The following is a 72,089-nucleotide window of genomic DNA, read 5'->3' on the forward strand; positions in this document are numbered from 1 at the left end:
TTGCGTGTCTAAATGTCGGTTATGTTACCTGATAATGATCCAACTTGTTATATGTCAATGAAAGTGTTATGTGAAATATCATATGCTTGCTTTTGAGTAGTTATAGGTGGAATGTTATATGGTCGTGAACTGTTAAAGTGAGTGCATGTTATATCGTAGATGCGTGTTGGAACTTTGTGCTCTATTTGAAACCACTAATGGACTAAGTGGTAATTATACTAGGACGTGATTAACCAACCCTGACTGTTAGCTATTTTAAGACTCCAACCGAGCAACCAAAGGTGAGTTCACACTTTTCTACAAAGCATGGGATTCTCGGTGGTTTGGGAATGAGTTAAATAAGGATTCCGGGTGGTTTGGGAATGAGTTAAATAAGGATATCCCACTGGTTTGGGAATGGGTTAATTAACAACAATCCCCCTTAGGTGGGATGCAACCTGCGTATTCTCCTTGGGTAGAATACGTACCTCGGTCCTCCTTGGGTAGGACAACAACCTTAAACTTACTAGACAAAACTCTATCATGAAATCCCTCATTTTTATATCGACTTAATCGCCGGGCCATTGGCGAACGGGTCATTAGTGAAATAGCGCTATTAGGTCTGACAAGCCTCACACCATGCTGCAGAGGACGGGAGTGGACTAATGTACTTGGGCACTTTGTCAATGATGATAGACATTGACGCAGGGCACATAAACATGACTTAAGTCAGTGGTCGATATGGTAACGGGTCTAGTGGTTTACAACATGGGGTAGCCCCCACGGTATATGGTTATGGGAACATGGAACTGGATAACTTTTGGTTTTCGAAACAACTTATGGATTTTAGAACAACATTAAAACAGACAACCAACTGTGAACTCGCCAACCTTTTGTTGACACGTTACCACATGCTTTGCAGGTCGTTAGGTTTTTGCTGGAGCTTGCATGGAGAAGGAGTCGTTGTGGGGCATGAATCGTTGTGTGTTCATGATAAACTTTATGTTTTGAAATATTTATGGGTTTTAGACATTACGCTTCCGCTAACTTTTAAATTTGGTTTTGGATTTTTGGTTTGGTGAACTTTAAATGTTTGGTTTGCTATGGTTTTATTTTGCTTTACTTTACTTTAATTAAATGTTCAGTATGATTGGTGGTTTGATCCTGGTCAGTCACACGCCTCGCGGTAATACTCCGCTTGTGGATTTTGAGGGTGTGACAAGTTATGATTCAAAATTTCTATTCTTGCTCCCTGCAAGATTTCACTTATCTTAATGGATTTTCCGTTTGCCGTCTCTACCAGACACTCTTGTTGAAGTTTGGTTAAGGGTTGATCGAGAAGTTTGTAGAAAGAAGTATTGATAAAACTTTAGTTTCTACCAGAGTCAAATAATACTTTGGAAAACATATTATTAACTAAGAACGTACCGGCAATCACATCCAGAATCATCTTGGCTTTCTCAACTGTCAGAACAAATGCTCTGGCATTTTTCTTAGGTCCTTCAGTTGTCTTAGCTTTGTTAGTTTCTGCTAGAGCTAGTTTCGGACAGTTTGGTTTGATGTGACCAGCCTCTCCACAATTGTAGCATATTCTGGCACTAGCCTTTCTCCTACAATCTTCTTCCTTATGTCCTGGGTACTCGCAAAAGTTGCAGGACACAACACACTTTCCTGAGTGCTTCTTTTTACAAAACTTGCAGTGCAGTGCAGAAGAACCTGTTCCTTTTCCACGGTAGGAATTACCAAAACGAAATTCCTGGGTATGCTTTTGAGCTAAGTTCTTTCTCTAGTTTTCCTCTTGGGTGCGTACCAATTCATCAGTCAGGGTATTGGCTAGTTCTACTGCTTCTTCTATGGTTTGTGGTCTAGCTGTCTTGACTACGTGCCTAATCTCACTAATTAATCCCCAAACTTAACGGGAGATTAACACTGGTTCAGGTGTGGCTAAGGTTGGTACTATCCTAGCATATTCGAAGAATATGGTAGTGTAACCTTTGCATTCTATTCCAGTCATTCTAAGATTTAGGAACTTATTGGCGATTTGTTCTTTTTCATTAGGAGGACATAATTTTCTTTCAACCATTTCCTTAAAGTTGGCCCATTCCATATTATAAACTCTGTCACTTCCCCTAGACTAGAGAATAGTATTCCACCATTCTAAGGCTGCATTTTTGAAAAGATTAGAAGCAAACATAATTTTATCTTCGTCTGCACATTTACTTATTTTTATGACTGCTTCTGTCTTTTCTATCCAACGTAAGGTTGCAATGGCTCCTTCATTGCCTGAGAATTCTATTGGTTTGCAGGCCAAGAATTCTTTATAAGAACAACCGTAAGAGACGGTTCTTCTTCTTTTAGGAATTGGAGCTTGGATTATAGGTCCGTTATTATCGTTCACACTGTGACTTGGTTCAATATGTTGGCGTTTACTTCCATTTGTAGATTTATTATTTTCTGCTTCTTAACAGTCTTGATAATATAAGGCATAGCATCTATAATTCCTTGTGCTACCATATGTTCGATGGCACTGTTATCTATTTGGATTCCGTTATTCTCATTATTCTGGTTTTTCTGATTTATTTCGTTGTCCATCTGAATTGTGAACATTTTATCAGATATTAATTACCACAGAGTAACATTTAATACAAATATTTATACACAATCACACAAACAAATTGATCAAAAACGTTGATCATTGAGACTTTTACTCTTTCTATATATATGCATCGGTTACATACTACAGCTGAAAATAAAATATACTAGTAGTTATGCATCCGTATCTATTTTAGTCTATCTAGTCTATTATTATATTTTTTTTATCAAAATACAAAATTACACATATATCTAGGCATTTTCTAAGTACCATTCATCCAATACTGCATTTCATTCTCATCATATTTCCTAACTAGTTTTTCCCCTATCCATCGAATTGTATTCTCTTCATTTACTAAACTTTCTCCATACTGACGGAGTTCCTGCACACTTTCTCGACTCATTTGTGGGTTTACTGGGTCAGGGTAATGAGGTATGGGTTCCTCATAAGGGTCTGAGTTATTTATTTCGAAAAATGTTCTATCATCATCCCACCACGGATCACGTTCTAAAGGTACTGGGGTTGGGATTCTAGGTAATTCGTTGGTGTCAAATGCAGGTATCGGGAATTGGTTTTCCTGGTTGGGTTCTAGCATTTGTTGGTCTGGGAATAAAGGTAACAGTGGCGGTTCAGCTATTTGGTTTAAGTTAGCGTCTACTTCTGTAGTGGCTAGCATATGGAAATCTGCCAACTGTCTATCTAGTTCCTCTTCCCAAGATGGCCTATTGACTATTTCCTGAGTTTGTGCAATCGCTTTCCTATTAGCTCTGACTATCGCTCTTTGTTGTTGTAATTTCTTCATACTCTTTCTTCTCTCATGTGCTCCTCTATTAAACCAACCTCTCTTTTTAGAAATGAAGGGTTCCTCAGACTGTGCCTTAAAAATAAATATCCCTTCCTCAGTATCAGCTGAGTATCCTGAGGGATTTGGTTGAGATGATGTTCCTTCATCTTTTGGTGAGCTAGCTATATGACGATAAGCGTCAGAAGTACCTTGCTCACTCATACTGTAAACTAACAAGTAGTCAAATAACACAAAACAATATTTACATGTAATCACATAAGTTATTTCCTAACACAAACCTCTGCTATCTCTATCAAATCAACATCAAAGAAGGAAGTAGACTCTTGACCAATTCATTTTATTTTGATCTTAGAAGCAATCGTAGCCAGAGAGTCAGCATGACTTTTCTTGGACCGATTCGATCTTCTTCAAGTAAGAGAAGGAAGGGTTACCGGCTCATTGAGCACCTCTGGGCCTTGCTTTTTTGCTCCGTTCTCTTACTCATTATCCGAAAGAAATTCAACCAAACAGGAAGTGTTTTTACTGCACTGCCTTTCATCTCTTATTCTATTTCTAGTTTGATCGAAAGCGGTACACTTCTCCCCAATATGAGATAGGTTGCAACTATAGTAAAAACTCTAACTGGGACAATCTAGTTTAAACCATGACCATCTATCTTTTTATCGTTATATATATAGGGCTTTCACCGCCTCTGAGAGGACGTCGTCGGTTGGTTGGTTGGTTTGTCGGTATTTAGCCGCTTTTTTCTTGTTTTCTTACTTACGCAAATTGCCCGCAGCTTCCCTACGTCCCCCTTTCTACTTCATCGTCGTAGGTCCTTCTGCACTGCTTGATCCGTTCATTCGTCACCGTACCTTTTCAATGAAAGAAGACAGGGTATATGCGCTGAGTCCCCGAGCGGATTCTGTGCTTCTTTCCAATGGCTCGCTTCGAAAGACAGAATTCTTCTTTATATAGTTTATATAGACTTATCAGTCATATTCAATCTCGAAAGACCTCCGTCACTTCATAATTGGAGAGAAATCCGTTAAGAGTCTCAGATCTTAATAAAAGGAGTTGCGCACTATCCCTTCTTCGACTGCTGCCCGACGAAGGTAGTCTGGAGCAAGTTTTGAAGGCGCTCGGCCTTGTTCACCCTTTCAGCTAAAGAACACTTCTTTGGCTTAAACCAGTGGCTGTAGCTCTGATACCACTCTCTGTCGCAACCCCCGACCCCTACCCCGGGAGCGGGCGCCGCAAGATCCAGATCAGTGGTATCGGTGTTTATTAATTTGGCAGCGGAATACATCAGGACCGTAGTTAGGAAATATTTTTATCAGAGTTAAACACCAAAATTTTATAATAATAAATCGAGTTAATTACTGTTTTCGTCCCTGTGGTTTGTCAAAAATCACTATTTCAGTCCATTAGTTTAAAAATTGCGATTTTAGTCCCTGTGGTTTCACTTTCGTAACCATTTCAGTCCACCTTCGTTAACCCCATCCATTTATTCTGTTAAGTACACGTGAATTGACCATAATGCCCTTATTAATAGAAAACAAAAAGATATCTAAATGAGTTAATTATTGTTTTCGTCCCTATGGTTTGTCAAAAATCATTATTTCAGTCCATTAGTTTAAAAATTTGTGATTTCAGTCCCTGTGGTTTCACTTTCGTAACCATTTCAGTCTAGTCTCCTAACACCGTCTATTTTACCGTTAAGTTTTTAATGAAATACCTAAATTACCCTTGTTTTAATTAAATAAAAACCATGGAAATTTAAAAGATTGTATTCTAGGACCCACTTGTTAAAACACAACCCCACGCTACCCCACCCCACTCCATCCCTTCTCTCATTTCCGGCAAAAGTTTCCAGTCATCTTCTTCGGCATCACAACCCTACCCTCTTAATGTCCGGCGACCCATTACCCCACCCCAATTAATATCTTCCTAGTAGCATCAGTTAGGAGACTGGACTGAAATGGTTACGAAAGTGAAACCACAAGGGCTGAAATCACAATTTTTAAACTAATGGACTGAAATAGTAATTTTTGACAAACCACAGGGAAGAAAACAGTAATTGACTCATTTTAGATATCTTTTTGTTTTTTATTAATAAGGGCATTATGGTCAATTCATGTGTACTTGACAAAATAAATGGATGGGGTTAACGTAGGTGGACTGAAATGGTTACGAAAGTGAACCCACAGGGACTGAAATCGCAATTTTTAAACTAATGGACTGAAATAGTGATTTTTGACAAACCACAGGGACGAAAACAGTAATTAACTCTAATAAATCATTGGGATAAAACCCAAGTTCATTTGACAATGCATTTGTAGGGATAAACCCTAATTATTGGAAACAAAAACTCCTTTTTATTTAGGTAACTTTTATAGCCACTTTTCCAAGCCTTCAGTGCTCTCCACCTGGCTTCTATTGGCTTTCACATTTTGTTACCTGAAACGCGTTTTAAAAACATTTTATCAGCAAGAAATACTGGCAAGTACATTCCATTTTGTAAAGCTTACACATTACAGTATTAAGGGCGATTACAATGTTAATATCTACACAATTACTCATTCAGTACTGTCAATCCTGACTTGTGAGTCATAATACTCATTGGCTAACTCTTTATCTAATGGTAACGTCTTTCACATTTTGTATACAAAACCCCAACATACCGGCATCAATTATAGAATTACAAAGACTTAATCACTGTAATTGTATTTGAAAATATTTGAGGTTTTGGTAAAACAATTTGGCTCACAAAAAGTGTTTATAAAAGAGAAATGTACTCACAAACGGTGAGAAAAAGTGAATGTACTCACATTGTTGACTTAGGTGATACTATTATAGCCTCCGGGTGATTCTCCTGGTTATTATCAATTAAAATTAAATGATGCACGCGTGTTAGTAAAATAACCCAAATCTCATTAACCGTACAACTCGATACAGAACTCCAATGACTGAGTCAGGCAGAGCCTTGACATGCATTACGGAGTCCTAGATCAATCGGGTGTAACACGAGACAGAACTCCAACGACTGAGTCAGGCAGAGCCTTGACATGCGTTACGGAGCCCAAGATCGATCGTGTAGGGTAATAGCAGGGTTATAATACTAACAACGAGGCAGAGCTTTGCTTTAAAGGGGTATAATATCCCGAGTATAATAATAGCTATCAGAATTTTGAACGAGGAACAACTGAGCCTCGACCTCGTATTTATAGGCCTGTCGGAGGTCGGCTCGCGACCCGCGAGAGATATGGCTTCGGTCTTCATGGCCCACGAGAGCCCACGTGTCGTTTATAGCTTCGCCGAGTCAAGGGGTAGGGTTGCCGAGTCACTGGACACGTGGCACAACGCCTTGTCTGGCAATCCAGGCCAGTCGCGGCCCGCGACAGAAATAGCTAAGGGGGTCGCGCCCCGCGAGCAACTGCCAAATTTTGTTTTTCTTGTTTTTTATAAGTATAAGGGTATTTGGGGCTCGTTTCTCGCATGCGGGGTATATTTTAAGACGTCTAGGGTTACGTTAAGGGTTCTAGGAGGGTTGTTATAGATAATGATTGCCTTGACACCACGTAAGAAAGGAAAACAATATTGGTTGTACCTCTACACATAATATCAATAATCTGGTACAACAACATAGTCATCCTCAGCGACAAATTAACCAAAACCTCAAAAAGTTTCTACAACAATCGTCCAACCAACACAAATCTAACGAAAACAATGTGAGGTGGTTGGAAAGCCACCTTCACAGACTGAACACTCTTCAATACAGAACCATTGAAAAACAATCTCAGAAGCGTGCCATAATATACCCATGCATAATGGGTAAACAGTCTCGTAAAACTACATATTTATCCCCACAGACATAATACAGGTTAACTCATGAACAACCAACAACAAACATCTCAAAGCCAAGCCAAAAGTATAAACAGTCGCCGACAACAACACAAGAACATTCAATACACATAACCCAACAACTTTTTAACACATATAAGTATATTATCGCCTAATAAAACACCAGAAAACCAAGTAAACAACATGTAGCCAACATCGGTAACGAATCGACAAAAGCAATCAGTAAACAACAAAAATGAATCGCGTCAAAAGAAAGCCTAAAATATGTTTACACAAAAGCAATAGTTAACAATAAGCATGTCGTTATGCAACCGCTACGGTAACATCCGTAAGACGTCAACCATCGAAAACAAAACAACAACACGAACACGAAACAACAAATGACTTCAAAGAAAACAGAAAACTTACCTGCATTCGCCAGAGACACGCCTAAAAGTAGTCTGACGACACCACAAAAGTAATTTGTCTAGAGAGAGTAAAGGAAGAAGAGGCGGTGAAGGTTCAACCTTTTAAACCCCCACCAACTTAAAAGGTACAATAGTAAATTCCTTACGAAAAATAACCATAAAGAAAATAAAAGGTTCAACCACCCCTTCAGCCATCCGCCACCACCATATTGTTACTAATTTTTTTATAAGAACTGAGAAAGGAAAAGGGCCCCACCCAACTTTTCTCCCCCACGCCGGACCAACTCCAGCCTTCAATCACGCCACCTGCAACGGTGTGCACCCTCCACACCGTGGCCCATGCCATGCGGACGTGAAACGCTTGCAAATGGTCCAACTATTTAACCACATATGCTACCTGTCCATGGCTTTATAACCTAGTGGTATCTTGGGGGTGAGATAAGACTTTGGGACCAATAAGTCCTGGGTTCGATTCCCACAATGAGGTTTTTCTCATATTTATTGGGTTTTCTCCTGAATTGTTGTATCGTTATTATCGAGTGGTTCCACTAGTGACACGATGATACTCCAATGGTTCGTCAATGATCCAAATTTATCGTTAAAAAAAACCACATACGCCACCTTGGAATCCATAATTCATTGTTGACTTAGGTGATACTACTATAGCGTCCGGGTGATTCTCCTGGTTATTATCAATTAAAATTAAACGATGCACGCATGTTAGTAAAATAACCCAAATCACATTAACCATACAACTCGAGACAGAACTCCAATGACTGAGTCAGGGAGAGCCTTGACATTCATTACGGAGTCCTAGATCAATCAGGTGTAACACGAGACAGAACTCCAATGACTGAGTCAGGCAGAGCCTTGACATGCGTTACGGAGCCCAAGATCGATCGTGTAGGGTAATAGCAGGGTTATAATACTAACAACGAGGCAGAGCTTCGCTTTAAAGAGGTCTAATATCTCGAGTATAATAATAGCTATAAGAAATTTTGAACGAGGAACAACTGAGCCTCGACCTCCTATTTATAGGCCAGTCGGAGGTCGGCTCGCGGCCCGCGAGAGATATGGCTTCGGCCTTCGTGGCCCGCGAGAGCCCACGTGTCGTTTATAGCTTCGCCGAGTCAAGGGGTAGGGTTGCCGAGTCACTAGACACGTGGCACAATGCCTTATCTGGCAATCCAGGCCAGTCGCGGCCCGCGACAAAAGTAGCTAAGGAGGTCGCGCCCCGCGAGCGACTCCCAAATTTTGTTTTTCTTGTTTTTTATAAGTATAAGGGTATTTCGGGCTCGTTTCTCGCATGCGGGGTATATTTTAAGACGTTTAGGGTTACGTTAAGGGTTCTAGGAGGGTTGTTATAGATAATGATCGCCTTGACACCACGTAAGAAAGGAAAACAATATTGGTTGTACCTCTACACATAATATCAATAATCTGGTACAACAACATAGTCATCCTCAGCGACGAATTAACCAAAACCTCAAAAAGTTTCTACAACAATAGTCCAACCAACACAAATCTAACGAAAACAATGTGAGGTGGTTGGAAAGCCACCTTCACAGACTGAACACTCTTCAATACAGAACCATTGAACAACAATCTCAGAAGCGTGCCATAACATACCCATGCATAATGGGTAAACAGTCTCGTAAAACTACATATTTGTTCCCACAGACATAATACAGGTTAACTCATGAACAACCAACAACAAACATCTCAAAGCCAAGCCAAAAGTATAAACAGTCGCCGACAACAACACAAGAACAATGAATACACATAACCCAACAACTTTTTAACACATATAAGTATACTATCGCCTAATAAAACACTAGAAAACCAAGTAAACAACATGTATCCAACATCGGTAACGAATCGTCAAAAGCATTCAGTAAACAACAAAAATGAATCGCGTCAAAAGAAAGCCTAAAATATGTTTACACAAAAGCAATAGTTAACAATAAGCATGTCGTTACGCAACCGCTACGGTAACATCCGTAAGACGTCAACCAACCAAAACAAAACAACAACACGAACACGAAACAACAAATGACTTCAAAGAAAACAGAAAACTTACCTGCATTCGCCAGAGACACGCCTAAAAGTAGTCTGGCGACACCACAAAAGTAATCTGTCTAGAGAGAGTAAGGGAAGAAGAGGCGGTGAAGGTTCAACCTTTTAAACCCCCCACCAACTTAGAAGGTACAATAGTAAGTTCCTTACAAAAAATAAACATAAAGAAAACAAAAGGTTCAACCACCCCTTCAGCCATCCGCCACCACCATATTGTTACTAATTTTTTTATAAGAACTGAGAAAGGAAAAGGGCCCCACCCAACTTTTCTCCCCCACGCCGGACCAACTCCAGTCTTCAATCACGCCACCTGCAGCGGTGTGCCCCCCTCCACACCGTGGCCCATGCCATGTGGACGTGAAACGGTTGCAAACGGTCCAACTATTTAACCACATATGCTACCTGTCCATGGCTTTATAACCTAGTGGTATCTTGGGGGTGAGATAAGACTTTGGGACCAATAAGTCCTGGGTTCGATTCCCACAAGGGGGTTTTTCTCATATTTATTGGGTTTTCTCCTGAATTGTCGTATAGTTATTATCGAATGATTCCACTAGTGACACGATGATACTCTAATAGTTCGTCAATGATCCAAATTTATCGTTAAAAAAAACCACATACGCCACCTTGGAATCCATAATTCATTGAAGTCTTCTATCATTATTGCATCAATTGATATATCAATTTAAAAACATGGCCCACTTATGCAATATAATGTAAAACGACACCATGATATGCAACATTGAAACTTTATTTATAATATTTAATAATAAACAACAATACTATAGTAGTGCATAAATATGAAAATAGTTGCTATATGCAACATGAATCCAAACTTTCTTAGAGTTAAATAGAGAGTAAAGCAGCGTTGATTGAGTGACACGTGTTTCAAAAGGAGGTTTACTTTATTATATATACTAAGATAAAATTATACAAACACATATATACTATGAATATACATTAATCTTTCAATTTTTTTTTTAAAAATGGTATGTAGATATTTAACAATGACAGTATCGAATCAGTTTGTAGAATTATTATATAACGCGTCATATCATAGTTTTGTCTTATAAGATGGGAGAAGCACCCCTAATCTACGGACTACGCATAGGGGGTAATATAATGGATGTTAATATCTGATCTATGAACTTTCAAAAAAATATCTGATCTATGAGATCTAGTTTTCACCAGAGTAAGAAATTTCAATGTTAAGAGTTTATGAAAAAGTTGAAATGTTAAGATTTCATTTATGATGGGTGATACTATACACACCCCCCCCCCTATTTACTAATTACACTCCCCCCTATAAAAACATCACATCCATCAATCCATCCATCAATCCTTTGCTTTTTGTTTTTAGTCTTTTTTGTATTTTTGTTGTCTTTTTATTATATTTTAGTGTCTTTTTGTTATTATTATTATTTACTATTAGTAATGAATTATTATTATTATTATTATTATTATTATTATTATTATTATTATTATTATTATTATTATTATTACTAGGGTTATACAAGTCGCGCGTTGCGGCGACGTTTCACATCTTAAATTACAAGTTGTGCAATGCCTATGCGGCGACGTTTATAATTTTATAAAAATACATACAAAATTTAAATCCTAGCCATCTATAGCCTAGCCAACCCAGCCAATGAGAGCCGGCCACGGAAGACAACGCCCGGGCTGAAACCCCCGCCCAAGGGGCCACGCCGAAACCCAAGCCCACCCGGGATAGTGACTTGGGCGTTTGTACCCAACCCACGCCTCAACCCCCGCCCCATACCCCATGTTATAATTTTATAAAAATACACACAAAATTTAAATCCTAGCCACCTATAGCCTAGCCAATCCAGTTAATGACAGCCGGCCACGGAAGACCGCTAGCCCGCCCAACGCCCGGGCTGAAACCCCCGCCCAAGGGGCCACGCCGAAATCCAAGCCCACCCGGGGTCGTGACTTGGGCGTTTGTACCCAACCCCCGCCCCAACCCCCGCCCCATACCCCATAGTCTTAATATGCTTGTAATGATATTACCAACGTGACCTCTTTTTACTGATTATTCAGTTTTCCTATTATAGCCTAGTCAACCTAGCCAATGAGAGCCGGCCACGGAAGACTGCTAGGCCCTCCCAATGCCCGGGCTGAAACCCCCGCCCAAGGGACCACGCCGAAACCCAAGCCCACCCGAGGTGGTGACTTGGGCGTTTGTACCCAACCCACGCCTCAACCTCCGCCCCATACCCCATGTTATAATTTTATAAAAATACACACAAAATTTAAATCCTAGCCACCTATAGCCTAGCCAACCCAGCCAATAAGAGCTGACCACGGAAGACCGCTAGGCCCGCCCAACGCCCGGGCTGAAACCCCCGCCGAAATCCAAGCCCACCCGGGATGGTGACTTGGACGTTTGTACCCAACCCACGCCCCAACTCTGCCTCACACCCCATAGTCTTAATATGCTTGTAATGATATTACTAAAGTGACCTCTTTACTGTTCATTCGGTTTCTCTTTTATTAGATATAGATTATTATTATTATTATTATTATTATTATTATTATTATTATTATTATTAAAATTGAAAAAAAAACATGTAAAATGATCATATTATTGGTGCCTCAAATTATTGATATGCATTCATGTATAGTCGTACACCTTTAACTCTTTATTACATTGTTATATAAAAAAATTATGCTATTAGTTTCACTTACTTCTTTTTTGATGTAGGATTCACAGCCAGTTCCCCCACCTGTGAAAACTAAGGAGGAGATCCTACTTTTCTTTAAGCTTTATGACCCTTTAAAAGAGGAGCTTCGGTAGTAGCCTTCGCTCTCTACACTTAAAGAGATGTCTGGATTTTCAACAGATCATGTATAGTTTTTAATTCCCATGTTTCAAGTTTCAAGTTAGTTATATAATCTAGCTAGGTTAAGGGTCTTGTTTTAGTTTAAATGAGTTTGTTTGGATAATATATATTTTGTAACTACTCAAGCTTGAAATTTCTACCAATAGAGTTTCAAACATGTTGGAAGACTTATTCTTTGTTCCTAAAATCTCATACAAGTACTTCCTTGATTTTCCACATGTGTTGCTTATGGATGTCACATACAATACGAACAAGTATAAATTTCCTTTTCTTGAAATTGTTGGTGTAACTTCTACCAACAAGACAATCTCCATAGCTTTTGCAGTTATGCGTAAAGAAACAGAGGAGAAATATCTTTGGGCATTAAACTGTTTAAAATCAACTCTAGATGAGAGGAGCATGCAACAACCACGTGTTATAGTTACGGACAGGGAGTTAGCTCTGATGAATGCATGCGAGAAAGTTTTTCCGAATGCTACCCGATAACTTTGTAGGTGGCACGTTTCTCAAAGTATATTTAGAAACTGCAAATCATTTCGGAAATCAGACAACTAACAGAGCTGAAAGCCAACATGCCAAGCTAAAAAAATTCTTGAATTCAGCAAATTGTACCTTAGATAAGATTGTTCGTCACATTGATGAAGTAGTGAACTCGCAATATACAATTGTTAAAGATAGCTTCGAAAAAAGTAGAACTGTTCTAATGCATAAACACAACCTACCAATGTTGAAGCTATCACATGGCTCTGTTTCTCATGAAGCACTTGATATAATAATAGCAGAGCGTCATTTAAAGCGTTCACATTGTCGTTGTCAAGTTCGTAAGTGTTATGGATTACCATGTGCTTGTGAAATCTCAAAGTATAAGAAAGCAGGTCAGTGTATTAAACTAAGATTCGGTCGATGTGCTTGGTAATATTTAAAAGCTGACAACTTATGTTTTAATGCAGGTCAATCTATTCCTTTAGATTCGGTCGATGAATTTTGGAGGAAACTCGAGTTACCAGTATATTGTGAGGATATTACTTGTGACGTCGAGTTGGAAAGTTTTAAACAAGCCTTCGATAATCGATCCATGCCTGGAAAGAAAAGTTTACTACAAAAGTTAAAAGCATTAACCAATCCAAGTATACCTTTTGTTGAAGAACCTGATGTTAAAAAAAATACTCGTGGACGACCAACTACAAAATCCAAACAACAAACAATACCGAACCCTGCAATTGCTAAACCGCCCCTTCAACGAAGCTACTCTCAGAAGCCTCCAAGGCACAGTCCGTTTGGGAACTCCCAAGATCATGATTACACTCAAGAGCCTGCAAGGCATAGTTCATTTACGAACTATCAAGAGCAGGATTACACTCAAGAACCTGTAAGGCATAGTTCATTTGTGAACTCCCAAGATCATGATTACACTCAAGAGCCTTGGAGACATAGTTCATTCGGGTATCTAGAGACTGATGATTATGTTGGTTACATCAGTCCAGACGTGAACTATCAAGTGCCTGGTGAAACAAGTCCATTCATAAATCAAGATATTTACGGAAAAAAACCATTCAAGGACGATCCTGGTGAACCAAGTCCGTTCATGACACAAGATACAGACGGACAAGGTTTTTTTACCAACCTTTTAAACACACCGGGATATGATTTCATGCGGTTGAACCAAGATATTGTCGGACAAAGTTCTTTCGCCAACTCTACAAGTGCGCCAGGCTATGACTTCATGGGGTTGAACCAAGATCAAGCATCACAGGTGATACACAACTATATTCATCTAATTCCAAAAATCTTCCATGCGTATGTTACACACATACATAACGTGTTAGGTGATGGAAATTGTGGGTTTCGGGCGACAGCTTCTGCTCTCGGGTACGGTGAAGATGAATGGTTATTTATCCGGAGATCACTGATGGAAGAGCTACTCGAGTTTAGAAATAAGTACACTAAGGCTTTCTTAGGCTCATTCAAAGATGTGTTCACGTCCTTGGCTTGGTCAGGATCGGGGTTTGCACCTGAAAAACACTGGATGATTATGCCAGAGGCAGGATTCTTGATTGCGAACAAGTTTAATGTGATCGTTCATTTTTTATCTCAAGAAAAAAGAAACAGTTCTACTTGTTTTTCGCTTTGGAGAGGCCCTCACGAGTTCCCAGAAAAAAAATAATTACAACTGCGCACGTGAATGGTAACCATTTTATAATGGTAGAATTGCAAGGAGAGTATCCAATTGCCAGCACAAACAACCTATGGAAATTAATGAGAGAAAATGATGCAGCTGGCTGGGAGAATATATTTGAATCACGTCAAAATATGTATAAGTCTTGGATAGCACAACCTGCTACATTTGAGGGGAGTATAGATTAAACCTCGGTATGTAAATTATTAAATGATAATAATTTTGTAAAAAAGTACTTATTTTATATAGCTTTTGTTACAGCTATAAATATAATTTGATAAATTATAACAATAAAAACTAATAATAAATACTATATCATTACTACTAATAATAATAATAAATATAATAATAATAATAATAATAATAATAATAATAATAATAATAATAATAATAATAATAATAACTAATTAAATAATAAACAAATACTAAATAACTAATAATTAAATAAATGAATAAAAAAAAGACAACAAAAAGACAAAACAGGCTAAAAACAAAAACCAAATGATTGATGGATGTGATGTTTTTGATAGGGGGTGGGAATAGAATGAGCCTTTATGATAGCGTGTATTAAAATTTCAATAGAAAAAGTTGCGACTTTTATATACTATTAATTAACTAGTATTAAGCCCTTGCGTTGCAACGGTTGTAATAAAACTGTATTAAGTAGTACCAATACTATACTATTGTCAGCGACCATCAACACCGGAAAAGCTGTTAAACACAAAATAAATAAAAACGGGAAAAAATAACGCCGAGCGAAAAGCAGATATAAAATCTTTGAATCACGCACGCTCGTTGCTGAGAAATTAAACCAAAACGTAAAACATAGAAAAAAATAACTAAGTCCATCCAGGACCCGCATGTTGGACGAACTTGTCAAACGCAGAAAAATAGATGTGACGCAACGGGCCAGTCAAACGGGAAAAAATATATGAAAATATGTTGAACCCCACACGCAAGTTGCGGTGCGTTACTCACAAAATTTAGAACGAAACGAAAAAATTGGGAAAGATGAAAAGTATAGTGGACCAAAATTGAAAATAAAAAAGAGTTAGGATTAAATTGCAAAAGATAAAAAACTTTGGGTTACAAATAAAAAAAACAAAGGGTCTAAATTGCAAAATTGAAGTTATTTATTAATTTTAGATAAAATTAAAGACAAAAATAAGTGATATCTATATATTGGTTATTAATTAATATTAATATTAAAAGAAATTATTAAACAAATATAAATAAAATGTATAAAGTTGAAGGGGAAAATAACATGTGTCATTATTTGGAGTCTTTTATTATAAGTTAGATTGTTTGATTTAGTTCGTGAATATTACATCCAGTTTTCTCTCGAGAGCAAATGTTTAGAAATTGAGTACTATAGTTGTAATTTTAGAAGTTTAGGGACTATAGGTGAAAACGGAGGAAACCATAGGGACTATCCGAGCATTTTTTTCTTAAAATATTTAGAATAAAATCATGAGTAAGTTACGAGTTTTGTCGTTTATGTTAACACCATTTTTCAGGCGCTATCATTTGACGCAAAAGTTGACGAGTTCAGTACTTTATGTTTTAAAATCTTGCATTGTATGTCCTTTAGCACCAACTTAATTAGATTTTTTTGGTTAAATATGGTCATGTATCTTGCACATGAGTGTATTCTTGTCATTTCACCTTACCAGAGTTTATTGTGTAAAGGACATAATAAACTTGCAAGATTTTAAAACAAAAAGTACAAAACTCGTCAATTTTTACGTCAAAGGACAACGCCTTAAAAATGATGTTAGCGTAAAGGACAAAACTTGTAATTTACTCTAAAAACATTGATTAATATTTGAACGATTGTATAAGTATTTATATATGCTTATTTAATTTAATAAGTATACATGTGTAAAAATATTTTTTTGTTTTTGGATGATATCATAATGGATTTAACTGATATACGATATATTTTTTTTCTTTATTAGCATCTCCAACTATTGGCAGGGCGGGAAAGTGAGAATTTCACGAGTATCACAAAGTAAAATGAGTTGTTCGAAAAAAAAATCAAACAAAAACTCAAATTTAAGTTTTAGTAAGGAAAGCAAAAGTAACTTCAGTTTTACCAAACAAAGATAAGTACGTGTACTAAAACAATACAATGGTATAAGATATCATTATTTGTTTATAATTCTGACGTAAAGAAAATCTAAAATCTATATCTATAATCTATAAATCTATAATCTATATATCTATAATCTAGATCTATAAATAAATTATAATAAATAAAAATGTTATAGGGCTTTCTTTTAAGTCGATATTTGTTATTCTTATATTCTTTATTGTCTTGTTTTTGGAGGGAAAACATAAAACTTTTGTTACTCTTCTTTTCTATAAATTTTAAAGTAATTAGACTGTTTTTTTTTGCAAATTGTTTCCTTTTGATTCTGATTGCAAATTATAAATCTTAATAAATACATTTAATAAGTACAATGACATTTTAAAATATAATCTATAATTGTAAATAATATAAACGGACTTGTAAAAATTATCAAAAAATATTATAATATATATTTTACGCAATCAATATATTTTAAATTGCCTGTATTGTTTAAATAAATTAATATAATAATTATTACCTTGGTGTATTATTTTATTAGTTTAAGGCTAGTGGGTATGGTGATGGTCCATCCTTGGAGGATGATCCGCCACGTAGGCGCCACGTCATAGTCCTCCCAAGGATGGATCATCCTCCAAAACTAGGGGGCATGGGAGGATGGTCCTAGTCATAGTCCTCCCCACCACTTTTATATATATATTTTTTTAATCTTCTACTTTTTTTTAATCTTCTACTTATTTTTTAACATTTAACAAATAAACTAATAAAAAAGTTATCATTAATAAAGTTTAAACACATAATCATTTAAACATTTAAAAAGACACATGTTTGAAAAGTAACTTAATCTGAATTTAAACAAACTTGATCCATGTTAAATAAATAACAAACTTTACACAGTAGAACATATATTATTTAAATAAAAATAATATGAACTATAAATAATAGTATAAAACGCCCAAAATATAGAGCCGTATATTAATTTGTTTTCTATTTGTTTTTACTTTTGAGGTTTCCAACACCTCGTGGACGTCAACCTACTTTCAAATTGAACTTTGATTTTTCTAATTAAAAATATACACCTTTTACATATTACAAATTCTTTTGGTTTTGTGAGAGAAGTTAGCTCTCTGGCACTTTGACTGTATCTCCAAACTCTGACGAAGGTTCAAACTCTACAATGGTGTCTGCAACTTAAATATCTCTTTCTTCCTCCCTTTACTCCCGGCACAAAAAACTGAATAAAAATACGGAAATCCGGTCTAATCGCCGGTCACCGGCCAACGGGTCAACCGGCCAACCGCAAGAACCGCCCGGTTCAATGCAGAAACGATCCAAGTGTCATGACCGGACCGCCGGCGACACCGATTCCCGGTCTAACCGGTCCGGCCGGCCGGTCCGGTCCGGTCGTGAAAACACTGCTTTGAAAGGCCGTTGTCCTCTCCGACGAAGCATGCAAGATTCCGGCGAACCAGGCAAGATTCCGGCGAACCTGGAATTTTTATTTTTTTATTTTTTTTATCTAACGGTTAAAAAGCAAACCTGGGGCCCACAGGTTTGGTTTGTCGCCAACGTCCAGGAAGCGACGTTGAGGACGGGGACGGGGAGGGGCGGCTTGGTGTTGTTGCCGTCGCCGGACCGAGACGGTAGGGGGACGACCCCCATACCGTGTAGCCTAATGAAATCTTAAATAATAACTAAACATCATTTCCATATTTAAAATGATTATCTATCTTATAAATAAACAAAAATTTGATGTTTAGCAAATGATTATTAATAAAAGTCAAAGATAATTACTATCAAAGGTGGGTTGTATTTAAAAGAATCGTTTTTTTGCTCCTGGCAGTTGTATGCGACACTATCAAGAATAAAAGGAAAACACAAAGTCAAGTTACTAATATTAGACAAAGATGAAAATGTTACAAATAAGATGACAAATGTGGTCTACAAAGAAATATTAGAGATTTATACATTGCTTATATGTTTGTTACTTACCAATGAGGTTGGTGACCCATTGACAACGGCAAAAGCTTATAGGTTCACTTAGATTTGAATGTCTTAGATTAAAGAGTTCAAGTCCAACATACAACAGAAATAATAAAGAACAAAAAGAACTTTGTAATTTAACTTTTCTCATATTTAATGGATCATTTCATTTTATAATAAATTAATTATATTAAATATTATATAAAGTAAAATATATTATGTCACACCCCCAAAATCCACACGCGGAGTACCACCGCTTGGAGGCGTGGCTGACCAGGATCAAGCCACCAATCATATTGAACATGTAATTAATATTAAGTAAAATAAATGTAAACCATCCATCCAATACGATAGGTGTTCAAAACATAACCATAGTTTCAAAGTGTAGCGGAAGCATAGTAAATAATCCAACACTAGCTAATAGTTTTAAATGTCATAATAGTTCAACGTAGAAACCACGATCCTTGCCCACAACGACCCGCTTCTCCAGTGCAAGCTCCAAGTACCTAACGATCTGCAAGGCATGTAACAGAATGATCAACAAACTAGTTGAGCGAGATCACAGTAAGTAAGTGCGTAACAGTAAGTAACGGGTGGCTCTACTGGGCCGATAGTAAGTTATACAGGTGGGGGCTTCCCATGTTATGTGACCACTAGACTATTCGTATCAACTACTCGTATCATCCCTGTTCTTCCTCCGAGAACAGTAGCGCGTATGGGGTGTACGTAGGTTTTACGCACGTATCCTTCACAACCGAGGATAGGAGACGCGGGGGGTGTACATGGGTTTCACGTACGTATCCTTTGTACCGAGGATAGAAGTAAGTAATGCGTACACGTAGGTTTTACGTGCGTGCCTGACATCCGAGGCAGTAATTGGCATATGACCACGTAGGTGTTATCCTAACCTACGGAACCGTCCTGACATCCGAGGATCATGGTAGGTGATAGTCTAGGAAAAGCATATGTACGTTCTTAGTCAATGGTAACCTTTATCCCATTCCCACGACCCGGGAATCCCATGCCTTAGTAGGAGTGTGAACTCACCTTGGGTTTGCTCGGTATGCTAAGTATGTGCTCAAAGTAAATCAATCACGTCCTATGGTATGCACGTATACACAATCAGTTTGTATTCACGAAGTTGGCACATAAGTATGTTCACATCAGTATCACGTTGCACGTATGCGAGTTCATATAAGTCATGCATAATAGTTATCAGCAGTTAACCATTCCAGTTAGCATCTATAATGTTACATCAGTCTACTGTTCACAGTTAAACAATTTGGCGAAATACAGCTTTGGCGAATCACAAGGTCGGCGAAACAGGTTGGCGGAACTGATTCTGTTTCGTCAACTGTATTTCGGCGAATCATAAATTCTATTTCGTCAACTTCTCTTGGCGAAACACATCTTGTTTCGTCAAGAGTTCCCTTTCGTCAAGTATTCACATTCGTCAACATTCTATTACGTCAACCTCCTAATTCGCCAAACATTCTAACTCGTCAAACAGCAGTTACGTCAACATATCAGTTACGCGGATATCATGCAGTTAGATACAGAAACAGAAACCCTAATCATGGTTATCGGCCGTCATCATCATAAGAAAATCATGCAATCATTATCATACAGTAACCATTGATCATACCAATTACATCAAGGCACATATCATCTAACATGAATCCTAATTACCAATAACAGTTGTATAACGGCTCGGTCGTGATTTGTATTATAGCAAATCATTGATTTGCACAAGGTGCCTCATTCATTCATTAGATTAATCAGAATCAGAAAATATATAACAACAGTTTCCCGATCGCCATACAATCAAGTCCGACATACGAATACTGTGACTAAGCATAAGTTCCATTTACCCATTCGTCAATCATTCATGAACACGACAATGTCTATCATTGATTCTAATGAACTTGTACTAGAAACAGTTTACAATGATATAATCAAACAAGCATGCAGGGAATTAAACACTAACCACAAAGAATCTTGAATAGTAACTAAGTCGTTTCGGGTTTCCGGGGCACACGATCGCCGTCAATCAGAGGAGGTGAAGCTCTAGGGTTTCAGTTTTGCTAAAGTGTGACAAATGAGGAATTTCTGTATGACTTATACGCGTCTAACGTTTTGGGCCGCTAATGGGCCTTGGCGAAACTGGTTTGGGCCGGCGGAACACATGTCTCGTCGAGGTGAGGTTGGCGAAACAGGTTTTCCTGTTTCGTCGAGTTTGGCTTGACGGATCATGCTCCTGTTCCGTCGGATTGATTCGCGAAGTATACAAGGCTTAGCTATCTCGAATGTGCACTAACAGGTTCACATTATATTATTAATACATATCATGCAATATTCAAAACACGTTTCATTATAACATGTGCACAGTTACAAGTCAAACACATCAAACAGTCAAAGTCAATGGTCAAAGCCAACGTGCATTTAAAGTCGAAAGGTCGAGTTGTCACATTATCCCCAACTTGAAAGAAATTTCGTCCCGAAATTTGGTACGTACTTACTGAGGAAGCCAGGTAGGTTGCAACGTTCACTGGTTTTCCTGGGGTGTCACATCCTCCCCCCGTTGATCTGGAATTTCGTCCCGAAATTCCGTGGTAGTAGCTTCAGCCTCAGCAGTAGTTGTATTGGTTCCGAATAACTGGGGATACTTTTCTGTCATCTGGTCTTCGCGTTCCCAGGTGTACTCTGGGCCACGACGGGAGTTCCAACGAACTCGAACAAGAGGGATTCTCTTGTTTTTGAGGACCTTAACATCCCGGTCCGTGATTTCAACTGGCTCCTCGACGAACTGCAACCGCTCGTCAATAGTGAGTTCCTTAAAAGGAACTATGAGGGTCTCATCTGACAGGCACATCTTCAGATTCGACACGTGAAAGACATTGTGAACTGCACCGAGTTCAACTGGTAGGTTCAACTTGTAGGCTACTTTGCCAATCTTTTCTATGATTTCGAACGGTCCAACGTACCGCGGATTTAGTTTGCCCCGTTTGCCAAAACGAACCACACCCTTCCAGGGTGAAACTTTAAGTAAAACCCGGTCCCCGACCTGAAATTCCAATGGCTTTCTACGCTTGTCCGCGTAGGCTTTCTGACGGTCGCGTGCTGCCGCCATGCGTTGTCGTATCTGTGCTATCTTTTCTGTGGCGTCCACTACAATCTCTGGACCCGTAATCTGACTATCCCCCACCTCTGCCCAACAGAGAGGTGACCGGCATTTACGCCCGTACAATGCCTCGAATGGAGCGGCTTGTATGCTGGTGTGATAACTGTTATTGTACGAAAATTCCACCAAAGGGAGATGCTTTTCCCAGCCGTTGCCGAAATCGATAACACATGCCCGAAGCATGTCTTCAAGAGTTTGAATCGTTCGCTCAGACTGCCCATCCGTCTGAGGATGATATGCTGTGCTCATGTCCAATCGTGAGCCGAAAGATTTATGCATCGCTTGCCATAGCTCTGACGTGAACCGTGCATCCCGATCCGAAATGATGGAGGTGGGCACTCCGTGCCTCGAAACAACTTCTTTAAGATAGACGTCTGCGAGAGTGGAGAACTTATCCGTTTCCTTTATAGCTAGGAAGTGTGCAGACTTGGTGAGTCGATCCACGATCACCCATATAGTATCATTCCCCCGCTGGGATCTAGGTAGGCCTGTAACGAAATCCATGGAAATTTCTTCCCATTTCCATTGAGGTATCTTAGGCTGCTGAAGTAGACCCGCTGGTTTCTGATATTCCACTTTGACCTTTGCACATGTCAAACACTTGCCGACGTAAGTAGCGATGTGGGCCTTCATACTAGGCCACCAGTATGTAGTTCTGATGTCGTGGTACATTTTATCCGACCCTGGATGTACCGAGTAGCGGGACTTGTGAGCTTCATCCATTACCAGCTCGCGTAATCCGCCAAAAAGTGGGACCCAAATACACCCCGTTACATAGTAGGCGCCGTCTTCCTTTAGTTCCATTCGTTGCCTTGAGCCACGTAAGGCTTCAGCCTTGACGTTTTCGGGCTTTAGAGCTTCTATCTGAGCAGTTCGTATCTGTGCAGGAAGACTGGACTGGATAGTGAGCTGCAAGGCTCGTACGCGTCTAGGTAGAGTGTCTTTCCGACTGAGGGCGTCAGCCACAACATTGGCCTTGCCTGGATGATACTTGATAGCGCATTCGTAGTCGTTCAGTAGTTCAACCCATCTTTGTTGACGCATGTTCAAATCCTTTTGCTTAAGGATATGCTCGAGACTCCTGTGATCGGTGTAAATCGTGCACCTGGTACCGTACAGGTAGTGTCGCCATATCTTAAGCGCGAAAACAACAGCTCCCAGCTCTAAATCGTGCGTCGTGTAATTCCGTTCGTGAACCTTGAGTTGACGTGAAGCGTAAGCAATAACCTTATCCCGTTGCATCAATACGCACCCAAGTCCCTGTATCGATGCGTCACAATAAACCACGAAGTCATCTGTGCCCTCTGGCAATGAGAGAATAGGCGCGCTGCAAAGCCTATCCTTTAGGTACTGAAAAGCGGTCTCCTGGGGCTCTCCCCAGCGATAGGTGACACCCTTCTGTGTCAACATGGTGAGCGGCTGAGCGATCTTGGAGAAGTCTTTAATGAATCGCCTGTAGTACCCCGCCAAACCCAAGAATTGGCGTATCTCCGTTGGTGTGCGTGGTGCAGGCCAGTTTCTGATCGAGTCTACCTTGGATGGATCGACATGAATCCCATCCTTGTTCACCACATGGCCTAAGAAGTGGACTTCACGAAGCCAGAAGTCGCATTTGGAAAACTTGGCGTACAATTGCTCCTTTCGAAGGAGTTCCAAAATCAATCGCAGGTGTTGCTCATGCTCCTCTTGACTCTTGGAGTAAATCAGTATGTCGTCGATGAAGACAATCACAAACTTGTCTAAGTACGGCTTGCACACCCTGTTCATCAGATCCATAAATACGGCAGGCGCATTCGTTAACCCAAATGGCATGACAAGAAACTCGTAGTGACCGTAACGAGTTCTGAAAGCGGTTTTGGAGACGTCCTCATCCCGGACTCTCAGCTGATGATACCCTGACCTCAAGTCTATCTTGGAATAGTAACTCGACCCCTGCAACTGGTCGAATAAGTCGTCTATACGCGGAAGAGGATAACGGTTCTTCACTGTCACCTTGTTCAGTTCACGGTAGTCGATGCACATCCTGAAAGTGCCATCCTTCTTATTTACGAAAAGTACTGGTGCTCCCCAAGGCGAAGAGCTTGGACGAATAAAGCCCTTTTCCAAGAGCTCTTGTAGCTGCTTCGACAGTTCTTCCAGTTCGGTTGGAGCTAAACGATACGGTGCGCGGGCTATTGGTGCTGCTCCAGGAGCTAACTCAATCTGAAACTCGACTTGACGATGAGGAGGTAAACCAGGTAAATCTTCAGGAAACACTTGAGGAAAATCACGCACAACTGGTATATCCTCCAGCTTCTTTTCCTTTGCTGATTCGTCAGTGACAAGTGCCAGAATGGCAGTATGTCCCTTTCGTAAACATTTCTGCGCCTTTAAGAAAGAGATGATGCCAACCACAGCACCACTCTTGTCACCTTGAACTTCGAGAGGTTCCTGACTAGAGCGAGGAATACGAATAACCTTCTCCTTGCATAAAATCTCTGCGCGATGTTGGGATAACCAATCCATACCGATGACTACGTCGAAACTACCCAAGACTATGGGTATAAGATCAATCGAGAAAGTCTGACCAGCTAGAACGATGTTACAACCCTTGATTACATGTGCCGCTTCTACACTTTTACCATTTGCCAGTTCTACGACGTGTTTAGTGTTTAGGGGTGTTGGTGTACGTTTTAACAATTTACTCATTTTCAATGACATATAACTTGTATCAGCACCCGAATCAAATAAGACAGTAACATAAATATCGTCGAGAAGAAACTTACCCATAACCACATTGGGATCATTCACTGCGTCACCCCGACCTAGCACAAAAGCACGACCCCGAGCTTCGTTGCCATTGTTGTTGTTGTTTCCCCCGTTATTGTTGTTATTGTTCCCGTTGCCCTGATTGTTGTTGTTGTTGTTGTTCTGGTTCCTGTTTAGCTGAGGGCAGTGTCTCTTGATGTGACCTTCAGCACCACAATTATAGCACCACTTGTTGCCCTGTTGCTGATTCTGCTGTGCCGGTGGCTGCTGCTGATTCTGATTCGCAGGACGAGGGCTTCTACAGTCTTTGGCCTCGTGACCCATCTTGAGGCATCTTTGACAACGGCCCCTGTTACACTGGCCGCTGTGGTGCCTGTTGCAGTTGTTACACTTTGGAAGGTTTCCGCGATATCCACCCTGCCTGTGGCTACCTGACGACTGCTGGTTAGGGCTTTGATAGTTGTCAGTCTTTCGCTGCTGATTCTGGGACTGAACCGAAACTGATGCTTTGCTTAAATCCCCCTCCCATTTCCTCTTGTTGTCACTGAGGGTAACGGGAGTAGTTGAAGGAGTGACTGTAGCAGTAGCGCTGACACGCTTAGGCAGTTTATTCTGATCCACTGCCTGATCGGTGATGCGATGAGCGAGACGCTGGATTTCCTGGATGTTGTCGAGGTTAGCCGAGGTAATGTGGCTCTGGATTTCTGGTGCCAACCCCTTGAGATACATCTCGATACGCTTGTATGGAGGGTCCACCATAGTTGGGCATAGTACGGCCAGCTCATTCGACCGTTTAGTATACGCTTCGATCTCTGACCCAACCATTTTCAGATTATACAGCTCGTCTTCCAACCTGTGAATATCTTCACGCGTGCAATATTCCCTCTTAATCAATTCCTTGAAATCATTCCAGGGTGTGGCGTTAGCAGCTGCCAACCCTAAGATCTGAACTTGGGCGTTCCACCAAGTTAGGGCTATTCCTTCTAGCGTGCCAGTGGCGTATTTCACCCTGCGAGCCTCAGGGCATTCGCACATTTCAAACACTGACTCTAGCTTTTCAAACCAATGGAGGAGTCCCACTACCCCCTCGGTGCCACTGAAAGTACTTGGACGACAGTCCATGAAGTTCTTGAAAGTGCAGACAGGTTGCTGCGCGTGTTGACCTATTGTGTACGAATAGGAGAAAGTTAAATACGAGAGTTATCGTAGGATCTAAAGATCCTAGTGTGAGTCTATACTGCAGGGTATACTACCTGCTTGAGCAGCTGCAAGTGCCGCAGCAACTTGAGCTTGAACGAGAGCCTCTAGCTGGGCTTGAGTCATGTTGATTCGTCCAGACATGATCTTCATAGCAAATGCAACGTGAGTAAGAGAGGTTCGCGAATAGAGCGATGACAGAAGAGTGTAAGCACATAGGGGTTCTCATGTAACAACGTATAGTAAGCAATGTAATCTAGCACACTACGAGCAAAGTTCTAAGCAGTTCTAGCAAGTAGGTAATAAACATAAACCTTATTACCTAGGATGTCGAGTCTTGCACGTGGAGCGAAGCGTCGTTGTGGATCGTTGAGAGCACTGTTATGGTTATAGTCTGGTTTTAATAAAAACGTTTTCCCATATTAAAACCAAGTTCTCTATAACCAATGGCTCTGATACCAATCTGTCACACCCCCAAAATCCACACGCGGAGTACCACCGCTTGGAGGCGTGGCTGACCAGGATCAAGCCACCAATCATATTGAACATGTAATTAATATTAAGTAAAATAAATGTAAACCATCCATCCAATACGATAGGTGTTCAAAACATAACCATAGTTTCAAAGTGTAGCGGAAGCATAGTAAATAATCCAATACTAGTTAATAGTTTTAAATGTCATAATAGTTCAACGTAGAAACCACGATCCTTGCCCACAACGACCCGCTTCTCCAGTGCAAGCTCCAAGTACCTAACGATCTGCAAGGCATGTAACAGAATGATCAACAAACTAGTTGAGCGAGATCACAGTAAGTAAGTGCGTAACAGTAAGTAACGGGTGGCTCTACTGGGCCGATAGTAAGTTATACAGGTGGGGGCTTCCCATGTTATGTGACCACTAGACTATTCGTATCAACTACTCGTATCATCCCTGTTCTTCCTCCGAGAACAGTAGCGCGTATGGGGTGTACGTAGGTTTTACGCACGTATCCTTCACAACCGAGGATAGGAGACGCGGGGGGTGTACATGGGTTTCACGTACGTATCCTTTGTACCGAGGATAGAAGTAAGTAATGCGTACACGTAGGTTTTACGTGCGTGCCTGACATCCGAGGCAGTAATTGGCATATGACCACGTAGGTGTTATCCTAACCTACGGAACCGTCCTGACATCCGAGGATCATGGTAGGTGATAGTCTAGGAAAAGCATATGTACGTTCTTAGTCAATGGTAACCTTTATCCCATTCCCACGACCCGGGAATCCCATGCCTTAGTAGGAGTGTGAACTCACCTTGGGTTTGCTCGGTATGCTAAGTATGTGCTCAAAGTAAATCAATCACGTCCTATGGTATGCACGTATACACAATCAGTTTGTATTCACGAAGTTGGCACATAAGTATGTTCACATCAGTATCACGTTGCACGTATGCGAGTTCATATAAGTCATGCATAATAGTTATCAGCAGTTAACCATTCCAGTTAGCATCTATAATGTTACATCAGTCTACTGTTCACAGTTAAACAATTTGGCGAAATACAGCTTTGGCGAATCACAAGGTCGGCGAAACAGGTTGGCGGAACTGATTCTGTTTCGTCAACTGTATTTCGGCGAATCATAAATTCTATTTCGTCGACTTCTCTTGGCGAAACACATCTTGTTTCGTCAAGAGTTCCCTTTCGTCAAGTATTCACATTCGTCAACATTCTATTACGTCAACCTCCTAATTCGCCAAACATTCTAACTCGTCAAACAGCAGTTACGTCAACATATCAGTTACGCGGATATCATGCAGTTAGATACAGAAACAGAAACCCTAATCATGGTTATCGACCGTCATCATCATAAGAAAATCATGCAATCATTATCATACAGTAACCATTGATCATACCAATTACATCAAGGCACATATCATCGAACATGAATCCTAATTACCAATAACAGTTGTATAACGGCTCGGTCGTGATTTGTATTATAGCAAATCATTGATTTGCACAAGGTGCCTCATTCATTCATTAGATTAATCAGAATCAGAAAATATATAACAACAGTTTCCCGATCGCCATACAATCAAGTCCGACATACGAATACTGTGACTAAGCATAAGTTCCATTTACCCATTCGTCAATCATTCATGAACACGACAATGTCTATCATTGATTCTAATGAACTTGTACTAGAAACAGTTTACAATGATATAATCAAACAAGCATGCAGGGAATTAAACACTAACCACAAAGAATCTTGAATAGTAACTAAGTCGTTTCGGGTTTCCGGGGCACACGATCGCCGTCAATCAGAGGAGGTGAAGCTCTAGGGTTTCAGTTTTGCTAAAGTGTGACAAATGAGGAATTTCTGTATGACTTATACGCGTCTAACGTTTTGGGCCGCTAATGGGCCTTGGCGAAACTGGTTTGGGCCGGCGGAACACATGTCTCGTCGAGGTGAGGTTGGCGAAACAGGTTTTCCTGTTTCGTCGAGTTTGGCTTGACGGATCATGCTCCTGTTCCGTCGGATTGATTCGCGAAGTATACAAGGCTTAGCTATCTCGAATGTGCACTAACAGGTTCACATTATATTATTAATACATATCATGCAATATTCAAAACACGTTTCATTATAACATGTGCACAGTTACAAGTCAAACACATCAAACAGTCAAAGTCAATGGTCAAAGCCAACGTGCATTTAAAGTCGAAAGGTCGAGTTGTCACATTATCCCCAACTTGAAAGAAATTTCGTCCCGAAATTTGGTACGTACTTACTGAGGAAGCCAGGTAGGTTGCAACGTTCACTGGTTTTCCTGGGGTGTCACATCCTCCCCCCGTTGATCTGGAATTTCGTCCCGAAATTCCGTGGTAGTAGCTTCAGCCTCAGCAGTAGTTGTATTGGTTCCGAATAACTGGGGATACTTTTCTGTCATCTGGTCTTCGCGTTCCCAGGTGTACTCTGGGCCACGACGGGAGTTCCAACGAACTCGAACAAGAGGGATTCTCTTGTTTTTGAGGACCTTAACATCCCGGTCCGTGATTTCAACTGGCTCCTCGACGAACTGCAACCGCTCGTCAATAGTGAGTTCCTTAAAAGGAACTATGAGGGTCTCATCTGACAGGCACATCTTCAGATTCGACACGTGAAAGACATTGTGAACTGCACCGAGTTCAACTGGTAGGTTCAACTTGTAGGCTACTTTGCCAATCTTTTCTATGATTTCGAACGGTCCAACGTACCGCGGATTTAGTTTGCCCCGTTTGCCAAAACGAACCACACCCTTCCAGGGTGAAACTTTAAGTAAAACCCGGTCCCCGACCTGAAATTCCAATGGCTTTCTACGCTTGTCCGCGTAGGCTTTCTGACGGTCGCGTGCTGCCGCCATGCGTTGTCGTATCTGTGCTATCTTTTCTGTGGCGTCCACTACAATCTCTGGACCCGTAATCTGACTATCCCCCACCTCTGCCCAACAGAGAGGTGACCGGCATTTACGCCCGTACAATGCCTCGAATGGAGCGGCTTGTATGCTGGTGTGATAACTGTTATTGTACGAAAATTCCACCAAAGGGAGATGCTTTTCCCAGCCGTTGCCGAAATCGATAACACATGCCCGAAGCATGTCTTCAAGAGTTTGAATCGTTCGCTCAGACTGCCCATCCGTCTGAGGATGATATGCTGTGCTCATGTCCAATCGTGAGCCGAAAGATTTATGCATCGCTTGCCATAGCTCTGACGTGAACCGTGCATCCCGATCCGAAATGATGGAGGTGGGCACTCCGTGCCTCGAAACAACTTCTTTAAGATAGACGTCTGCGAGAGTGGAGAACTTATCCGTTTCCTTTATAGCTAGGAAGTGTGCAGACTTGGTGAGTCGATCCACGATCACCCATATAGTATCATTCCCCCGCTGGGATCTAGGTAGGCCTGTAACGAAATCCATGGAAATTTCTTCCCATTTCCATTGAGGTATCTTAGGCTGCTGAAGTAGACCCGCTGGTTTCTGATATTCCACTTTGACCTTTGCACATGTCAAACACTTGCCGACGTAAGTAGCGATGTGGGCCTTCATACTAGGCCACCAGTATGTAGTTCTGATGTCGTGGTACATTTTATCCGACCCTGGATGTACCGAGTAGCGGGACTTGTGAGCTTCATCCATTACCAGCTCGCGTAATCCGCCAAAAAGTGGGACCCAAATACACCCCGTTACATAGTAGGCGCCGTCTTCCTTTAGTTCCATTCGTTGCCTTGAGCCACGTAAGGCTTCAGCCTTGACGTTTTCGGGCTTTAGAGCTTCTATCTGAGCAGTTCGTATCTGTGCAGGAAGACTGGACTGGATAGTGAGCTGCAAGGCTCGTACGCGTCTAGGTAGAGTGTCTTTCCGACTGAGGGCGTCAGCCACAACATTGGCCTTGCCTGGATGATACTTGATAGCGCATTCGTAGTCGTTCAGTAGTTCAACCCATCTTCGTTGACGCATGTTCAAATCCTTTTGCTTAAGGATATGCTCGAGACTCCTGTGATCGGTGTAAATCGTGCACCTGGTACCGTACAGGTAGTGTCGCCATATCTTAAGCGCAAAAACAACAGCTCCCAGCTCTAAATCGTGCGTCGTGTAATTCCGTTCGTGAACCTTGAGTTGACGTGAAGCGTAAGCAATAACCTTATCCCGTTGCATCAATACGCACCCAAGTCCCTGTATCGATGCGTCACAATAAACCACGAAGTCATCTGTGCCCTCTGGCAATGAGAGAATAGGCGCGCTGCAAAGCCTATCCTTTAGGTACTGAAAAGCGGTCTCCTGGGGCTCTCCCCAGCGATAGGTGACACCCTTCTGTGTCAACATGGTGAGCGGCTGAGCGATCTTGGAGAAGTCTTTAATGAATCGCCTGTAGTACCCCGCCAAACCCAAGAATTGGCGTATCTCCGTTGGTGTGCGTGGTGCAGGCCAGTTTCTGATCGAGTCTACCTTGGATGGATCGACATGAATCCCATCCTTGTTCACCACATGGCCTAAGAAGTGGACTTCACGAAGCCAGAAGTCGCATTTGGAAAACTTGGCGTACAATTGCTCCTTTCGAAGGAGTTCCAAAATCAATCGCAGGTGTTGCTCATGCTCCTCTTGACTCTTGGAGTAAATCAGTATGTCGTCGATGAAGACAATCACAAACTTGTCTAAGTACGGCTTGCACACCCTGTTCATCAGATCCATAAATACGGCAGGCGCATTCGTTAACCCAAATGGCATGACAAGAAACTCGTAGTGACCGTAACGAGTTCTGAAAGCGGTTTTGGAGACGTCCTCATCCCGGACTCTCAGCTGATGATACCCTGACCTCAAGTCTATATTGGAATAGTAACTCGACCCCTGCAACTGGTCGAATAAGTCGTCTATACGCGGAAGAGGATAACGGTTCTTCACTGTCACCTTGTTCAGTTCACGGTAGTCGATGCACATCCTGAAAGTGCCATCCTTCTTATTTACGAAAAGTACTGGTGCTCCCCAAGGCGAAGAGCTTGGACGAATAAAGCCCTTTTCCAAGAGCTCTTGTAGCTGCTTCGACAGTTCTTCCAGTTCGGTTGGAGCTAAACGATACGGTGCGCGGGCTATTGGTGCTGCTCCAGGAGCTAACTCAATCTGAAACTCGACTTGACGATGAGGAGGTAAACCAGGTAAATCTTCAGGAAACACTTGAGGAAAATCACGCACAACTGGTATATCCTCCAGCTTCTTTTCCTTTGCTGATGCGTCAGTGACAAGTGCCAGAATGGCAGTATGTCCCTTTCGTAAACATTTCTGCGCCTTTAAGAAAGAGATGATGCCAACCACAGCACCACTCTTGTCACCTTGAACTTCGAGAGGTTCCTGACTAGAGCGAGGAATACGAATAACCTTCTCCTTGCATAAAATCTCTGCGCGATGTTGGGATAACCAATCCATACCGATGACTACGTCGAAACTACCCAAGACTATGGGTATAAGATCAATCGAGAAAGTCTGACCACCTAGAACGATGTTACAACCCTTGATTACATGTGCCGCTTCTACACTTTTACCATTTGCCAGTTCTATGACGTGTTTAGTGTTTAGGGGTGTTGGTGTACGTTTTAACAATTTACTCATTTTCAATGACATATAACTTGTATCAGCACCCAAATCAAATAAGACAGTAACATAAATATCGTCGAGAAGAAACTTACCCATAACCACATTGGGATCATTCACTGCGTCACCCCGACCTAGCACAAAAGCACGACCCCGAGCTTCGTTGCCATTGTTGTTGTTGTTTCCCCCGTTATTGTTGTTATTGTTCCCGTTGCCCTGATTGTTGTTGTTGTTGTTCTGGTTCCTGTTTAGCTGAGGGCAGTGTCTCTTGATGTGACCTTCAGCACCACAATTATAGCACCCCTTGTTGCCCTGTTGCTGATTCTGCTGTGCCGGTGGCTGCTGCTGATTCTGATTCGCAGGACGAGGGCTTCTACAGTCTTTGGCCTCGTGACCCATCTTGAGGCATCTTTGACAACGGCCCCTGTTACACTGGCCGCTGTGGTGCCTGTTGCAGTTGTTACACTTTGGAAGGTTTCCGCGATATCCACCCTGCCTGTGGCTACCTGACGACTGCTGGTTAGGGCTTTGATAGTTGTCAGTCTTTCGCTGCTGATTCTGGGACTGAACCGAAACTGATGCTTTGCTTGAATCCCCCTCCCATTTCCTCTTGTTGTCACTGAGGGTAACGGGAGTAGTTGAAGGAGTGACTGTAGCAGTAGCGCTGACACGCTTAGGCAGTTTATTCTGATCCACTGCCTGATCGGTGATGCGATGAGCGAGACGCTGGATTTCCTGGATGTTGTCGAGGTTAGCCGAGGTAACGTGGCTCTGGATTTCTGGTGCCAACCCCTTGAGATACATCTCGATACGCTTGTATGGAGGGTCCACCATAGTTGGGCATAGTACGGCCAGCTCATTCGACCGTTTAGTATACGCTTCGATCTCTGACCCAACCATTTTCAGATTATACAGCTCGTCTTCCAACCTGTGAATATCTTCACGCGTGCAATATTCCCTCTTAATCAATTCCTTGAAATCATTCCAGGGTGTGGCGTTAGCAGCTGCCAACCCTAAGATCTGAACTTGGGCGTTCCACCAAGTTAGGGCTATTCCTTCTAGCGTGCCAGTGGCGTATTTCACCCTGCGAGCCTCAGGGCATTCGCACATTTCAAACACTGACTCTAGCTTTTCAAACCAATGGAGGAGTCCCACTACCCCCTCGGTGCCACTGAAAGTACTTGGACGACAGTCCATGAAGTTCTTGAAAGTGCAGACAGGTTGCTGCGCGTGTTGACCTATTGTGTACGAATAGGAGAAAGTTAAATACGAGAGTTATCGTAGGATCTAAAGATCCTAGTGTGAGTCTATACTGCAGGGTATACTACCTGCTTGAGCAGCTGCAAGTGCCGCAGCAACTTGAGCTTGAACGAGAGCCTCTAGCTGGGCTTGAGTCATGTTGATTCGTCCAGACATGATCTTCATAGCAAATGCAACGTGAGTTAGAGAGGTTCGCGAATAGAGCGATGACAGAAGAGTGTAAGCACATAGGGGTTCTCATGTAACAACGTATAGTAAGCAATGTAATCTAGCACACTACGAGCAAAGTTCTAAGCAGTTCTAGCAAGTAGGTAATAAACATAAACCTTATTACCTAGGATGTCGAGTCTTGCACGTGGAGCGAAGCGTCGTTGTGGATCGTTGAGAGCACTGTTATGGTTATAGTCTGGTTTTAATAAAAACGTTTTCCCATATTAAAACCAAGTTCTCTATAACCAATGGCTCTGATACCAATCTGTCACACCCCCAAAATCCACACGCGGAGTACCACCGCTTGGAGGCGTGGCTGACCAGGATCAAGCCACCAATCATATTGAACATGTAATTAATATTAAGTAAAATAAATGTAAACCATCCATCCAATACGATAGGTGTTCAAAACATAACCATAGTTTCAAAGTGTAGCGGAAGCATAGTAAATAATCCAACACTAGTTAATAGTTTTAAATGTCATAATAGTTCAACGTAGAAACCACGATCCTTGCCCACAACGACCCGCTTCTCCAGTGCAAGCTCCAAGTACCTAACGATCTGCAAGGCATGTAACAGAATGATCAACAAACTAGTTGAGCGAGATCACAGTAAGTAAGTGCGTAACAGTAAGTAACGGGTGGCTCTACTGGGCCGATAGTAAGTTATACAGGTGGGGGCTTCCCATGTTATGTGACCACTAGACTATTCGTATCAACTACTCGTATCATCCCTGTTCTTCCTCCGAGAACAGTAGCGCGTATGGGGTGTACGTAGGTTTTACGCACGTATCCTTCACAACCGAGGATAGGAGACGCGGGGGGTGTACATGGGTTTCACGTACGTATCCTTTGTACCGAGGATAGAAGTAAGTAATGCGTACACGTAGGTTTTACGTGCGTGCCTGACATCCGAGGCAGTAATTGGCATATGACCACGTAGGTGTTATCCTAACCTACGGAACCGTCCTGACATCCGAGGATCATGGTAGGTGATAGTCTAGGAAAAGCATATGTACGTTCTTAGTCAATGGTAACCTTTATCCCATTCCCACGACCCGGGAATCCCATGCCTTAGTAGGAGTGTGAACTCACCTTGGGTTTGCTCGGTATGCTAAGTATGTGCTCAAAGTAAATCAATCACGTCCTATGGTATGCACGTATACACAATCAGTTTGTATTCACGAAGTTGGCACATAAGTATGTTCACATCAGTATCACGTTGCACGTATGCGAGTTCATATAAGTCATGCATAATAGTTATCAGCAGTTAACCATTCCAGTTAGCATCTATAATGTTACATCAGTCTACTGTTCACAGTTAAACAATTTGGCGAAATACAGCTTTGGCGAATCACAAGGTCGGCGAAACAGGTTGGCGGAACTGATTCTGTTTCGTCAACTGTATTTCGGCGAATCATAAATTCTATTTCGTCAACTTCTCTTGGCGAAACACATCTTGTTTCGTCAAGAGTTCCCTTTCGTCAAGTATTCACATTCGTCAACATTCTATTACGTCAACCTCCTAATTCGCCAAACATTCTAACTCGTCAAACAGCAGTTACGTCAACATATCAGTTACGCGGATATCATGCAGTTAGATACAGAAACAGAAACCCTAATCATGGTTATCGGCCGTCATCATCATAAGAAAATCATGCAATCATTATCATACAGTAACCATTGATCATACCAATTACATCAAGGCACATATCATCTAACATGAATCCTAATTACCAATAACAGTTGTATAACGGCTCGGTCGTGATTTGTATTATAGCAAATCATTGATTTGCACAAGGTGCCTCATTCATTCATTAGATTAATCAGAATCAGAAAATATATAACAACAGTTTCCCGATCGCCATACAATCAAGTCCGACATACGAATACTGTGACTAAGCATAAGTTCCATTTACCCATTCGTCAATCATTCATGAACACGACAATGTCTATCATTGATTCTAATGAACTTGTACTAGAAACAGTTTACAATGATATAATCAAACAAGCATGCAGGGAATTAAACACTAACCACAAAGAATCTTGAATAGTAACTAAGTCGTTTCGGGTTTCCGGGGCACACGATCGCCGTCAATCAGAGGAGGTGAAGCTCTAGGGTTTCAGTTTTGCTAAAGTGTGACAAATGAGGAATTTCTGTATGACTTATACGCGTCTAACGTTTTGGGCCGCTAATGGGCCTTTGCGAAACTGGTTTGGGCCGGCGGAACACATGTCTCGTCGAGGTGAGGTTGGCGAAACAGGTTTTCCTGTTTCGTCGAGTTTGGCTTGACGGATCATGCTCCTGTTCCGTCGGATTGATTCGCGAAGTATACAAGGCTTAGCTATCTCGAATGTGCACTAACAGGTTCACATTATATTATTAATACATATCATGCAATATTCAAAACACGTTTCATTATAACATGTGCACAGTTACAAGTCAAACACATCAAACAGTCAAAGTCAATGGTCAAAGCCAACGTGCATTTAAAGTCGAAAGGTCGAGTTGTCACATATTACATAAAACGACCTGTGATTTTTTCGTATTTATTTTTAATGAGAAGCAACTTCGTGTTAAAGAGTGCGGGGTGTTAAAATATGTTAATAATTGTAACACGGAAACTGATTGTGAGTATAGTAGCATATACATTTATGTGTAATTTATCACATCAATAGATTTATAAGAAGTATTTTATTTATACAGCCCGTGTAATACAGATGATTTTAAACTAGCTCAATTGTTGTGGAAAAGTATATAATGTACACAACTATACAAGTACACTTTTCAAAATTAAATATAATTAATGTCAACCATTTTAGGTGGATCATGTAACACCCTAAAACGTTTTGGCCATAAGAGATGCAGCGGAAATACCGACTCAAAAATTCTCTTATATTGTCTATATGACATACTTGAAGGTTCATTTATAATCTGTCAGACACTTCTTGAAAGGATTTACAACATTCATTCTTGATTAACGCGTTAAATGTGATACCATAAATACAAGCTATGAGACCGCTCTTCCCGTACAACCCTTGCTCTTCGACTCGATCTTCAACCTCTTAGTCTCCACAATGATGTTAATTCCATGCAACCTGCAATCATCACATACATGCGCGTCATTAATATTTGTTGACATCATTCTTATTCTAGACATACGCAATTAAATAACCATTCCGCATTCTTCTATTCATGCTATTCTTTTACGTTTATCTTTCCGAGTACAATCTTGCATCCAATCATCAAATCTTCATAAGGACACAATAGTATACCTGCATTTTCATTTCATTCTCAAGGCACACGATTAATAACATGAATACTCAAATGTATTGAAGCCATGTATACATATATACAAGCCCCATTCTTTCATAAACAATAAATCCTACTTCGTGCATACGTATATTTATACACACATATATACCTACATACATCCATACATCCATACAAGCTCTTACATACCACTTACATTCCCACATGATTATACTAACACATCCTAGTCACAAACATCCATATAAATAAGTCTCATACGTATCAACCTACATGCATACTTATTTCGAATCGTGTTTACCTATGGATTCCATTACTAACATGTAGGTAAATCCATACCCATACTTATACATGCCTCTAGACTTAATTCATTCCCACACATACTTTTGTACACGCTCATCACACCTTATAAACACTCTTAAATGAATTTGTGTAATGATAATCCTTTCTTTAACATTCCTTCAATCATACTTTCTAACGGATATAAACGTCAAATCCCTTCTAACTTCTATATCTGGTTCAAAATCAATTCCTTATCAGTTAATCTCTGAGGTATAACCCAGACAAGTTACCTGGTCATCTAGGTTATCAGGCATAACCCAGACTAGGTACATGGTCATCTAGGTTCAGGCATAACCTAGACTAGTGACATGGTCATCTAGGTTATCAGGCATAACCCAGACGAGTTATTATCAGTCATAATCCAGACGAGTTATCTGGTCATCTAGGTTATCAGGCATAACCCAGACGAATTGTCACAGCCCATACGTTTATTTCACCCTGTCGGTATGCTAGCCGTATGCAACGGCAAGCATCAACAAAGAATTCAAACCTTGTACAAATCGAACTTCCATGTACTTTCATTTAATCATAATCAAGATCCATATCCTTCTTAATCTTAATCTCGTGATCAAACCAACTACTACATCATGCCATACTTCTTTCTACATTTTGACCCGTTCGTTTCTACTGTGTAGTTTTGACATAAACAACTATCTTCGACTTACCATAACACTTCTTGCTTTGGTACTTACTCTTACCCATAATCTTCTTACATGGTTCCCTATATTCAACACACCAAACTTCATTTATTAAAGAAGAAGTGATTCCAGAAATCACTTACCTTAAACGTTTGTATTCGTATCCGTTTCCTTGCTTCCTTTTGACCATTTAGCCTTCTATGCTTCCATCCATCTTGACATGATCCCTCATGATCCCCTTGTGTAGATGATCATTAATTCATGTTCATTTATAGGTTTGAGCTTCGATTCACCCTTCAATTTGAAGATCTTTCATAACTAGGGTTTGGCTCCCCTGGTGTTCTTCTGAACATTCCAGAGAAACACACACACGATGTGTGTGTTGTGTGTTAAATTCATGTTTTATAAAACATGGGTTTTCCCATGTTACAATTTTAGTCCCTCTAGTTTGCCATCTTATCTCTTCTCCCATAACTTTCTTCCTTACTCTTAAAAGTTAACATTTCATTTAACTAGGTTATTTGTTCCTAGTTATCTAACATCATGTTAAATTATTTAAACACCCACTTGGGTCAATAAAGGGATTTTGGGGCGTTACAAGTCTACCCCCCCTTAAAAGAGGTTTCGTCTCCGAAACCTTGTTCATTTCCACTTAACATTAAATATCTTTTCTTCCCGCCCCATTTGGTGACGACCTCTAACTCAAAAAACCCGGCCTAGAGTTTTTAACAGTGTCGTCTTCATTGTATAATGCTAGTTTCTAGCAAAATAAACATAATTATATGTTTCATTCCTATCAAACAATACCTACCTTCGCTTTCCGGTTATTATTAACCCATCAACCGACATGTTTAGGGCATACCCCTAAAATACATTTCCTTAGATTTCGGATTTCTACATAAGGTTAGTCTCTAGTGATCATCATCATTACTAGTTCATTCCTTTAGTTTATTTCAAAATTCATATTATCTTCATCGACTATACAATTTTACTTCGTAATTAATACATACACATCTATGTTTAACTTCGATAGATACATCATAATAATAAGAAACTATCCACTCTCGATTCATAAACTATTCATACAATTCACTTCTTTCTAACAAGTCCACACTTTCCATACCATACTTTCACATAACATTCTCATTTCCTTGACCCGTTAGTAACGGGTCAATATACATACTTCTTCAAACTTGTAATCGTACATACATTCGTATGATCCGTTTATAACGGATCTAATACCTTCATCTCATCTCTTAAGATTACATTCCATACATATATTATATAACATTTAATTCTTGTTTTGTTATCGCAACAAAACTACTATTTCGTACTCACACATTTGTGCTTAACTCCAAAGTTAAACATCATTCTATGTTTTCTACAATTACTTGTACCATTCATACCTTTACGTTAGCCTCAAATTATCTCATTCATATCACATTACTATTGTTCTCACTTCATGCATTACTTATTCTACATAAGTAAATGTGTCGTGCAAGTTCATCAAACGAGGGTTTAATCAATACCTGGAACTTTCAATCAAGACTTTTGAGATTTCCTTTATAATGACAAATTTTCTTCTTATGTCGACTGTTAAAAGTCAAACATCCCATACCATACCATACCATACCATACCATACCATACCATACCATACCATACCATACCATACCATACCATACCATACCATACCATACCATACCATACCGTACCGTACCGTACCGTACCGTACCGTACCGTACCGTACCGTACCGTACCATACCATACCATACCATACCATGCCATACCATACCATACCATACCTATACTATAATTCATTTCGTAGGTCGTTTTCAATCTACCAATTCATACCTATCCAACATAAGTTATACATTTTACTAACCTCGATTTCATTGCATAATCAATGATCCGTAAACCAGATCGATCCGCTTCTTCACTAGTACTCACTGTACCAGGCCAGATTTCAATCATCCGTGTAATGAGCTTCCGCTCGTGCACATCCTTTCACCAATTCGGTTGGTTTTATCACATTAAGAGTTCTACCACTATCATCTACAAAACTGGCGGTTAGCACATTTCATTCGAGCATTCATTCTACTAGGTGATTATTCACCTATAATTCTTCTACAAATTTCCTACATATATGCTACAACATATCATACATTCCATTTCTTACATACAATTTTTTTCCATTTTGTTAGTTATTACGCCATCTGCTTGCAGTTTGACTTTTCAAGGTCAAACTGGCATTTCTTACTTATCGTACATGTATTGAAGTACCCGTTTGTACTTCTTTCCATTCATGCTTACTTGCAAAGACTTTATTACATCATTTCAGTATTTCTTGCAAAAACTTACCTTTCCCGTCCATACTTATGTTATTGTCCGGGTCGTAGCCCGTCATTCATTCTAACTCCCAAGAGTCGTTTACTAACACATCTAACACGTAACTTATTCAAAACTTATTTATTTCAACTCAAATTTAGGTTTGCGTGCCAATTACGGTCATTCTTTTGTTATACTATCACCATCTACTTTATACGTACTTACATGACCCATTTGACTCAACCACAGTCAAACTGTCAACACATTCTTATGTAGGTTAATTTCATCTTTTTTTTATGTTTTTAAATCCGTCTCGCGGATTCATACGTATCATTCATACCTTTCATTCCTTCTATGTTTTGAATCCGTCTTGCGGATTCAAACACATCATTCATACCTTTCATTCCTTCTATGTTTTGAATCCGTCTCGTAGATTCAAACATATCATTCATACCTTTCATTCCTTCTATGTTTTGAATCTATCTGTGGGATTCAAACATATCATTCATTCTATGTTTTGAAGCCGTCTCATGGATTCAAACATATCATTCATACTTTTCATTCCTTCTATGTTTTGAATCCGTCTCGCGGATTCAAACATATCATTCATACTTTTCTTTCATATTTAGTACTCTCAATTTCTTGAGAGTCTTACTACTCCTTTCACCCACACGCTCACCTACTACCCAATTCTACCGGACATACTGTAACAATTCTCATTAAAAATCCATAATTAGAATAATAATTAGACAATAAGGAAACCCTAATTGAGACACCCAAGTAATTTTGCACTAACCCTAAAATTTTCAGAACAATCGGAATCAGGATCAGGGCCCCTAAAACTCAGGGGGGGGGGGGGCAAACCCTAGTTGATATTTATCTATTTAAAACGTTGTCACAATTGAAATTAAGAAAAGAGTTGAGTCATGCAAGCTAGTCCCGAACCCAGCTAGCTAGGTAATTAGACTGCACCCTTACGGACCGTAAGGGTAAATGCCATACGGTCCGTAAGCATGTCTCAAAAATCACTATAAATAGCAGACCTTGGCAGTAGCTTTCTGAAGTTGAAACGACGCATAAACTCTCTGTGGACGACGAGATATCATAGTATTATTACAATTAAACACACACTAATCACGAAGTGCTGCCGCAAAACAGGGTAATAACTCGATCGCTATTACGATTCATTTTCCGACCGATCAATATATCCAATGAATGTTTAAGTGCCGCCCACATTAGGGTGACACTTTGTCGTTCGTCGTTAAATCGATGGATGTTTAAGTATCGCACTTTGTCGTTCGTTGTGAGAATTTGATCTCGTGAGTTATCGTAACTGCTGTATTGATCACTAACCCGGTTTTGTGTGCATTATTATTAAATTAGGTTAACAAGGCTAATCCATATTCTGTCCGTACTAAATCTGCAATGTGAGTCATTCTCTTTTTTTTTCAAATGTTTTACAATACTCCAAATTTGTTTTCAGAATTATAATTACAGTGATTAAGTTTATGTAATCACCAAATTACAGCCAGTATGTGGGGTATTGTGCATATTACTACTGTTTTAATCACATTAGGTGGGCGAACCTAAAAATAAGTGATATACGTCATTCATTGGGGCAGCCAATGGTGATATGACCACAATCACAAATCCGGTCGAGTGACAAATACTGTGGGTAGTTGGTTGATATCTGAAACATATGTAAAAACTCTTAATACTGTAAATTATAATAAATGTGTCGTTTTCAGTAAATAGAATGATTCACTCAGTATTTCCCCGCTGACAAAACCTTTTTCAAACATGTTTCAGGTGATCTATTGTAATCCAGGAAAAGTGCTGGAAAGCAGTGCAGGCTTAAAATAGTGGCTCATTATAAAATAAAGAAATATGTTTTGTAAAAATAAGGATTTCTCAATGAAACCATGTTATTGTAAATTACCGGGGTTTTATCCCGAGTTGTGAAATATAATAAATCGGGAAAAAGTTTTTAGCTTTAAAACGATCCTGATGATAATAAATTTCCGCTGCTAAATAAAATCATATAATTAAATATCACGGGATTTCTGTCCCGCGGCTCCTGAAACGGGTCAAACCGGGTCGGGGGCCGTGACAGAAATGAGGTGGTATCAGAGCCACTGAGTTAAGCTAATTTAGTATTTAGAGATACTTAATTTTTCCTGATTACTATTATGTGATTATGTGTTTTATAAAACTGATTATTTGTTAGTTACAGTATGGGTAAGCAAAAGCTGCAAGATATCTATCTTAAATTAGATAGGTCAGTCTATGAAGAGGGAAAGTTCATCTTCAAAACTCCCTACAATTCCTGAAGAAGGAATATTTGTGCGAAAGGCACAATATGAGAATCTGCTTTCTCCTAGAAAAAGGAGTATGATTATTAAGAAAAGTAAAGAGCAAATCCAAGAAAAGAGGATTAAAAAGGAAACCCAGGAATTAATCAATAAATCACCTTGGGAAGACAAGCTAGATGAGAAATGGGCAAATTTGTATATGCTAGCCACTGTAGCAGAACATGCAAATCTATAAATACCCTAAGTCTAGTAATAGTACTTCCCAGTAAATAAATAAATAAATCCAAGTGTGTTCTTTCCTGTTATTTTGTACAAATAGTGTGCAATAAAACTTTGATGTTTATTTGTTAAACTTTGTTCCAAAGTTTTAACTTTGCATTTTTGTGCATTTTGCATATATGCTACACAGCATGAGTGAGATATCTGAAGCTTTTCAGAACCTCAATCTGTACCCGGTGAATATAGAAGTTTCCCAAGATTTTACTGGATACTTTGCTGATGTGGAACAACCTGTAGAATTCAATGCTCCACCTTTGACAAAGCCAAAACGAAAGAAAAGAAAGAATTATGTGTGGGGAAGTCGTATCCGTAGGAAAAAGCCAGTTCCGAAACTTCCTAAAATAAACAACCCTTTAGAAAAAGGAAAAGAAATTGTAATCAAGGAGAGTTCTAAACCGCAAGAGATGGAAACTGAAGTTAAGAAAGATTCTAGGCAAATGGAAATACAGTTTGAGGAATATTCGAAGAAAATAGAAATGGAAGTAGGACAAGGTTCTAGACCAACTCAGGTAGAGATCAGAGAGAGTTCCAACCGAAACCAGGGAACAACTTTTCAAGATGAAATAGATTTTCTATTGGAAAGTTGTGAGACTATTCAACCTGTCAATACTAATATTTTTACCTATCCTGCTGAAAATCCACTCCCTATGAATCTTGAACCAGCAATCCCAGAACCAATAGTTCACTATCAACCTGTAGAAATGGACGAATGGTGGACGAATGATTGGCAATTTCAAAATATTGTCAACAATCCTTATTCCTTTTTTCCACAATTCGATCCAGAACCCCTACCTAATCCACCAATGAGTAACGAGAATATGGCTGAACTTCGCCATTACGGTGAAGAATTGATGGATGCAGGAAATAGAATCAGGGAAATAGGGGGACAAATTGCCTGGAAGTATGATGAAAGGGAACTTCGTTTTTAGGACGAAGAGTAACGAGAGATAGGAGGATGGTAAAACTATAGTTGTGTAATAGTAAAAGTAAATAGTGAAATCAGTCTGTAACATAACTCCAAATAAAACTTTGTAAAATATCTGTGTGTAGTGATGCATACTATAACGGATATAAAATGGAATCGAGAAATCGATAGTTTTGACTATACGTGTATTGTAAATTGTGTGATTGTTGTGTATAATTGCTATTTATCAGATACTAATAAAAATTATATATATTATCAGATGGCAAATATTGGTAATGAACCGGTAAATGAGGTTAATCAGTCGGAGCAACATCCAGGGGATCAATATATGACTAGACAAGATATTGAAAATATTGTTGCTCAAGGGATAGCCAATGCTATTCCAGCATTTGTTGCTGCTGTAAAAAGTCCAATCGAACCGCAACATATCGTTCCTAGTAAACGTACTTCTGAAGATAACTTCAGTAATAGTATAAACGGGGGCAATAATCATGTTAATCATGATAATGAATCTCAGCACACGCCGCTCCCTAAGAAACTGAAAGCCGCAACACCTGGTTGCACTTTCAAAGAATTTCTTGCTTGTAAACCCATTGAATTTGCAGGCAATGAAGGGGCAACTGCATCACTGCGTTGGTTAGAGAAAACCGAAGCAGTAATTGCAATAAGTAAGTGTGCCAAAGATGATCAGGTCATGTACGCATCAAATCTATTTAAAGAAGGAGCACTCGAATGGTGGAACACTGTGTTACAAGCTAAAGGAAGAAATAGGGCTTATGCTATGACTTGGGAAGAATTTAAGAATCTCGTAGAAAGAAAATTCTGTCCTGAGTATGAAAAGGAACAAATGGCAAATAAGTTCCTAACTCATCGGATGTTAGGTGTGGATTGTCGTGGTTATACTTCGACATTCTTTGAATATGCTAGAGTGGTACCAACACTGGCTTCGCCAGAACCGGTACTCATTTCTCGCTATATTTGGGGATTAATTAGCGAAATTCGAAATATCGTTAAGGTTGCGAGACCTCGCACTATTGACGATGCAGTAGAATTAGCTAACACTCTAACCGATGAACTGATACGCACAAGAGATGAAGACAGGAAGAAGGAACTAGCTCAGAAAATTACCCAAGGATTTAGGGTGGGTAATAATAGTAGTTTCAAGAAAAGAGGAGCAGGGCAATCTTCAACTCAGCCATTCTGCAAAATTTGCAAAAAGAAACATTTTGGAAAATGTTTCTTTTTCCAGGTTTCCCCCCCTTGTAGGCTTTCGGGATACAGGTTTTGTCCCTGGTCAGGCGATTGTAAGGGCGGCAGCAAAGAAAATGGACAAACACGCAAAAGCCTGCGAGGATAATCAACATTCCTTTATCCCTTTTGCCTTTGATACCTTTGGCTCACTAGCCCCAGAAGCCATCCGATTTCTTGAACGGGTCCAACGGGTTGTTCACAGCAACATTTCGTCTCCTAGAGATCGGGGTTTCGTTTTTACTAGGTTAGGTTTCGCTATTCAAAAGGGGGTAGTGGCGCAGCTTGTTGCCCGCTTACCGGCTATCTTGGTGTAATTTGTTTGACCTTGTACGTATTAATATATTTCACAAAAAAGAGAAATTAAAATTTCCATTAGTTTGGAAAATGTAACAAACTTTGCAATTTTTGCAAAATGATAGGACATCGTGAAGAAAACTGCCGAAAGAAATCCATAATTTGTTACAATTGTGGAGAAGCCGGACATTTCAAAACAGAATGTCCTAAGTTAGTCAAACCAGTAGACAACAAACCCAAAGCGACCGAAGGAGCTACTAAGAAGAATGCCAGAGCATTCCAGCTAACCACTCAAGAAGCAGAGCTCATCCCGGATGTGATAGCCGGTACGTTTTTAGTTCACGACGTTTATGCAAAAGTATTGTTTGACTCTGGTGCAAACCAAAGTTTTATAAATACTTTATTCTGCCAAGCTCTTAAGTTACCCTTAACTACCATTAGGCAGATTTTTACAGTCGAAACCGTAGATGGGAATTCAGTAAAAATCAATCAGGTTTTGCAAAAAGTAGGAATAGAACTTTCGGGTCATAAATTTGCTGCAAACCTATTACCTATGAAATTAGCTGAATTTGATGTTGTGTTAGGAATGGATTGGTTAATAGCCAACCATGCCCAAATCATTTGTGATAAAAATTCCATAGAAATTCAAGCACCTACTGGAGAAGTAATCATGATCACAGGAGATAAACCTAGAAAGCCACTGAAGTTCATATCAGTAATGAAAGTTGCTAATTATGAACGAAAACAAGGAATAGTATATATGATTTCAGTAATCATTAATACTAAAGGTAAAGAACTTAAGGAAATTCCTGTAGTCTCAGAATACCCAGATATATTCCCAGAAGATTTACCTGGGTTACCACCAGATAGGGAGGTAGAATTTAGAATTCATCTAATTCCAGGAACTACACCGATAGCCAAGGCACCCTATCGATTAGCTCCTACCGAAATGCTAGAATTGAAAAAGCAATTAGATGAATTACTAACAAAGGATTTATACAACCTAGTTCATCCCCTTGGGGTGCACCAGTGTTGTTTGTGAAAAAGAAAGATGGATCGATGAGAATGTGTATCGATTATAGAGAGTTGAATAAGGTTACAATTAAGAATCGATACCCATTACCTAGGATTGATGATCTTTTTGATCAATTACAAGGCGCTAAGTACTTTTCTAAGATAGATTTGCGCTCCGGATATCATCAATTAAAGGTTCAAGAAGAAGACATACCTAAAACTGCTTTTAGAACTAGGTATGGACACTATGAGTTTACAGTCATGCCCTTCGGATTAACTAATGCACCTGCAGCATTCATGGACATGATGAACAGAATCTGTAAACCATATTTGGATAAATTTGTAATTGTTTTCATAGACGATATACTTATTTATTCAAAAAGTCAGGACGAACATTGTCAGCACTTGCATGCGCTCTTAACTTTGTTAAGAAAAGAAAAGTTGTACGCTAAATTCTCGAAGTGTGAATTTTGGCTACAAGAAGTGCAATTCTTAGGACACATGGTGAATCATGAAGGTATTCATGTAGATCCTGCTAAGATAGAAGCAATTACCAATTGGAAGGTTCCGCAAACCGCAATGGAAATCAGAAGTTTTATAGGTTTAGCCGGATATTATAGACGGTTTATTAAGGATTTTTCCAAGATAGCCATACCATTAACTAAGCTAACCTGTAAAGCCATTAAGTTTGAATGGGGACCTAAACAAGAAGAAGCCTTCAGAATCTTAAAACAAAAATTAACCAATGCTCCAATCTTAGCTTTACCCGAAGGAACTGAAGATTTTGAAGTATACTGTGATGCTTCAAAATTAGGATACGGATGTGTGTTGATGCAACGCAAGAAGGTAATTGCGTATGCTTCCAGACAATTGAAAAAGCACGAGGAAAACTATACGACTGATGATTTAGAATTAGGAGCCGTAGTTTTTGCCCTTAAGATATGGAGACATTATCTGTATGGAAGTAAGTTTACTGTTTATACAGATCATAAAAGTTTAAGGTATATATTTGGGCAAAAAGAGTTAAATATGAGGCAAAGGAGATGGATGGAAATCTTGAGTGATTACGACTGTGATATTCAATATCACGAAGGAAAGGCAAACATAGTCGCAGATGCTTTAAGTCGTAAGTACCATGAGAAGCAAAAGCGAGTCCGTACTCTTAGAATAAATCTACAAGTAGATTTAATGGAACAATTGAAGGAAATTCAGGAAACGGCAATCAAGGATGATGCCGAAGGAATGAAAGGTTACCTAAAAGAATTGGAACAAGGAAATGATGGAATTTGGAAATTCCACAAAAGCAGAATTTGGGTACCTAAACAGGGAAAATTAAGAAATAAGATTTTAGAGGAAGCTCATAAATCCAGATATACTATTCATCCAGGAAATAATAAGATGTACCAAGATTTAAGAAAGAATTTCTGGTGGATAGGAATGAAAAAGGATATAGCCGAATACGTATCTAAGTGTCTAACCTGTTCACAAGTTAAAGCCGAACATCAGAAACCTTCAGGTCTACTACAACAGTTAGAAATGCCTGTATGGAAATGGGAACTTATAACAATGGACTTTGTTACTAAGTTACCCAAAACCAGAAAAGGTAATGATGCGATTTGGGTAATTGTGGATCGATTAACCAAATCTGCTCATTTTCTACCAATAAAGGAAACCTTTAGCATGGAAAGGTTAGCCAAGTTATACGTAGATGAAATAGTATCCTTACATGGAGTCCCACTCTCCATTGTATCGGATAGAGATAGTCGTTTCACCTCTCGTTTCTGGACAAGCTTCCAAGAAGCAATGGGAACCCGACTCAATCTAAGTACTGCATATCATCCACAAACAGACGGACAAAGTGAAAGGACGATCCAAACTCTAGAAGACATGCTCCATGCATGTGTAATTGACTTTGGTGGTAATTGGAATAACCATTTACCATTAATCGAATTCTCCTATAATAATAGTTATCATTCAAGCATCGAAGCCGCTCCATTCGAAGCACTGTATGGACGCAAGTGCAGAACTCCAGTATGTTGGGCAGAAATAGGAGAAAGTCAATTATCAGGTCCAGAAATCGTACAAGAAACCACAGACAAGATAACTCAAATTAAGGAAAGGTTGAAAACAGCCAGAGATCGTCAGAAAAGCTATGCAGACAATCGCCGTAAGCCACTAGAATTCCAGATAGGAGACAAAGTACTTTTGAAAGTATCTCCTTGGAAAGGAGTAGTAGGATTCGGTAAGAAAGGAAAACTGAGTCCAAGATATGTTGGACCATTCCCAGTGATCCAACGAATAGGACCAGTAGCTTATCGCTTACAACTACCAGAAGAATTAGCTGGAATACATGATGTATTTCATATATCCAATCTCAAGAAATGTCTATCAGACGAATCCCTGGTAGTACCTCTTCAAGACATAGAGGTAAATGAAAAGCTGAAATTCATAGAGAAACCTTTACAAATAGAAGACCGGAAAGTCAAGTTTCTCAAACACAAGCGACTAGTACTGGTGAAAGTCAAATGGAATTCAAAGAGGGGACCAGAGTATACTTGGGAACTGGAGTCAGAAATGAAGCGGAAATACCCTCATCTATTTCAGTGAATCTCGAGGACGAGATTTTTCTTAAGGTGGGGAGGATGTAACAATTCTCATTAAAAATCCATAATTAGAATAATAATTAGACAATAAGGAAACCCTAATTGAGACACCCAAGTAATTTTGCACTAACCCTAAAATTTTCAGAACAATCGGAATCAGGATCAGGGCCCCTAAAACTCAGGGGGGGCAAACCCTAGTTGACATTTATCTATTTAAAACGTTGTCACAATTGAAATTAAGAAAAGAGTTGAGTCATGCAAGCTAGTCCCGAACCCAGCTAGCTAGGTAATTAGACTGCACCCTTACGAACCGTAAGGGTAAATTCCATACGGTCCGTAAGCATGTCTCAAAAATCACTATAAATAGCAGACCTTGGCAGTAGCTTTCTGAAGTTGAAACGACGCATAAACTCTCTGTGGACGTCGAGATATCATAGTATTATTACAATTAAACACACACTGATCACGAAGTGCTGCCGCAAAACAGGGTAATAACTCGATCGCTATTACGATTCATTTTCCGACCGATCAATATATCCAATGAATGTTTAAGTGCCGCCCACATTAGGGTGATACTTTGTCGTTCGTCGTTAAATCGATGGATGTTTAAGTATCGCACTTTGTCGTTCGTTGTGAGAATTTGATCTCGTGAGTTATCGTAACTGCTGTATTGATCACTAACCCGGTTTTGTGTGCATTATTATTAAATTAGGTTAACAAAGCTAATCCATATTCTGTCCGTACAAAATCTGCAATGTGAGTCATTCTCTTTTTTTTCAAATGTTTTACAATACTCCAAATTTGTTTTCAGAATTATAATTACAGTGATTAAGTTTATGTAATCACCAAATTACAGCCAGTATGTGGGGTATTGTGCACATTACTACTGTTTTAATCACATTAGGTGGGCGAACCTAAAAATAAGTGATATACGTCATTCATTGGGGCAGCCAATGGTGATATGACCACAATCACAGATCCGGTCGAGTGACAAATACTGTGGGTAGTTGGTTGATATCTGCAACATATGTAAAAACTCTTAATACTGTAAATTATAATAAATGTGTCGTTTTCAGTAAATAGAATGATTCACTCAGTATTTCCCCGCTGACAAAACCTTTTTCAAACATGTTTCAGGTGATCTATTGTAATTCAGGAAAAGTGCTGGAAAGCAGTGCAGGCTTAAAATAGTGGCTCATTATAAAATAAAGAAATATGTTTTGTAAAAATAAGGATTTCTCAATGAAACCATGTTATTGTAAATTACCGGGGTTTTATCCCGAGTTGTGAAATGTAATAAATCAGGAAAAAGTTTTTAGCTTTAAAACGATCCTGATGATAATAAATTTCCGCTGCTAAATAAAATCACATAATTAAATATCACGGGATTTCTGTCCCGCGGCTCCTGAAACGGGTCAAACCGGGTCGGGGGCCGTGACACATACCTGCAACAATTATCACGGTCTCATGAACGTTATATGCTTCTTGCATACTGGCCAGGTGTGCAATCCACATACTAGTTTTGTGTCTTCATGTAATCATCACCTTATGTCCGAAGAATTAGGTCTCGGCACGTGTAACATTTTCAAAACTTTATCACTATATCATCATTGTCTTTTATTTAAAATTTTCCTTCCCTCGGGAGATTTTACCATCACCGGTACCTACATACTGAATTTACGTACCTGGGGTCAATTTGTCTTATTACATGCTTTAGTGTCGGTCCTAGACCGCATTCGGGAATCATCCTCTTCAAACAATTATGCTTACCTTACACATAACATATTGTTAGTTTCTTTATATGCATACATAAGTACATACTTACATTTGCTTCTACCTTTGGATCTTGATCGAGTCTTGGATTGTACGGGTTCCTTGTCACAAGAGCACACGGGTTTGAGTTCAAGTATTTACCTCCTCATACTTGATTTCTCTCAAACTAGGGCTCTGATACCAATTTGTAACACCCTAAAACGTTTTGGCCATAAGAGATGCAATGGAAATACCAACTCAAAAATTCTTTCTTATATTGTCTATATGACATACTTGAAAGTTCATTTATAATCTGTCGGACACTTCTTGAAAGGCTTTACAACATTCATTCTTGATTAATGCGTTAAATGTGATACCATAAATACAAGCTATAAGACCGCTCTTCCCGTACAATCCTTGCTCTTCGACTCGATCTTCAATCTCTTAGTCTCCACAATGATGTTAATTTCGTGCAACCTGCAATCATCACATACATGCGCATCATTAATATTTGTTGACATCATTCTTATTCTAGACATACGCAATTAAATGACCATTCCGCATTCTTCTATTCATGATATTCTTTTATGTTTATCTTTCCGAGTACAATCTTGCATCCAATCATCAAATCTTCATAAGGACACAATAGTATACCTGCATTTTCATTTCATTCTCAAGGCACACGATTAGTAACATGAATACTCAAATGTATTGAAGCCATGTATACATATATACAAGCCCCATTCTTACATAAACAATAAACCTACTTCGTGCATACGTATATTTATACACATATATATACCTACATACATCCATACATCCATACAAGCTCTCACATACCACTTATATTCCCACATGATCATACTAACACATCCTAGTCACAAACATCCATATAAATAAGTCTCATACGTATCAACCTACATGCATACTTATTTCTAATCGTGCTTACCTATGGATTCCATTACTAACTTGTAGGTAAATCCATACCCATACTTATACATGCCTCTAGACTTAATTCATTCACACACATACTTTAGTACACGCTCATCACACCTCATAAACACTCTTCAATGAATTTGTGTAATGATAATCATTTCTTTAACATTCCTTCAATCATACTTTCTAACGGGTATAAATGTCAAATCCCTTCTAACTTCTATATCTGGTTCAAAATCAATTCCTTATCAGTTAATCTCTGAGGTATAACCCAGATAAGTTACCTAGTCGTCTAGGTTATCAGGCATAACCTAGACTAGTTACGTGGTCATCTAGGTTCAAGCATAACCCAGACTATTGACATGGTCATCTAGGTTATCAGGCATAACCCAGACGAGTTATTATCAGGCATAATCCAGACGAGTTATCTGGTCATCTAGGTTATCAGGCATAACCCAGACGAATTGTTACAGCCCATACGTTTATTTCACCCTGTCGGTATGCCAGTCGTATGCTACGGCAAGCATCAACAAAGAATTCAAACCTTGTACAAATCAAACTTCCATGTACTTTCATTTAATCATAATCAAGATCCATATCCTTCTAAATGTTAATCTCGTGATCAAACCAACTATTACATCACGCCATACTTCTTTCTACATTTTGACCCGTTCGTTTCTACTATGTAGTTTTGACATAAACAACTATCTTCGACTTACCATAACACTTCTTAGTTTGGTACTTACTCTTACCCATAATCTTCTTACATGGTTCCCTATATTCAACACACCAAACTTCATTTATTAAAGAAGAAGTGATTCCAAAAATCACTTACCTTAAACGTTTGTATTCGTATTCGTTTACTTGCTTCGTTTTGACCCTTTAGCCTTCCATGCTTCCAACCATCTTGACATGATCCCTCATGATCCCTCATGATCCCCTTGTGTAGGTGATCATTAATTCATGTTCATTTGTAGGTTTGAGCTGCGATTCACCCTTCAATTTGAAGATCTTTCATAACTAGGGTTTGGCTCCCCTTGTGTTCTTCTGAACATTCCAGACAAACACACACACGATGTGTGTGTTGTATGTTAAATTCATGTTTTATAAAACATGGGTTTTCCCATGTTACAATTTTAGTCCCTCTAGTTTGCCATCTTATCTCTTCTCCCATAACTTTCTTCGTTACTTTTAAAAGTTAACATTGCATTTAACTAGGTTATTTGTTCCTAGTGATCCAACATCATGTTAAATTATTTAAACACCCACTTGGGTCAATAAAGGGATTTTGGGGCGTTACAGATCATTCTGATCCTATTATCTTGACTACAGTTCAGTGGAAGGAGACACGCAAAAACACGCAGACACGCAAGATGGAGGTGGCAGAATTGAGGATGTTACGGTGGATGTGTAGGCACACAAGGCTAGAGCGTATGAGAAATGGGGGTTTTAAAGAAAGGCTAGGGGTGGCTAGTATATCGGGTAAGATTAAGGAGGGGAGATTGAGATGGTTTGGGCACGTGAAGAGGAGGCCGGTGACGGCACCGGTTAGAGCAGTGGACACCCTTTGTGTGGAGGGTAGGAGGAGCAAAGGAAGTCGCAAACTAACTTGGGAGGAGCGGATTAGGAAAGAGTTGTTAGAGTTGCACCTTTCTGAGGACATGGTCCAGGATAGGAGTTCGTGGATACGTAGGATTACGGTTAAGGATTTTTAGGAGAGAGTGAGGAGGTGTATGAGATTTTGGGTTAGGGGTTAATATTGCATACTTTTTAGGTGGACTTTAAATGTGTTTATCATCTTCTGTGTGTGTGTGTGTATATATATATTGTTGTAGGGGCTATTACTGTGTCTATTCTTTTATAGTAGTCAATTACCACTTATTCTCTGATTGGCGGAGTCCTATTGTTATATCTGTAGTTTGCATTGTTTGTTTGATGTTTGTTTTCGAGCCGGGGGTCTTTTTGGAAGCAGCCTCTTTATCCATATGGATAGAGGTAAGGTTTGCCTGCATCCCATCCTCACCAGATCCCACCAATAGCTTTGCTATTTGTGAAAGCCTCTTTAATCGCTTGAGAGAATACCATGCGAATGAACTAAAACTCTCTCTACTCTTTTATTTCTTCTTTTGGCTTTTATTATCTAGAAAATATGTGCTTTTAATCATGTTGTCACATGTTATGTGTTGTGCTTTTAATTCAAAAGAAGTATGATTAAAACATCATACCGTCTTCTTTTTTTTTTTTATATATATATGAAGTTAATTACAAGTTTTAATGTATGAGAATACACTTTAAATATCTTTTAATTTTAATGGATTTAATCCATTTGTTTTGTTTTGCTAGATTATATGGGTTGATAGTGACACAACTTCCGACCGTGGTCTAAATCAACAGCGAAGTGTGGTATGTGTCTTATTCTCAGTTTAAACAAGATTTTTGTTTGACAGGAAGCAGGAAGCATTATTAGTTTCAAAAAGCTAAATTGGTATTTTATATGGTTTTTGCTAAATAAAAATATGACATTTACCGCATCCAAATTGAAGCATTATTTAACAAAAAACCTTGTTTTGTGATATTTCTTGTCTAGTAAGACTGCAGAGTGTGAGGCTCGTCCCCTGCCCTTCGACCTTCGGCGTGGACCAGCAAAACCGCCCCCTTGGGCCTGTCATCATCGCCATTGTCCGGAGCTAGCCGCCTGCGATGGGGCTCTTTCCTTTTATCTCACACTACACACACATATATATAGGAAAAATGTATCGTATAATTGCCTTAACGTACGTTACGTACGCGAGTATAAATCGCACGTTATAAAAAAAGCGCGTTAATGAATCTGGGAAATCGCAAGGATGAAATCGCATGTTGTGTTTTATGGGGTGAAATCGCATGGGTGAAATCGCATGAGGGATGAAATCGCATGGGGTGAAATCGCATAGAGGATAAAGATCTGACTGCTGGGTTATCGCGTACGCAGTGTATGATAAGCCATTTATACGTTATAGTAAAAGGTTCAAATGAGAAGAATTTTTTGTAAGAAAAAAAAGAAGAAGTTTCAACCAATAAGAATGCTTCATTTTATTTCATTTAATATTTGTATTTAATTTTAATATAAGGGTATATTGGTAAACTTACATAAATTATTAATTTGTATTCTTCCTCTTTAATAACTAACTAAATTAAATTTGTAACTCTTTTTCAAAATATATATACTTTTTTCCAAATTAAAAAAAAACAACTTAATTTAAAGTGTAGAATAAATTATTAGTTGTGTAGAATAAATTATGAGTTGTGTAGGATATACTTCGAGGTGTGTTGGATAAATTTCGATTGTGTTGGATAAAATTTTATAATGTGTAGGGTATATGTAGGAAAATTTGATATGTGTAGGTTTTGTAGATTATATGTAGGATAATTAATGATTAGTTCACTAATTAATTAAAGAGAGAAAAATTTATGATATGAGTTATAGGCTAGGAGTTGGCTAGAAAGTCCAAATTTCCTAAAAAGTGTAGAAAGTCATAAAACACCAAATTGTCAACCATAAAACACACCAAAAACCCACAAATAACAAAATGAAGATTAATAAAACATCATATATGTGGGTTGTGTTTTGTGTTTTGGATGATAAGGCTCTGATTATCGAATAACAAATATTATTGTGTTTTATGTTGATTAGCATGTTGTGTTTTATATTCATAGTTCTACGATTGTGTGTTTTAAGTTTTTATGAACTATTATGGTTTGAATATGGTGTTTTAGTAATTTTCACTCTGTTATTTGTGGGTTTTAGGTGTGTTTTATGGCTGAAATTAGAGTGTTTTATGACTTTTTACACTTTTTAGGAAATTTGGACTTTTTAGCCGAACCCCACCCATGAGTTATAAATGAAATAGTATTTTACTAATATACCCTTTATTCTTTTTTTTTCTTACATTAAATTTCTTCTCAAATAAATCTTTCCCTATATAGGTCTATCTCCACACTCAAGGTCTATACTTTAGGCTAAACTTTAGGCTGAGTACACAAAGCACTAAAGAAAAGAGACATTTGTGGTGTTTGTTTTTATAGAAAAGTACTTCAGAACCACTTTTCACTTCCCCACGCAGACCACGCGCAGAGGTAGGCGTCTGCAGCTCGTTTGTTTTTTAGAAAGGTTTTCACTTAAAAACTTCTGCCTCACCTCTTCTTCGCACAGAGGTTGTCATAAGTCTTCCCACCTCTTCACACCACTTCTCCATCCAAAAACAAAACCCTAAAAACCTCTGCCTCTCCTCTCCACCTCTGCCTCCTTTCTCCGACCCACCTGCAGCCCCTCGTCGGCCTCCACTCTCCGACCCACCTGCAGACCCTCGTCGTCGACCCACATCCACTCGACAAGCACCCCAGCCACTCCACGTCGCACCACAGGAGAGAGAGAGGGAAAGAGGAGAGAGAGATCGTCGGTGGTGGGTTTTGATGGCGGTGGTGGTGGGTTTGATGGCGGTGGTGGAACGAAGAGAGAGAGAGAGAGACTGTAGAGAGAGAGAAGGGGGCGGCAGGAGAGAGAGGGAAAGAAGAGAGAGAGATCGGCGGTGGTGGTGGGTTTTGGTGGCGATGGTGGTAGCCGACGTGGTGGTGCCGGATGGTTGTGGTGGTGGTGGTGGTAGATGAAGGCAGTGAGAGAGGAATGTTAACTGTGTGTTGTGTGATGGAGAAGTGGTTTTTGTAGATAAAAAAAAACAAACCCTCTTCTCCTTGCAGACTGCAGACATTTGGTCCACCTCTTCTCCTGTAGATGCCTGCAGATGTGGTCCGCAGACTGCAGACCTTTTCCTACAGAAAAAACAAACAGCACCGAAGTGAATTCATATATTGATTCAACCAAATACAATATTGTGTTTATTCATTAGTTTTTGTTTTTTCTTTTTCACCCAACAAATAAAGTATATCTTTCTAATACTACATTTGATTGGTTTAATTACTTGTACTCAGAGATAAATAGAACATGTTTTTAAGTAATTACGAAATAGAAACAATGTAAATATTATCTAAAGATAAACATTGTAGAATAAATATGTATTCACATTAAATAAAAGTATATAACCACGTCAAAAACTCTTCATCAAGCTAACCCGATTGCTTAAAGCTGTCTTCATTTTTAAAGAAAACTTATACATTTTTTTGACTGTTATTTGAACCCTTCAACATATGCACACCTTATTCTATAAATGTATAATTAACTAAGTTAAAGTTTAGAGAAAGGTAGCCCATCGCTCAATGACAACAACCCAGCACATTGTCACGGGCCAAATGTTTGAAGATCGCAATGCTATGGGCTGTGCTTGAACGCTTGGGTCACTGGCTAGTCCTGGACTTTATCGGGGGACGGAGTCAGTGTCAATGAAGAGGTGTACGTGCCTAGTCGTGCAAACGACGAACGCACCACTGGTCGAGAGCTGGCGCCGCTCTCCTGATGAGTCCAAGGCAGGACGAAACCAGTGACCCACACAAAGAAGCGGGATGGATTGGCTTGTCCCCGGGACTTGGGGACGCCACACGGGGGTCGAAAACTAACCCCGTGACAACTTGGTATCAGAGCAGAACGATTCTCGGATACGTTGGAACGTGACTCTTAACCAAATGAGCTTAACATTTAGAGTATGGTTGCGCAATGGTGGTGGGAGAAGACCAAATATGGGTTTGCTTCGGCAAAGGTCTTTGTACTCCGCGAGTATGGGATCGTGAGAGCCGCTCAAGTATAGTTGCAGTGAAGCCCTCCGTGTTATGTTCAAAAATCTACGGTCCAAGCAGCGCCGTAAAAAGGAAGTTTTGTGAAAGCTGCTACAATTATTCAGGTTCCCCATATTCCTGAAACAAGGTGAAACATCGGCACCTAATCCGATGCGGCGGACGTCAGCGCCACTTAAAACCAAAACTGACGTACTATATTGAACATGCACGACAGAAGATCATTGTTGCTGTGCTTTCGGGTGTCCTACCCTCCCAAAGTGAATCATGCTCAACATAAGGGGATCATGCATTGTCAAGTATGCGAGCTGGTATGGGACGGCGAGCATGCACGAGGACGTGCATGAAATGGTGGTGGGAGAGTGTCACGGGCCAAATGTTTGAAGATCGCAATGCTATGGGCTGTGCTTGAACGCTTGGGTCACTGGCTAGTCCTGGACTTTATCGGGGGACGGAGTCAGTGTCAATGAAGAGGTGTACGTGCCTAGTCGTGCAAACGACGAACGCACCACTGGTCGAGAGCTGGCGCCGCTCTCCTGATGAGTCCAAGGCAGGACGAAACCAGTGACCCACACAAAGAAGCGGGATGGATTGGCTTGTCCCCGGGACTTGGGGACGCCACACGGGGGTCGAAAACTAACCCCGTGACAACATGGTGGGCATCCACTCGACGGCGCTTCTATCGTTTTCCTAATTTCTTTCACGCATAAGTAGATCATGACCCTTTCCTAGATAATTATACTTATAAAAATATAAAGAGTGGGTGAGTTTAAATAGAATAATGATCATGATCATGAAACATATACATATATATAGCTATATAACATTACCTTATTTTATTTTAAACTAGTGCTATTAAATCCGCGCGTTGCGCCGGAAATCCTCGCGTTGCGTCGTGGGTGGGTATTAGTTCGTTTAACTTCGGTACTGACACTTGTTATAGCAACCAATAGAGAAAACTAAAAAAAAAATCATGATATGATCAAAAATATACCAACACAGCGGGAATTTGATCGGTATTGGTTTGTTTTTTTACTCCACCTACACTCGTTACAACAACCCATAAAGAAAAAATCTTGATATGACCAAAGAATACCGACACGTGATTTACATGGATAAAAAAAACGCAAGTTATATAAGATATATAAAAAACCAAATAATACATATAAAAAACCACTAAACAAAACATATAAAAAAAGCTTTTAAAACAAATAATTACTGTTTATTTAGTTTCTTTATTAATAGTATAATAATTCATTTAGTTTTTTTATTAATAGTATAATAATATATACAATTACTGTTCATTCTGTTTGCCTATTATCATATATGAATTTTACTTTTAAAACTTATAATAGTGTCAAATAAAATCAGATTAGATAATAATGTGAATAGTCAGTTGTTAATTTGTTAGGTTCGAATACACGTTTAATTAGAAACTAGTATATCCTTTGTAATTATTAGAGGATAGAACATTAGCATGTGTAAAAATCAAATACAAATAAGCTTATTGTGCTAAACGTGCGGATCAAAGGAATTTAAAGATCACGCGGTGTCATTCTTTGTTAATATGTAAAGCTGAATATTGAAGCTTTTTTATACGTATCTTGATTCAACTGAAAGTCGCATTCGATCAAAAGTGTACATATAGCTTAATTCGAAAAAAATCGATAAAACATGCACATAGTTTGATTAGAAATCAATTAAACGTGTACAAAGCTTGATTCCGAATCGATTAAACGTATACAAAGCTTTATTTAGAATCACTTACGTGTATAGAGCTTGATTCAACTGATTCAAAATCAGAATGATTGAAACTTTATGATTACTGCATAGAAACTATAATTTAAAGTAATTTTGAAGGATGCGATTAAAGAAGAAGATATTAAAATTACTCAGCTAGAGTAATTACATTATTAATCTAAAATAAATATGTGGAATTCAACGTGAATTTGAAGGAGACGATTTGATGAAGAAGAAGCAGGTATGACAACTACTCCAATAGAGTAATTATCCTACCTTTTTCTTTTTATTTGTGTATGTAATTACTCTAGAATAAATATATGGAATTCAACATGATTTTTATGTAACTGTATTATGTTACTAAACATATACAAAACTAGAGTAATTAGATAAAGTGTTTAATTTGTGTTTTATTTATTCCACATGTACTTGTCAGTCAGTGATAGTGATCACGTTTCAGCCAAATGCAAAATATTGAATCAATATGCTTTGTTATATCGGCGTGTGTGTTTTATGTGTTTAGAACGTGTGATATCGAGGAATTTCCAAAAAAAGTATATTTTTGAGGCGTTGCAGAAAGGAAACAGTTTCAAACAAAGCGAAGTGTTCGATTTTTGTTGAAGATAATGGAACCTTTACTACTACGATTGAATGAACAATCCCGATTCCAATTCTTTGCACCCCACTAAAGCTTCACATATACACACGATCAAGAAGAGATACCACAATAACCCATCTAATAATCCGTGGAAAGAAACACACACTAAAAAAAACAAAAAGATAGGCACATACACCACAAAAATATAATCATGAAATAAACCATTCTATTATATAGCTAAAAAGTTGTTCCACGGATCATTATATTAAACATGTTAGACAAACTATTCAATTTGACATGCTTTACCACATAGTGTAATTCTTCTACAAACCATTCAAAAACTAAAATTTTGTATCCTGTTTTACTACATAGTGTAGTTGTTGCACATACTATTCAAAAACTATTGATTCCATTATTAAGCTTCCAATTCTATCTTTCTTCGTGGATATTGATTTCTGATTAAGGTTTTCATCTTATTCGAAACCGTGTTTTTGAAGTTGCCATCGTATCTATTAATTTCGTAGGGCTATTGAGAATCTTTTTAGTTTTTTTTACATTAGTGGGTGAAGAGAGTAATGAAGACCTGCAAAGTAAGTCGTTCAAATTTTGATTCACAATCCATAAAGTAATAAGTTTACAAATAGCGTAATTTTTGTTTATTAGATGTTGTGCATATTTGTTGTTTTATATCATTTACTTAAAACTAGAGTATTTATGTGATTTAAATCATGTGAATAAGTACTAGAGTAATGTTGTAAAACAACTAAACCTATTAGCAATATAAAGAGATGAATAAAAGAATGAGGGAATGTAAATATTATTGATTGATATCTCTACACCATATACAAATGCCACAATATATAGGCACATGCATTAATACAAAAGAAATCAAAGAGATAGGAGTTATACATGTGGAAAGTCACCATATAAATTATACATTCATAACACTCCCCCTTGACTATCCACATACCTTTAATACGCTTGGTGATATATGCTGCCTCGTTAAAAACCTTGCTAGGAAAACCCATTGGGATAAAACCATAGCCAAGGAAAAAAGAGTGCAGCGCGTATTTTCTCCCCCTGATACTTCTGTATCAAGTGTGTTGCCTCATTAAAAACCTTACTAAGAAAATCCATTGGGACAAAACTTAGTCAAGGGAAAAAGAGTGCAACTTGAATAGTCTCCCCCTCATTTTAACATGTATCCTTTATGTGACGTGTGTCCATCTTCCTTGAAAGTCGAAAAAGCTTTTGTAGCGAATGATTTGTCGCTTGATCCCTTAATGTGCAATCTTGTATGTTGAGCAATGTTGTATAATCTTCTAATGAGACTTTAGGTGCCTCCTTCCAAAAGTTATCATTTGTCCACGACTGTGTTTTGTTACATTTCTGCATCTACAAGACTAATCAAACTTGTTTTGATGGGTTAGTAAAATATAATCAAATATCGTTTATACCTGAAATACTTCTTTGAACTCATTCCAATATCTCTTCGCTTGACACATGTTATATCATGACAATGAGCTCAAATGAAAGATATTATAACCATACATAGCTAGCAAAACATATTAATGCACTTATGCATTTAATGATGGTACTTCTAGAATGAGAATCTCTACTTTGGTAGGAGATGATAATATGCATTTCTTATAACAAATGACTTAACAACCTTTAACATACTTTAAGGTTCAACTATGTCCATACTAAAATATCCAAACATCATCTTCTAGATGTACTTGAGGGATTAGTAAAATATAATTACATATATACTCGAACTGCAGTTCGAATAATAATTAGACCGTGCCAAGGTCATTCAAAAAATTCACCCTTTAAAAGCTCGACAATTTCTCTCAATGATGCCTAGACATCATTACTGTAAATTACGATTATAGTGAACTTTTAAAAGTAGAATGTTTATAGAACATGGCTAATTTAATCAAACTTATATCCCTCTTTATGCGAATATCTCGAGTTATACAACACTCGTTTGGACTATTTAGTCCATACGTATTTTGTCAACTTCATATAATACGTTCTTGAGGTTTTGACATCACTAATGTTTCTAGCATTATTAATCCACGAGGGAATTCTTTCCATCTTATCCAAATATGCATGTGCTTTCACTCTTAGAAGTTTTGCTATATAAACCTGCCCTTTTAACACATAGATATCTATATCATATGCAAAAATATCAAGAACACTTGCTTTTATCTCCAAAATTCATATTGTACCATGTTTTTACATTGTGTACATTGAGATGCCATAATAACCAGGTACATATTTTCTATGTATGTTTATTAGAGTATTGGTGCACTATAATTACATCCATAAGGTGTTTCAATTAACCTCTTAAGCACTAAAATGCTTTAGGATACTCATGGGGAGTTCCAATTATATTCAATTCAATAACATATACAACATGTATATGTATTCAGATCTGAATTTATATAATAATCATAATATTCTCGAGAACTTATTTTATATGACTTAGTATCAAGTGATACATATCTTTCCTAAGACGTGTGTCAATTCTCTTTTATATATTACCAGACTAATAAGATATTGCAAAGTCAATGCATCCACCATTGGAGAATACGTTTTCTCATAATCAATCATAGGTCTTTGTGAAAATTCTTGTGCCACCAATTTTGACTAATATCACTTAATTTGATTTTCACATGATTTGCGTAAAAGACACATTTGTATCCAACATATTTTTTTTGCAACTTCAGTTGTATGGGCTGTTGGTCCAGAAACTTTCCATTTCATTAGATAACTAAACTCTGCCTTATTTGCGTCTTTCTATTTTGGCCAATCATTTCTTAATATTCATTCATAGGCATATCTTAAATCTTGATCCTCGTCATTTAATCATTTTAAGCGCTACATTATATACAAAACGACGTCGATTTTTATTCGATTCCATACATATCTTAGACATGATACAACTTATTGAGATCTCTTTATTTTCAGGTACCTGAGGTTCTTATTGAACCATCATGTCTAATGTCTCTGTAGGAGTTCCTATTACTATAACCTCGACTTGACCATCTTAATTACTTGCTCCAATTTTCGAGGAATTTTATTATTGGAATCGACTAGTCTACCATGCTTCAGGCGTGCAATAGACTCATTACGAAATATGTGGTTGTCCTCTTGGACAAAAATATAACTGGAGCACAAGCAGTTGATTATGTGACTTACTTAGTCACTCTATTTAGGTCAGTGAACTTGTCTGGTAATTTGTTCTTTAATATTGGTAAATGAATTATACTTTAAATTTCTAGTTCATAGTTTATAGTCTAAGGATCAAGATGACATGATAATTCATTTCACTTTTCACTTTCCAACTGCTTGTTATCTCCCCCTAATGTTGAGAACATTCATTCACTAAAGTGAAAAACCAATGAGCCATAAACAAATTTCTAACAAATGGCTTTAAGTATTCAATCATAGATGATAATTATACCCAACATATTCTTAAACTTTTTAGAAGTCTCATCTTTGTGCGGTTTGGTAGATGAGTTTCAATATATGTCGCACAACCAAAATCTTTGATGAGACATTTTTGGTTCCTGACCAAAAACCAACTGTATGGGGAGAACTATAACTTATTGGCTTGATGTGAATTGATGATACTATATATAAAATTACATATACCTAAATGAACTATTGCTCCTCTCATGATCATTGGCTTTGTAACCAATAGTAATCTGAATTAATATGCTTGCTATCACATTAGCTAAGCCACAATCACACAAGCTTCAGGTTGTGGATTTGATAACCATTTAGACGATGCATCGATTTCAAAATACTAAATGGTATCATGTCGGGATACACATATTCCCTTATTATTTCCAAAATATTCAGGGATCTAAACCATACATTAATTGGTATATCATTAACTTCCCTTGAGAGCAAATATTGCATGCACTTAACAAGAATAATCTTGTAGTTCTTCATTAAATTTCACATCATTATTGACTCGGTGTGGTCTAACCGATCATGCCAACTAATCAAATAATCATTATTTATAAAATTTTGATTTATGATCAATATCATAAGATGTGAGATAACAATGTGTTCTTATAATCACTCCCATAATTCCTCACTACAAGTGGTCAATCTCATTGTGACCATTACTACAATTTTGATAGTCGGTCTCATTATTAACTTGGCTATCTTATAACTTTTGATAGCAGGATCTCATTAGTAACATGATCAGCATTATAAGTTTCTCAATTACATCCATCATCCCAACATTTTCAAAGATCTTATAATCATATTCACTTCAAGGAATAATGTAATTCAACCAAGTTTCATGGTTCGGACAAACGGATATGAAATCGTTTCAAAGTTGTTATCCTTGTTACATAATATTGCTACTTTAGCATATTTGAGAACGACAAATGAAAATTGTTTTATCTGATTTTACCTTGTAAAGAATCTTCTCTTTGCATTACACCATAGAGAAGTAATTACATGTCCGAATCATATAAGGTCTAACATCTTTTGAGCTTCTACAAACTCAATATGAGATTTAGGGAGTATGACATCTCGGGTGTCATGTCTAAACTTTTGATTCCCTTTCATGAGAGATATTAAATCAATTTAGATGATCGATTGAATACTACAAATGAGTATATGATAACATATGAAATACCCAATATAAAATAAAGTCGAACTATATAATACATGGCATCATAATATAATATGTGACCATATAAAACAATTTATTATTATCACAATATATGACCACATAAAAAGTTGGTATGAAAACTTTATGAAATATGTGTTTTTATCACACTTAAAAGCAAATATTTAAATCATATGTATTACATGTAACCAATTAAAATTTTCACTTTTGATAACATCATTTAAGATAGAAAATTCATTAATACTATTGTATCCATGGTTCAATCATCTCCATCGAAATCGGCCACAAGACCAAAAACGTTTGTACAAAATAATATTTGTATGAAATACAAATTCATATGTTGAATCAAAATATTAATAACATTACTTGTTAATCTTGATCTTGTAGTAATACCGTATTTTTAAAGCACTACACCATAAAAACCTTTTGTATTTCTTAATTTTTGTGTAGTATTTATAATCATACAAACCACATGTTGGAGCACGTATCTAAGATACTTCATAGTATTATTTGGAACATAAATGCATCTTTATATAATTCAAGTAGAAACATTAAAAGTATTTTAGCACTACATTAAACAACTAAAAATTTCACGGTAACGCTTACGATTTCATGATCCGTTAAATAGCATTTAAATTTCAATTCCATTATTTATCAAGACTTATAAATCTTTAAAATGATGTAAAAACAATAATTACCATTTAAGAAATATAACTTTCTTGAAAATCATTTACTAACATTTCAAACCCATTTGTAAGGGTTATAAAACTAAATTGAAAACAAACTTGCATTTGATGACTAAATTAATTTATATTAATAAGATAACTAATTTTCTTTTAATTAGAAACAAGATGTGGACATTTTTGTATTTTCTCGGTGATGTAAGTGTGTTCTTTTAAAAAATTAAATACAAAATATACGTGACTTGCTTCCCTTGTATTTTCTCATCTAGTAGTTGCCTAATTAAGAGATGGGCGGATCAAACGTCATCACCCACAAATCATCTTCCCCAAAATTATTAGGGTATTAAAGAAAACATAACAATTAACATTTAGTGATAAACTAGAAACGGTCGGGGAGTATTAAAACCTATAGCCCTTTTATATTTCAAACAATTAATCCAAATATGAAATTAATACACATTAAGGAAGTTCAAATATGAAATTAGTAGTTATTATTTATTTATTTAAAATAAATAATTTTTAGTTAATAGTAACACGTCATGAATTCATGAAAATAAGGTACAAATATTTATTAGATAAAATATCGTCATCGTTTGTAGATAAAAGGATAAATGTCTATAGTAACAGTAGTAATTTCGATTCAACATACACATAATTGGTTAACTTATATATAATATGTTAGTCATTTAACACTTTTTTATAAATTTAAAACATATAAATTATTTAAGTTGGATTTATTTAGATGATAGTGTTTTAATATGGATTAGTTGTAGATAAATATGTACGAACATGCAAATGACTCATTTACAAAATAAAAAAAAACTTATATATAAAATTAGTATGGGTTCTACATCATACATGTAATGTTATTAATATAATTTATTTGAAACCACACTTATAATCAATCTTATTTCTAAGATTATATTTTGTGACACTACGAAGATTAAATTTTACAATTAACAGTTTAGTCAAACTATCGACCCATAAGTTTTTACTAACATCACTAAATCATTTATTTTTGATAAACTCATACTTCAACAGTTTTGCCATTTCCTATTACTTTATATTGAATATTTGTTATCCAATGAGAGTAACCATATCATCACCATCCCAAACAACTTCACTGTAACATAATTTCCCATTTTCCCATCAAAAACTTATCACATATCCTATGTTTTCATATTAAGCATAAAAGAAGATATATATTAGCTTACAGAATCGCTATATGATTTTTTTAGGAGTTATTTATTTATTTATATTTTCTTGAAACGATCATAGGCTTATATAGAATGAATAAGACGAACATGTTCGAGATCGTACCTCGTTAGCCAAACAGAATAAAGCAAGGCAGCCCCCCTAGTACACTGTGCGATCTACGGTGGTTGTTAGTGAATTAAAATCAATATCAAACACGATGGCCACGTGCGAAGAACAGTTACAATAGTGAAGGTGGTGCGACTAGTTGGAGGATGGCAGCCATGGTGACTAGTTGGTATCGCCTGCAATGGTTGTTACATGCTGTGACGATCTAAATGGATGAAGGAAAACCAAATCATGGATATGAACATCTTGCAGCAACTCGTGCTGATAATGTGTTGTAAAACAACTAAACCTATTAGCAATATAAAGAGATGAATAAGAGAATGAGGGAATGTAAATATTATTGATTGATATCTCTACACCATATACAAATGCCACAATATATAGGCACATGCATTAATACAAAAGAAATCAAAGAGATAGGAGTTATACATGTGGAAAGTCACCATATAAATTATACATTCATAACAAGTAATTATTTATTTAATTATATGTAATTATCTAAGTGAGTAGTAGCATGGTAGAGTAACTATATGATTTTAATTGTGTTAATAACTAATAGAGTAATTATTTTAATAACTTAGGTATAGTGGTTAGAAACGGGATCAGGAGAAAACGGTTGGAAGTGTGAAAACGGTAAGAACGAATCCTGAATGAACACATGGCGGGCGATATAATCAAGGCAGAGAGGCTTTTTTTGTCTTTTTATTTTTTTCCAGTGCATCTCACACACTGTTTCTCATTTGTGGCGTAGAGGATTTTTCGGCGTGTAGTTAAAAACAAAAACTTTTTGGCGTTTTACTGATTTTTAGATTTGCCGCGATGAATTAATCGTTTTTGTCTTACAAAGTAAATATCTTGGCGTTTATGACGTTTCCAAATTCATTATAATCGATTAATAATTCAAACATTACAATTTTTGGCATTTTCTTGTTTTGTTGTAGATCTGTCGCGATGAATTAATCCTTTTTGTCTTATAAAAGTAAACATCTTGAGGTCCATGACGTTCCCAAATTAATTATAAACCATTAATAATTCAAACATTACAACTTTTTTGGCGTTTTCTTTGTTTTTTGTAGATCTGCCGCGATAAGTTAATCCTTTTTGTCTTATAAAAGTAAATATCTTGGCGTTCCCAAATTCATTATAATTCATTAATAATTCAAAACATTACAACTAAGACGAAATCAAACTAAACTAATATTCTTTTGCGGATGGTGTATTACATCAGAGATGTACCCATCGCTTTGCTCAACACTTTCTTCAGGCTCATCATCATCTAGGTCATTGGCGTATAACGCCGTCAACTGGTTTAGCCTGCCTCGCATCCTAGATTTAAACATAATCACAATCCTAAGTGTTACAATGTGCGAAGGTGCTAAATCACAGAGTTGTTCAAGAAGGCGTAGTCTATGTGTGTTCAGCACTTCGTCCATCGTCAACGAATCCTCCTCCCCATTTTGATAATTCACTTTCACCGTCCTTGATTGTTCATCCAAACTCCAACCGGTAACTGTTGGTAGATCAAAAACGTCATCATCATCATCTGCTGGAAATCTTCTCTTCAATCTTCTTATTACTGTTTGAGTCCTTTCACTCTGGTTGGCTATTGGAACCCTAAGGGCCAGAATATCCTCTAAACGGCCTCATCCATACTAAGTATGGCGTTGATGGTCTTGACCTTCACCCTTATTCTGTCTGAGAACTTTAGGACGAAACATCTCTCCGACATATCAAACCTCCATGCAATAACTTGAGCCATTTTAATTTAAGTTGTATGACGTTTTAGAAAATTTGTGGCGTGTTAAATTTGTTTACTTGTTCTACTTATATAATGACCTTTTATTTGGCGCGAAGTAGATTAGGTCTATATGTTTTTGGCGCCAAAAACAATAGTAATTATCTTTTTTTTCATGTGTAGTTTTATCTGTGTCGTGTGATGTAGGATGCAGACCTATACTGTTAATTATGGCGTTTTGAATATATAAAAAATACAACTAATTAACTTTTGTAAGCAAAATAATGTTATGGCTTTTGAAACACAAAGATGGCGTTTTGAAACATATATCAGACATGCACATTGTAAATAATATTCATGGCGTTTAGAAACAAGTAGATGCAATAGTCTAAACCCAATACATTAGTCAACATGAAAATTATAAAATGAAAGCAATTCATGGCGTTTAAATTAATCTACGTATTCATCCATCCTTTGTTTTATTCTATTGTACCTTGTTTTATATCAGTAATTTTTGATATCCCTAATTCCAAGAATTTATTCAAAGATTTGACCAGTTTTCTTCGGTTTTCATTTTGGCTACACAGTAGGATTTTTGCAATGTATTTGATCCTGAGGTCATTTAGCTGTTTTTGTTGTAGGTCATTTGGGGCGTTTTCTTTTGCCAGACCACATTCCCAACAGCCAACTGCCCCATATACGTTTCCATATGCCTCATTGCAAAAATCCCACAGTCGATCATGTTAGACTCTGTCCTCCGATCCATCTTTGGTCTGACAATAGGCGACGTCTTCATGATCTTAGCCATTGGGTGTTTTTGAATAAGCAAGTAGTTTGCAAATGCATCTTGCTGCAGTTCACATTTTTGCATAACATGTGATTAAAGGAAACATAATTTGTGGTGTTTTCATAACATGTGATTAAAGGCAATTTTGGCGTTTTATATCTATTTAGATAAATAAAGTATTTTATTAGCGGAAAAGTACATAAAAAACCACAGAAAATGATAAACAAAAAAAAAAGAAAAGGAAAAAAATAAAACTCATCGTCAGAAGTGATTTCGTCTGAGAAGTATCCATCGCTCCCCTCGTCTTCTTCTTCGGATTTTTCATCAAATTTCTCATCCAAATCTTCACTGTCATTGGTATCTTCATCTAGTAGTTTTTGACAACTCCATTTGAACATGTCATCCAACATAGCTAATGTTGGGGTCATCTCTCTGTTCAAATATCTTGAATTGCATAACTCCTGTAGAAACCCAAGACTCTGTTTGGTCATGATGTTTTCAACTGTGTAGTCTTCATGCTACCCGTCGTCACATACAACAGTCACCAATTCAGAGTCCTCATCAAAACGCCAAGATTGGATGACTGGGTTGACAATTGGATTTGCATTATTCGGTGCAAATTTTCTGGTTAATCTTCGTATAACCGTCTGTGTTTTCTCACAGAGGTTATGAAGAGGAACGCCAAGGGCTAGGATCCCCATCTGAACTTCTTTGTCAAAGTTTAGTATGCCGTTGGCGGTTTTCACAAACACCCTTCTTCTGTTGTCAAAGAGGATTACAAATCTATTGATTCTAGTGTTGAATCTCTATGAAACGACGTTTGCCATTTGTCCTTTTTCAGAGTTTTTTTTTTAAATTTGGCGTTTTGGTAAGAATGGCGTTTTGGTTAAAGATGGTGTGTTTTAGTATGATCAATGGAAGGGACAGTAACGTCATTTATATAATGATGTGTTTGGCGCGTAGTTTAGGGCGGTAGTTTTTTATAATAAATGCTAGCAATAAAGTTTCTGGTGTTTCAGTTACTTTTTGTTCAATTCTATTTGTTAAAGCTTAATGGCATTTACGTAGGTTTGGCGTTTTGTACTTAAGCAGTCAAAAGACCATTTTACCCTTAATAAATCTCGTGCCTTTATGAAAGTTCATCATATTTACGAAAATGCCATCGCGTCAATTTAATCTCTAGATTGTTTTGATCCAATGGATGGGTACCGTTCTCACCATTTTCACACTTATAGGCGTTTTCCCCAGATCCCGCCCCTACTAGTAGTTATACTAGTAAAGCAATTATCTTCATCAGAGGCATAATTGGTTGTATCTAATACTAATAAAAAAGTATGATTAATGCCACATGGCATTCTCATACTAAACCAAGAACCTACTTAATGCCACATGGCATTCTCTTATTTAATTTACTAATAATATTGTTAATTAATTAATTAATACAAAACAATAAAAAAATCCTTAACAAATTAATACTAACAAATATTTTATTGTTTACTTAGATAATGATTATTTACTTTTAATTTTTCTAAAATATATAGTTAGTTATTAGTAACAACTCTACTTATAATAAAGAATTTCAAATAATGTCAATGTGACAACATCTTCTTATTCTTTAAAAGGATTTTTTACTATATGTTAAACATCTATTAAATAAATTACAATTTTATATTATAATAATAAAAATGGTAAAGAATAGGTTAATCCGATATTTGAAAACCGGTTTACTTTCATGCTTTGAAAACGCTTTTAATGTTATTAGACCCGTGTAATAAAGGGGTTTAAGGATAAAATATCTTCATGATAATTTTGATGCAAGTTTATACTCACCGGATGTCCTAAATGAAGTTATATTTTTAGGCTTGCCAAACCACTCATATTATCTGGAAGTAATATTGGCACTTAAACGTTTATCATTAGATTTCGTTTAATACCGCTAAATAGAAGGATTCCGTTTAAATTGAAAAGAAGACAGTTTCCTCTCGTCTTATGTTTTGTCATGACGATAAATAAAAGTATAGGACAGTTTTTGTGTAAAGTTAGTTTGTTTCTAAAAGAATCGGTTTTTACACATGACCAACTGTTGCGTCATCTATAGTAAAAAATTCACTTATGTAAATTTTTGTAGAGAGTATAAATTTAAATAATTTATAAATTTATATCCTTAAACCCGTGTAGTACATGGGTCTAATAATCTAGTAACTAATAGAGTAACTATTTTCATCAAGTGCATAATGATTTGCAAAACTTGTATAATTATTTACATTGTTAGAGTAATTATCTTAATATCTTATAGAGTAAAATCACAACTAAAGTAGTAATTTAATGGTATACGTTTTTGTTAAATGTAGTTAATATACTGGAAGATATAACTGTTGGAATTATAACTATTAGATTAATTATAACTAGTAGAGTATTTATCTTAATAATTTTTAGTGGAGGAACTGTAGTACTAGAGTAATTAACTTAATCAATTGCATGACTTGTTTGTATAACCAGTAGAGTAATTATCATTATAACGTTTACTAACATATGGAACTGTGAATATGTATGTTGCGTGCTCAAACTATATGCATGTTCCCATTTAATTGACTTTGAAACAAACCAACATCACAATCTGAATATGCCAGTGAAATAAACCAACATATTAATGGGACACGACATGCAACTGATGATATGCATGTTGCTTGCTGAAATTCATGATATTTCATTTAATTGACTTTGAAACAACCCAACATCATAATGCACAATTCAAAATGTAAAGTACAATTGTTCAGTTACAATTACTCTACTAGTGCATCAAATAAGATATCAGTCACAACTACTAGATAAGTGCATCATTACTACAATACTAGTTCATCAAACAACATATAAGTCAAAATTACTCTACTGGTGCATCAGACAATATACTAGTCACAATTACTCTACTAGTGCATCATTACCACAATACTAGTGCATCAAACATATCTGTTAAAATTACTTTAATAGTGCGTCAAACATGTCAGTTAAAATTATTCTACTAGTGCATCATTAGTACACTACTAGTGCATCAAATAAGATATCAGTTACTAGTACCCTACTAGTGCATCATTACTACAATACTAGTGCATCAAACAACATATCAGTCAAAATTACTATACTAGTGCATCAAACAAGATACCAGTTACAATTATTCTACCAGTTCATCAATAATGAACTATTAGTGCATCAAAAACACATCACTCACAAATACTCTACTATTACATTACTAATACACTACTAGTGCATCAATCAAGATACCAGTCAAAATTACTCTACTAGTTCATCATTCGTCCACTACTAGTGTAACTACAAGGCATTACATTACAATAAAAAAAAATCTACTTGAATTAGGTATTTTTATGGTATGTCGTT

This window comes from Helianthus annuus, chromosome 1 (assembly GCF_002127325.2).
Source record: "Helianthus annuus cultivar XRQ/B chromosome 1, HanXRQr2.0-SUNRISE, whole genome shotgun sequence".
Taxonomy (NCBI): domain Eukaryota; kingdom Viridiplantae; phylum Streptophyta; class Magnoliopsida; order Asterales; family Asteraceae; genus Helianthus; species Helianthus annuus.